At 33.4% G+C, this 72,089-nt stretch overlaps 1 protein-coding gene across 3 annotated transcripts; it reads left to right on the top strand.

Moving 5' to 3' along the window:
- The first annotated feature begins 30,454 nt into the window (after positions 1-30,454).
- On the top strand, positions 30,455-68,105 carry LOC142349686 (uncharacterized). 3 transcript variants are annotated; one of them, XM_075401413.1, is made up of 15 exons: positions 30,455-30,726; positions 30,992-31,181; positions 33,661-34,402; positions 34,727-34,894; positions 35,422-35,641; positions 37,382-37,497; positions 40,346-40,475; positions 40,762-41,706; positions 42,110-42,216; positions 44,965-45,107; positions 45,605-45,625; positions 64,888-65,058; positions 65,912-66,148; positions 66,780-66,947; positions 67,566-68,105. In XM_075401413.1, the coding sequence occupies exons 1-15, from the start codon at positions 30,538-30,540 to the stop codon at positions 67,667-67,669; spliced, it is 3,651 nt and encodes a 1,216-aa protein (XP_075257528.1). In that variant the 5' UTR covers positions 30,455-30,537; the 3' UTR covers positions 67,670-68,105. The 3 variants fall into 3 exon arrangements, with proteins under 3 accessions (XP_075257528.1, XP_075257529.1, XP_075257531.1); XM_075401414.1 differs by lacking the exon at positions 45,605-45,625; XM_075401416.1 differs by lacking the exons at positions 30,455-30,726; positions 30,992-31,181 and adding an exon at positions 33,186-33,206.
- Positions 68,106-72,089: the final 3,984 nt, after the last annotated feature.

The raw sequence follows: 72,089 nt of genomic DNA, 5'->3' as shown, positions 1-72,089 counted from the left end.
TTTGAATTTTCAGTTATTTTTGCATATTGAAGTGCTCAAATTTTTACAGAAATCTTTTCCCTATCCTTCAGAAGTTCGAACTTAAAAGTGTCTATAACGCTTTAAAAAATTCCATGGTTACTTTAAGATTACCAGTAGTCAGCTCTGAACTTTTCTCGGAGTAAAAAACAACTGAGACTACGGTTTTTTTCACCTGTGCTGTCCACAATAACTAAATAATTTTTTCCTCTAAGATTTCTAGTTCAAAATCTTCATATTTGGTTTTGTGTAAAATTTTTCCGGCAATAAGGATGGTCTTGTTGTTACCACAAATTTTTGCAGAGTCCTCTGTTTTGGTCTCGCACCCACGACATTATTTTTTAAACAACTGACTCTTTTAAGAACTCTTTTTCTTTCAATCATTTTTTGTTTATCTTGGCGTTCATTTATTAATTTGAGTAATTGATCATACATACGTTTCCCGTTACGGGAGCAAGATGGTCATTGCCAAGACGCTCAATTAATAACTAATACTAAAAAGATAAAGAATATAGAATTCTTCTACAAATTGAAGAATGAGGTTGACTGCTAAGACTGAGACAGTAATGTCCGTCGCTTTTAATCAAATGTATAAGCTTTTACATTTCATATTCCAAGAAATTGTTAATTCATTTGCTCGAAAATTTCCTGTTGAAACTGGTCCTTCCGATGAATAGTATTTTTTTACCGTATTTTCCATCCGAATCTCGGAATCCTTGTCGACTGATAATCCCCGGCAAATTGTTCGAGCAATTTGACTCTTTGATCTCATTTTGACTGTGTTTTATATCTGATGTGGATTTCAAGATTGAAATACTTCAGCACTTTTCCATAATTTTGAAAAACTGCCGTCTTCTAACTTGACGGCATTTGGGTACAACGGGTTGGGGGCAGCGATTGTATAATTATGATACATAATTTTTGTACTAGGGTACACCTATCTAAAAGGAAAAAAATTTCTCACCCCTCTGAACTCAGGAACCTCTTCTGCGCAAAAAGGAAGCATAGTTATTGTTGCTACCATTTTGGCACATTTATGAACATAAAAAAGTGATCCTTTTTATTCAACGGGATCCTTTTCATTTTTCTGGTTTTAGACTTTTTGTTTCTTCTGCTTTTTTTTCAGTTTAATTTTTTTTTTTGGCTTCAAATAGGTTGTACATCCTCCCCCGACAACATTGTTTGCCTTTTCTTTCTCTTTAGAGTTTTGATGCTCCGATTCTTTAGATTCGTTCTCAGACGTGTCATTTGTAACATTTAGTAAACTGTTATCAATCTCAGCTTCAGATTGATTTTCCGAGTTTACATTACTTTCACTGTTTGTGAATAATTCATTTTCAATTATATCATCATCGCCTGGGCTGTTCAAATTGATCTTGTTCTCCTTAACTGTTGTTTTCCTTTTGCATGAAGCTCAAGCGTGAAGGGCTTTTCTCGTGTTTTATATTTTTTCATTTGGTCATTATGGGCCTTAATAGCTTTCTTCGTCTTTTTATCTTCCAAATTCTAACTTGACGGCATTTGGGTACAACGGGTTGTGGGCAGCGATTGTATTATTATGATATAATTTTTGTATGAGGTTCCATCTATCTAATAGGAAAAAAATTCTGACCCTCTCTTAACGCAGGAACATCTTCTGTGCAAAAAGAAAGCATAGTTATTGTTGCTACCATCTTGGCACATTTATGAGGATCCTTTTCTTTGAACGTGAGTTTTTTCTCGAAGAGTGGTTCTGATAAACTTTGTTTGAATTTTCAGTTATTTTTGCACATTGAAGTGCTCAAATTTTTATAGAAACCTTTTCCCTATCCTTCAGAAGTTCGAACTTAAAAGTGTCTATAACGCTTTAAAAAAATTCCATGTTTTTTTAAGATTACCAGTTGTCAGCTCTGAACTTTTCTCTGAGTAAAAAACAACTGAGACTACGGTTTTTTCACCTGCAGTCCAGAATAACTATATAATTTTTTCCTCTAAGATTTCTAGTGCAAAATCTTCATATTTGGTTTTGTGTAAAATTTTTCGGGTGATAAGGATGGTCTTGTTGTTACCACAAATTTTTGCAGGTCCTCTTTATTAAAGTGTTTGATCGTTTGACATGTTTACCTCGATTTTGCAAAAAAAATAGTTCGCCATGTCTTCAAAATACGTGGTTTTGATGAAAAGAGTTTCAGAGAAAACTAGGGAATCCTTATATCTATTAGGATTCTTTGCAGCAGCTTTCCCCAAATTGTTCCGACATGGTTTTTGCGTTCCTAACCACATTTCCAATAAATTTTTTGCCTGTAGGTGAATTCCACTATACAAGCTACGCATATATAGCGCCTTCGCGCCCAATTTATGCCATGAATCTTTGACTATGCTCCGCAAAGTAAGTGGTTTCGCTGGGCTATCCAAAAAATGTTTCAGTTACCGACCTAACAAATTTAAAGGTCCTATCTCCAGAACTTGGTATGGCAAAAATATTGTTCTGCCAAATGTTCCTACAGGTTCCCTCGTTTAAAAGGAATATTGATTTTAGTAGACTTGAACTTTCTGTAAAAAAACGACATCGTCACATACGTTGCTTTTTTTCAGAGCGGACACTGTACATGCCGCTTCATACATGAAAAAATTTAGTTTTATCTCAAGCTGAACCACAGCATAAATCAAACTACTTTTTTCCCCTGTTTTCGATACTCATATTGTGTTATCACACTTTGTACTGTGATCTAGAGAATACATATTTTTGATCCGACATTGTCAAATTCATAACCCTATAACTTGATACAAGATAATGCAGAAGCAAAAATGGCTAGCAATGCCAGGTACAAACCTAAAGATATCCATTACACGATGCCTCGGATGAATTTGCTTTTCTTGGTGCCAAGTCTCATTGGTGATCTCACTAGGTCCCAAGTCTCATTGTCTTGGAGTGCCTTGACCTCTTCATTCATAGCCAGGTACCACTGGTCCCATTCGTCAGCTTGCTTGGCTTCCTAGACTGCTTTGGGTTCCACATAGTTACCCTCAGTCACAGCAAGATGAGTCCTGACTTCTCCAAAAAATTGCGAAACATTCCTTAATCGTGTTCCTCATCTGCGCTCTGCCCTGTCCGCTTGTTCCAATGCCTCTTCAAAGAAGCCAACTGTCTGTGCGAAGTTCTCCGTTTCACTGTCGTCCAGTGACTCAGAGTCTCTGAGACTCCCTCTTGTTGTAGTAGATTCTTCATCCAGTGCTGCTTCCTCAACATCTGAGGCATCTCGTCTCAGTGTCGTTTCTTGAGTGTTCACGCTCTCTGCGTTATGCCGCTCTTCCTTTATTGCAGTAGATGTAGTAGATGTACCCTGCTCCTCTTTGTGGTCATCGTCTTGATGACCATCATCTGGGTGCCAGATCCCTAGTTGCTGTGACCCCTCATCTAGTAGGTCGGGCGTCTCTGTGTTGTCAGGGATGAGCCCACTTCGGACTCCTTGATGATCACATCTCGAACTGCGACAACCTTGCGTGTGTTGGGTACGTACACCAGGTATCCGTTGTCTCCTTCAATGTAACCCACAATCTCTCCTTCCAGTGCCTTGGGTTCAAGTTTGCTGACATCTCTGTCCCGCTTCCTCATGAAGACTGTGCAACCAAAAATAGATAGTTTACTATTTGAAAGCTTAGGTTCATGATCCTTGTTGCGTGAACAATTGCTGCTCCCCACATCATCTTGGGAAGTCCTGAGTCAATGAGCAAACATCTTGTCATCTCCAGCAGTGTCCTGTTGCACCTCTCAGCTAACCCATTTTGTTGTGGCGTCTCTGGTATGGTCTTCTCCAGTAGAATACCTGAATCTAAGCAGTATGTCTTGAACTGCTCTGAGAGAAACTCCTTTGCATTGTCTTGCCTCAGCTTTTTGGGCGTCCCCGCACTAAGAACAAATTTCTTCAGGCTGGCAAGTGCTTCACTCTTTGCCTTAAGCAAGCCCACAAACACAAACTTCGTGTACTGGTCTGCAAACACAATGCAGAACCGGAACCCTGACAGTGACTCTACTCTGAAAGGTCCCGTCACGTCTGTGAACACCCTCTCCAGCTTCTCTTCTGCTTGGGTCTCTGCCACTCTTGGTACTGGAGTCTTTGTGATCTTGGCCAATACACACACATTGCATACAACATAGAGTTCCCCCACTGTCTCTGGTGCATTCCTGACCACATCCACTTGATTAAAATGACCCAATCCTCTGTGCCACTTCCTTGCACTGTCAAGTTTCACGCTGTTGCAACTGATCTTGAATTCTAGAACGCTGCAGGTTAAGTAAAACAAATTATTTTCTTGTGTTAGTTTTAACCGAGTTCCCTTCTGGAGTTTCCTGCAGCTGTTTCTTTTCTCGAAAGTGAAGCTATGTCCCCACTCCCTGCATCTTGAGACTGATAGGAGGTTTGAAGATTAGTCCGGCACACACAAAGCATTTTTGAGTTCGCATTGGAATTCCCTTTTGTCTGAGGGTATGCTGATCCTCACACAGCCTCTGCCCACCACTCTGGAAACCTCTCCCTTGGGATTTGTGACCACTGATTGAATGGGCACAAAGTCCAGGAACGCATCGATGTTCGTCACTATGTGATATGTACAATCACTGTCTACTAGCACGCCTGCTGTCTTCCACTGGGTAAGAGCTGCCCAGTATTCCTCGTCTGGTGAAGCCAATGCTGGACCCATTGCCACTGACTCCTGTTCTTCCACCATCTCTTTGTCTCTTGCATGCCCTGTCTAGTTGACCTTTCTCACCCCACTTGATGCATTGTGCTGTCTCCTTCCTCCTGCAGTCCTTGGCAAAGTGTCCAGGGATCCCACACAAAAAGCAATTTCCTTTCTTGGGTCCCTTCCTGAAGTCACGCTTCACTGCCAGTGCCACTGAACCACTTTGTCCCTTGTGCCTCTGTGATGTGCTCTCAGGGAACTTCTGCAGCCTTTTCCTCAATTCTCTGAAGTTCGTTGCCGGGTTAAAGTTTCCCAGTATAACAAAACTATCATACCTCATTGGCAGACCATTGAGGACCAAGGCGTTGAAGAGGGTCTGTGAGACTGCTTTTCCTGCTTATTGTAGCCTTGTGAGCAACTCCTGTCCTCTGATAAAGAAGCAATCCAAATCCTCAGCATCCTCGAGCTGCAGTCGAGCAAGCTGTGCCACCAAAGTCACCACTGCCGGCGTCTCCACACAGTCATGTCTCATCAGAATGAGGACTGTTGCATCTAGAGTCAGTGCCAGATGGCACCACACATTGTTCCGTTTCTCCTTGATGTCTGCAACTTCCTTCTCACATGCATTCTTCAGCACCTTGTGGTTCTTCTTTTCATCATTGCTCGCCCCATTGGCTAATGTTGCAGACTCTTTGGTTGCTCTTCTGTCCAAGTTGTGATTTGTAGAGTCCCTTCGTCTGCATCATTGCCACAAATCTTGTGCTCGAGATTGGAATGTCCTGTCTTTTTCCTGTGTAGGTCAGCAGCTTCACTGTCTGTTGATTCATCGTATCTTTGAGCAGGCAAAACAGTTGTGAAAAGAAAAGGTACTAAGCAGAAAAGGATTAAGACTGTCGACAACAAATTAGTTTTGTTTTTGGAATTAGGTTTAAGACTTAGAAAATTGCTGGGTCCATAACCTGTTGGGTTATGGGTTTTCGCAAGCGGAATAAAAAGCGTTTTTAACTAACTAGAAAAAATGAGAGAATAACAAGATTGATATTTCACAGAAGAATTTAGAGATTTACAGGAGACATCTGATTATTAGATCAAGATGGTGATTTGATTTTGAGGACGAAAAAGGACTCAAAAATCAGCTGTATATATACCCATTACCAGTGTAAAAAAGTCAAGATACAAAACTAATCTTAGCACCGTGATTTATAGTGGGGGTCGCAAGGGTTACCCAATATGGTTTGATTCTGCAAATTAGTCGCTAAGGGAACCATAAATGGAATGCATTTGCACTTTTCTAAGAATTCATTCATACTTCCGGAGATATCAAAATCATTTAATACATGCTAGGAAGATTTTACGTCAATTAATCTAACTCAAATAATAGTTATCTAGATTCACCAATTTGAACCGAGTTTTGATTCACAGCACCATTTCTTGAAGATTCATTTATATCAGCATTGGTGACTTGAATCAATTTACCTCTGTCAGATTAATTTGATAAGTTCAACTTTCTAATAATACTAAATTTAAGTCTTCAACTCGAATCAAACTTCTAACATAATAGGATCCCCATCTTTTGAATATCCTAACACTGTGGCTTCCAAAAGCTTCTTTTTAACTCGGTTACCACGCCTTTCAACTCTGCGCTCCATTCAAATATATTTGACTTGTTCAGTAACCTGCAAATAGGTTCTGCTGTTTTTCCGAAACCCAGAATAAATCTCGATAATAGCCCACAAGGCCTAGAAACGTCTTCCAGGGAGGGTGGTTCTTTTTTTCTACCGTTCTTAATTTCTCTGGGTCGCACTCGAATCCACTTTCAGATATAATGTGCCCTAAGAAACTGATACCCTTTTTTGAAAAAATAATGCAATTTAATCCTTTATTCTTGAATATATTCTTCACTAAACGTTGGAAAACAAGTTCTAATCGATTGTTTTTCGTCGAGATTTCTTCCGAAAACGACAACGTTATCTAGATAAAATAGAGCCCTTTCGTTAGAGAGGCCAGCAAAAGTTATTTCCATTTCCAGGTTTTGAAAAACTCGAGATGCAGACGCTAGTCCCATAGGAAATCTGTTCCACTTATACAGTTTCAGAGGCGTTTTAAGAACTGTTAAATTTTGAATCTCTTCCTCGAGCGAGCGCTATCTGAAATTATCCCGACAAAAACCTTATGTTGCAGAAGTGCCGTTTTCCCTCCAGTAATTCAATAACCTCATAAATTCTTGGTAAAAGCCAGCATGTTTTCTCTATTTGTTTATTCGTTCCGCGAAAAACTATAACCAAGCGACAGGTTCCATCTTTTTGGTACAAGAAAAGATGGTGCTGCCCAATCGGAGTGTGTTGGTTTGACTAAGTCACCTCCTTCCAAGTCTTCGACATTTTTTTCATTGCTTTTCTTTTCCCAAAGCTCATGTTACCGTATGAACGTCTGAATGGCACAGTATCCCTTTTTGATTACATTTTATGATGAATTCAGTCGCTAAACCCAATATCAATTCAACTTCGCAAAAAAAATTATCTCATATTTTGTGCAAAGTGACCTCAGTTTTTTCATTTCACCACAAGACAAAATCAATGAACTTGCGTTCACATGCTTCTCAAAATTAAATTCATCTCTAGATTTTGTAAAATTTTCAAGGTTGCTTTGCTGTACTCTTCAAATTTTTTAAATATTTTCCGCGCATGCGATTCTTGCTTTTTTGTAAATATTCTTATGTTCTAATGTAAGGTTCAGAACTCAAAACCATATGACATCATCGAATATGTATATTAGCGATCTCGCTATTAATAAATAGCCTTTGTCTTCAAACTCTTTCATGGGTTCAACTATAGTTTTTCTTTGTTGTTTTGTTAACGTCTTCGTCGATAATTTTACACTAGATGAAACCTTCGCAGAGACGAGGTCAATTGTAATTCTGCATCAATTAAAAACAGGTTTTCATTATTTCGCTTTAATGGGGACAATTGTAGCGTTTTCCCAAATTTTCCGGGGAACAATTCGTTTTTTCTGGCGTTAAAAGACCAGTCAGGAATATGTAGGATTTTCATGCCCAAAAAACAAGGCGTTATCTTAATTTTAGTACCTGCAAACTCAACTAATATACATATATGAATTTTTGAAGTTGAACTTGAATAGCTGGTGCTCATTTACAGGCATTTTTCCATTGCTGGCAGCTAATATTTTTATTGCACACTCTGCCCTGGCTCTTTTCACCCAATTGCTGTTAGAGTGTTTCGTTTAAAAGATGGTCACTAATTCAAAATTTAATTAAGTTTGTCTTTTGACGTCTTTTGAAGTTATTAATCAGTTTGTCTTTTCACGTTATTTTGTAAACAATGCCTCCAATGGGCTGTTTTCGCCTCGCAAAGTTTTTACGAAGCTCTTTGAAAATGAATCCCCGCCATCTTCAGTTAGTTCTTGTTTAAATACAGGTAATTTATTTTGAAATGATTTGGAAACCCACTTTCAACGCAAATCTTGCGTTTAGATGCATGTTTTTGCTGAACGCAACGGCAACCTTTTTTATCGAAAATCACCTCTGTTTTCGACTGCTCGGCAAAACTCTTGTGCAATCGATCCTGGCTTTTCTTCCTGCCTCCTGGTTTTGGTGATAGCACTCTACTGTCATAATTGGTTCGCCTATTATCAGCGCTGTTTCTTGTATAGCTGTTATAATTTCTATCTCTATCTCTGGTTTCTTCTGAACCTCGCTCACTTCCGCACAGAAATTCTTTTGGCCTTGCTCCTTGTCCTCCTCCCCAGTTCTCGTGACTGCTTCAATATATAATGCTGTTTCTAAAGCTTTGATTATAGTAATGTCAGCTTCAAACAAATTTTTTCTCAAGGCGAGTTGCACCTGACTATTAACTATGCCTACGAGGAATCCCCTCAAAATAGATGTTGTCTTATCTGAATAGACTCTTGGGAGTACACTTTCAATGTTAAAGTTTGCAAATCAACGAAAAGATCTGTTATTTTTTCACTCGGCTGCTGGACTCTCCTAGCTAGCCTCCCTGGAACTTTACCGGTTTTTCATTTTGATGTTGTCTGAAAGCTTTTACGGTCTCATCATAGCTCTTCCAAGTGTCCTCCGAAAGTGTACGAAAGAAATCAATAGCCGACTATAGTAGCCTTAACGCAAACTAATGTGGATATTCATCAATTTCGGTTTCGGTGCCCTTTACTCTTTTTTTTTGTTGTCACTTTTGAAGATGGTTGAAGATGGGACAAGAACTCAAAAAGTGTAACATAAATTTCAAAATAACTTGATCCCGTAAACGTCGCCGGTAACAGCGTTTTGGAGTAGAGCCTCGCCATCCGTGTTTTATTTGAAAGCTGATGTTGATCAATTTATTTCAAAAACTATGATCAAAACCGATCTAATTTTGACAATCTAACAGAACAGCTCTTAAATAGAGTACTCGCCAGAAAATTTGAAGAGGGAAATTTTTCTTGTCGAATTGCTAATTCTGTTTTCGGGTCGTGACGTTAAGAGTAAGTTTAAAAGTCGATTTTCAAACAAAAAATAGATTTCTGATAGAAACAGTTAGAAACGCTCAAAAATATTGGGTGGAGGGTTTCTAATTACTTTTAAAATCTGTCGCCAATATAAGAGCCGCCAGTGTGGAAAAGTCTCTATCTTTAACTATTGAGCGTGGTACTTGTTTCAAATGCAAAAAAAAGAAGATAAACTCTTAAGTAGATTAATGTAGAAAAATTGGTTTAAACTAATTAAGATTCAATAGAGTGGTTAGCTCTGATGGTAGGTTTGATGTTCAATGAAAGAATTCAATCCTCGCTTTTGTCGGTACATAATATCAGTTCTATCATCTTGGTAAATTGACAAAATCCATAAAGAGATGTCAATTTTGTTGATTTGACTTGAAGCCCGAGCTTTGTCTAATCAAATATCTCTATTCCCTCCGGACACCTATCAACCTGGCGAAAAAATCAAGTGATAGATTTAGTTTTAAATTAACCCTTTAACCTTGAAACCCAAGATTTTTAGTACATGTTTATATATATATATATATATATATATAAATATATATATATATATATATATATATATATATATATATATTTGACTCTCACAATCAGCTTCATTTATTAGATGCTTCAATTGGTTACTGGGGATAAAGTGCTTAAAAAACACATAGATAACAGGTGTTTGTAAAAGCAAGTTCTTTATTCGACATATAAAATTTTCCATCGACAGCTAAAAACGGTCATCTCTTCTGCTTTTTATGAAATCTGTCTTGTTTACCTTGATCTTCAAACAATTCCTGCTACAGTACGTGTGCAGTTTAGTCAAACTATGTTGGTTGGCACTGGCTACGGCTCCCAAGTACTAAGTCAGCGGCGTAAATATAACATCTTGCTTCTTGTAATTCAACTCAAAATATATACCAGCTATAATTGAACTGAACAAAAGTGGTGAGAGTTGTTTCCTTGGGCTACTGCTGTTTTCTGTTCAATTTCATTTGACACATGTTCAGGGATCTGCTGAAAATTGCTTTTCAGAACTGATTGTATTGTGTAAAGCATGCTCCCCTGGATACCCAATTTTATCAGCTTTCTGGGCAGCAGGTTCCCATTTACGAAGTCAAATGCTTTTTTGTAGTCAATGAAGTAGGCATAGTAGTTGCCATTGCAGCTGATGTTATGCTTGACTGCTATTCTCAAGTGCGGAACTGTGTCGATTGTTTACGTCGAAAACCATATTGAAGTGAAAGAAGATTGAATTATCCATTAGATGACAATAACAAACTGTCGAAGGTTATTTACAGTTATCAAAAACAAAGACTAAATTTAGTTGATCAAGAGTTAATAGAATTTTTGTAAAGATGTCAAGTTTAAAAAATGACTAAAATAGAGAATAAAATCGGTTGATAAAAGAGTTCTTTCGCAAAATCTACACACACACATTTGTTTTCCTTCCAATGGTAACAACCTTCCATGCACCAAAAAGTTTTTTGCAGTCCACTGGCATAGAACTTGGCAACTATTCTCCTATGTTTTTGCGGGCAGTCTCAACCCGTATATATTGTGAAACATCAGTTTTGGTTCTGTTCTGTTCCCCCCCCCCCACCCCCAGTGTTTTTATGAGCCCCAGTTACAAATTATATGTTGTTATATAGCACGCTACTATGTAAGAAAAACAGAATAGGTCCAACTTGTTTAATGGCTCGGTGGTAAAATTAGATTGAGCTGAATTGTTCAGTTCAGTTCAAAGCAACTTCTGATTGTTACAATCGTCTTACCTATGCCATCCTATACCAGTTCCTGAATTCCTTTGTTCCGAGATCCTTGTTTTACGTCTTTATGATGTTCGGGGGTTTGATGGTTTCTTCACGGGTGGTGCTGTTACAATATACTCGAGGATATCTCTTGTTGGAGTCTGTCGTCGCAATACGTGTCCTCGGTAGGCTTTTCGACTTTTTGCAATTGTCTCTGAAATTGATGTTTGTTTATTTAAGTTATACAAGCAACAGTTTTTTATTATTTTAGGATATCGTATATCTACAGATGTTCAGGGTTATTTTCTATGGAATGAAACAATTTTATCGATCTCACATATACATAATAGATAGTCATCTTGACTCTCACGTTGATGTATCGATTTCTCCAGTTTTTTCTGTATTTGAGCAGCGCCATTGTTGCGAGTTGTTTTCCTTTTTGGTATTCTGAGCATTCATCTAGTGTTGTTCCCAGCTTTTTTTGTTTTTCTTAGGTCTGTGTCTTTGTGATAGATGGTGTATTCGGTCTTGGATTGGTTGACTGGGAGATTGAATTTTTTCAGGTCTTTTGTGGCAATTTGGACAGTTTCCTGTGCTTTTTCAAGACTGTCACAGATGAAATCTAGATCGTTTGCATATTCCAAACGCCTGGGTATCGATGCCTTGTTTCTTTTAGCATAGTCATGATCGTGTATATGGTGGTCTTGTCCTTTTGGTGCTTCTGTTCCAAATTCAAGGTCAATTTCTCGGAGAGCTTCGTCCAAATATAGGCTAAAAAGTCTGGGTGATAGCCTATCCCCTTGTGGGGCCCTTCTGTTAGTGTTGGACGGTTCCCCTATCGTTTTACCTTTTGCTCGCAGGATCGTTTGACTGAGTAGGCGTTTTATGATGGTGACGTTTTCTTTCTTGATACCTCTTCTCCTGATTATGTCTATCAGCTTCTTTCTGTCAATTGTCGAAAGCCTTGGACATGTCTATTCCTGCACAAAATTTCTGGATCTTTTTCGTTGATGATCCTGCAATATTATATTGATTGCAAACACAAAGTCACCTGTTGATTTCCCAGTTCAGTAGGCATATTAAGAGGGTAGCATCGATGAGTAGTGGATAAAACAAGGAAACCAACCACCAGTAAAATTGGCCCTTTCTCCTAACGCTAATCGCGCGTGTCGAATAGGGCCAAACTTTATTGCTTGTTGGTTTCCTTGTTTTATCAACTACTACATATTCACTCTAAGTCTAACATTAAATTATGAAATGGCTTAATTCTAGAAAATAATAATAAGCTCGTTTGCAAATTCGCCGATACATATTCATTCAAAATCTATCATTTTCTGTCTCAGTTAGTATCGAGTAAACTATGCTTGTAACAGCCAGTAGCTTGTAAGAACCAGTAGCTTGTAACAACCAGCAGCATGAGAACAACCAGTAGCTTGTAGCAACCATTAGCTTGGGGACATCCAGTAGCTTGTAACAACCAGTAGCTCGTAACAAGAAAAACCTTTGAAACAACCACTAGCTTGTAACTCCAGTAACTACTCTTCATTCTGATTGGCTAGTCAGTAACGCGTAACAGGTTACTTCACAAAGACTGTTCTAGAATAATTCTCCATGTGGGGACCTTTATTCTCCACGGCACTTTTTGGCCATTCACCATGGCTTTCGCCTGGCTACACAAATTATAGCTCTTTTGAACAATAACATTGATTAAACAAGCATAATTAAGGCATACGAACTAAATAGCAAAACTTGGTCATAAAATATACCGATTTTCAACAATATCTCGAGAACCAAAAAAGGTATCAATTTTGAAACTTTGTGAATGGATAACTATTAGTTGGCTACACACTCTGTATGAGAATGAGGTCTGTACGCCAAGGAGGTGGAGTGGGGCTACCTTTTCAATTCTATAACCAATCTTGATATGTGGTGGAATTTTTCAAATGTAATTAGCTCCAAAACTGTTGGTTCAAAATTGAACAAACTTGGCAGTGACTACCACAGGCTTATATTATAAGACATGAAATCGGACGGATACTTTTCGAGATAGTGAGATTTAAATTTCAGATTGCAACAAAATTTAGTAATGAATGTTATCTTCTCTTCCAAATAAATCTTCAAATGTAAGTTCTACGACTCCAGTGTTATGGCCATTGACATAAATGCTGATATGGTAAACTCGAATATCCCCCTTCGAATATTCACCATATTCGTGGAGAAAAACTAAAGCTATTTTAAACATTTCTCACAAATTTCTTTCAGTTAATTTTTTGTGCATAATTTGCAACATATTTGAGTTATAAACTAATTCACAATTGAGTTAAAGTCTGACTTCTTTTACTATTAATGGTAGCTAAATATGAAAGAAAGCTAATTTTACATATTTTTTTCATTTTAAGAAATTAATTTTTTTCCAAAAAACAAAAAATTTATAAAATTTCAAAATAAGAGTGAATCCTTCTTTAAGAGCAAAATCGCCCTTATCGGAGTGATACCCCAGAACAAATCACTATTTATCGCGCTTAAAGTGATTTCCCTCTTTTTTAAATAACTTTTAAAATTATCTAAATTTTTTATTAAATTTTTATTTTTTTTTTATTTTTCTGAATTTTTTTTATTTTAAATTATCTACACTTTTCAATAAATTTCTATTCTTTTTCACGTTTTCTATATTTATTCCATTATTAAAAAGAAATGATACAAAATTATAATATTTACACGAACAACTTTCCCCAGTTTGGGTAATAGCTCTTCGAGGATTTAACTTTCTATTAAATCCTCTAGTTAATTCTACATCTGGATGTTGTTTCTTTACATGAGCTCTTATCATACAACAGAAGGACAATATAGACAATTAACTTTAACTGAAGTACAATTTCTACAAGTATAAATACTCTCATCAAAATCAGTTAGTGGTTTTACAGAATTTCCTTTATTACAACTTCTAGTTAAGACTTTGGTGTTAAAGTTAGAGTTAGATTGAGAGTTAGAGTTAATGCTAGAATTAGAGTTAATTCTAGAGCTAGAGCTAGAGTTAGAGCTATTGTTAGATTTAGAGCTAGAGTTAGAGTTAGAGTTAGAGTTAGAGTTAGAGTTAATACTAGAGCTAGAGTTAATACTACAGCTAGAGTTAATGCTAGGGCTAGAGTTAGAGTTAGAGTTAGAGTTAATAATAGAGCTAGAATTATATCCAGATTCATCTTTAAAAGAACCATCAGTTTTCATTCAAATACCACTTAATGTTTTATTACCACATGCACATTTACTAGTTTTATCTTCATGATATATTGAATAATGAAAAGCTAAATTAAAAGGGATGCACATTTATGTTTACATTCTAAAAATTTTATAACCATTTATAATCGGTCAAAATCTGCCAAGCAGTTTCACTGATCCGCGAATTTAGCCGAGATTTGAATTAAATCTTTAGTATTATCTTTAGACAGGATACACCTAGCTAAATATTCCCTCCCTGTCGTATTGAGTGTATTAGTTTTAAATCTTCCATCTAAAATCGCGTTAAGGTCTAATTCTTTTTTATCTCTAACAAAATTTATATTTTCTTCTCAAATTCTTCATTATATCCATATAGACCGTTTGAATAACTTTGTCCCTCTTTATTTAAAATTCCAGTCTCTTCATTTATATATTATCCTTGTAGATTTTCGATAAACTGTTTTCTTTGCTCTTCTTCTCCGCATCCGAAGTTAACCAATGTACTTGCTCTATTTAATATATTACTTGCACTTGTTGCCACATGTCCAGAAGTTTTTACGGTTGTATCAGTACTCATATAATTAAATATCATAAAACATGTACCTATATAATTATATACCTATAATTCCTAAAATAGTTGATGCTAACCTAAAACCATCAGCTTTAACCATTTCTTGTGTTAAAACATCATTCTGTATTTTAATACTTTTTAATGTAAGAAGTTTATCAAAATAGAACTGATAATTATCATGATTAATAATATTTCTATCTGTAGCATTTATCATGAGTGGTTTCATATATGCTAAAGGTTTATTTTATCTTCACTTTCTAATTTATCTTTTAAACTAAGAGCTTTAAAATCAAGGAAACCAACTCTCGAGTCATATATCATAAATCTATTCTTATCAATAATAATAAAAGTATTCTCTTTCCAATTATATTTTATTGTACCATAACGAAGTTCATCTGACATTCCGTCTGTACATTTATAATAGTTACCATTTAACTCACTAATTATTTTATTGAAGTTATGTTCTCATTTATATATTTCATTAAAGTTTTTAAGTAGATCAGCTCCATTATAAGTTGTTAAATAAATAGTATCACAACTCATTCGTGCTGTATTAATTATTTGAGCTAGTTTATGACACATTACAATCATTTGAATTTCATAATGTCTTCCTTCCATGAAATAATAAGCTATATCCTTATTTAACTTATCACCCATATCATCAAGAACAATTACACTATCTTTGAATTCAGACTTATTTTTTGATGTGAACATATTTATATCGCATGTATTAAACCCAATATAAAACTCACCAGTCTCAGGATCTATCCAATCTCTATCCTCTTTACATACTATGATTATACTTTTAGCTTGATCTTGGTCTTGGTTTTGGTTTTGGTTTGGATCGTTGTAACCACTTCGCGGATCTAATTATATTTTTAAGTATTGTCTTATAAAATATATTTTGCCTGTACCAGTTCCAACATAAACAATAGTATGTAATGAGGACCTTTCATATTCAAATCTAACTAGACTCTTATCCAAAAATCCACCAAAGCTTTCCTCTAGTTTTGTATATTTACTTGGTATTGAATCAAATATTATAAAACAAATTCCAATAAAAAAAATAAAAATTATAACTGCGCTACCTGTCTCCATTTTTTACCTATTAAAAATACTTATCCTAAGTTTTGAGGAATTCAATAATGAATTTAATATTGATAATAATGCTATGAGTGATATCAGAATAAAAGATATAGGAAAAGATATAAGTTTAACACCAGTTGAAATAGTGATGAGAGATCAAACTCCAGATAACACAACTGAAACTAACTTCAACATTATTGTCAATCTACATCCAACTGATGGTACAAATTGGGTTTTAGTTATAAGAAGAGAATGTGGTCCTGTGTATTACTTTGATAGTTTCAGTGTTGAGACCCCACCATTATTTTTAGAAGAATATGTTGATCTAGGCTCTAATGAGAGAATTCAACAATATGATGAATCTTATTGTGGTGCATATTGTCTATACATGATCTATCTTATTGATAGAGGATTTAGAATTAACAATGCTTTGAATATTTTAGTTAATCAATGTAAATATCCAGGAATATGTAATGAGTGTTTTTGTTTAAACTGTAGTAAAGATCTACGAAGTAGCTTTGCTAAAAATGATAGTGTTAATGATAATTTTAATGATAATGTTAATGATAATGTTAATGATAATGATAATTAAATATAATGATAGTGTTAAAGATAATGTTAATGATAAAGATAATGATCTACGAAGTAGCTTTACTAATAATGATAAAGATAATGGTAATGTTAATGAGAATGATAAAGCTAATGATAATGATAATGATAATGTTAAGGATAATGAAAATGTTAATGATAAAGATAATGTTAATGATAATGATAATGTTAATGATAATTTTATATAACTATTTGATGAAAAAAATCAAAGAATAAACCTAACAACAAAGAATGTCTTAGTCACAAAATCTCTGTAAACAAAAATGAAGATCTACAATCATGGCTAAACGATGATAATATAAATACAGAAGCTACACTCCCGGAGAACAATTGATGTATAATATCTGGTCCTAGTGAATGCGGCAAGACATTCTTATTAAAAAAACTAATTCTGGCTAGAATATACTTTGATAAGCAATACATTATTGGTCCTACTGGTGATCAATATGAAGATGTAGAGAGTAATAATCGACGAAGTCGCAACTCTGTTGACGATAAAGCAGATGTTGATTTTGTTAACGATATAAAAGATTTACCCTCTCCCAATCAACTACCCAAAAACTTAAAGAAACTAATCATATTCGAAGATGTTAGAGCCAAAGAACCAGTTATTAATGAATACTTTTGTAGAGGTAGACAAAATAATTGCAATATGATATATCTTAATCAAAATCTATTCACAATAGATAGACAGAGTGTTAGAGAGAACTGTAATCTATTTATTTTAATTGAACAAAGAGGTAAAGTCCTCATTTCTATATATCATGATATCTTTAATAATGTTGAACTTTGTTATAACGATTTTGCTAATATATGTAATAAGGTATGGAAAGAGCCTTATAATTATATTGTCATTGATATAAAATGATATAAATTGATTGAAAATAAAAATATTAATGGTGAACTAAGAATTAATTGGGATCGGTGAGCTTTGTAATTAAGTTTATGTTTATGTTTATATCTATATCTATATCTAGAATCCAGATGCAAAGTAAAACTAAATACATCGCCATTAAAGTCTATAGGTCTCCAATGCTCATCTTTAATATGAAACTCTATATATTCTCTTCTATCTTTAGTTACATTTTGATACAAGATATTAGTTGGTATAATATTTATCAAGTAACCTGGTGTTTCTGTTAGAGTAAAAGTATATAGTATGTCTGTGTTAGTCCCATTATCTTTAACACCAGATATCACATTAAAACGAAGGTTAATAGTACTAAAAGCCATAATATCAACAATTTTCTGAGATTTATATTTACCTTTTGTATGAACTATTTTTCTAAATCCTAGTAATGAGGCTGTTGAATTTTCTATGTCAAAATTAAATGCACCTTGTTTTATTTCCACTAAACTTTTCATTGTATTCTTATCAGGTTCTATTATAACATTACCATTAGTTTCTTCTTTTATTAATTCTGCTATTTCTATTAATTCATATGCACCTGGTATAATAGCTAAAATACGTGTATCTGACGATGTTTCATCTTGGGTACCATATAATAATTGATTGCTCCTTCTATTCACATTAAACACAGAACTATAAACAGATAATCTAATTAAACCTAATTTTGATGAGTTAAGTATAGGTTCACTAAATATAATTTTCCTGTTGGGTTTATCATTCTAATGTTAAGTGTATGTTCTTCTTTAGTTTTAGTTAAAGCATCATTTATCTTTTGTAGTTCATATAGAATTAAGTTATCTGTCATTTTTTATATTCAAATATTAGATTATATTTTTGTGAAGGGGCCTACGGCCCTGGTTCCCCAACATGATTGAAGCCCCATAGTTATAATTATAGCTTTGGTAATAGTCATAGTTATAGTTATAATTATAGTTATAATTATAGTTAAATTTAAATTTTTGGATTATAAAAATGAATTGTAATTTGAATACAACTTATGGTTAAAATAATGATATACATAAAAGTAAGATTATAAAATATAAACCTAATAATCTAGCAACAATGAATACGGTTAATACTAACATTAATATCACACTCAATAGAGAAGAGAATCATTTAAATTTGCGTGATTCATATCTAGAGATAGATTTTGTTGTATCAGATGATGCTGGTGGTGATTTGCTAATGATGCTAATATCAGATTAGTTAGTTATGGTATGATGGCATTGTTTAGTTCAGTTAAGCTAGAAACTAGTGGTGGTAGGACTATTGGATATATAGATCATTGTCATCCTAATCTATTGATGTATAAGTTATTAACTAGTACTGATGACGAATATGAGAGTGGGTTTGTTCGAAATATAGATAATAGTAATAGTCAACTCAAAGGTGATCATGTTGCTTCAGAAAGAGGTCACATGTATACGATGGTTAAGATGAGAGATCTATTTGGTTTCGTAAATGATTTAGAAAAGATTATATATGTTTTAAAATAATATTAAAAAGAAATATTAATGATTGAGCTCTATATATAAATAATGCTAATCCTGGTGCAGTTGCTAATGATGCTAAAATAGAAATTAGAGATATATCATGGTGCGTACCTAGTATTGATCCTAGTAATGATAATAGAATTATTGCGCAAAAGGATTTAAGTAAAAAAAATAGTGTAGACTTTAGCTATTATGAAAGGAAAACATTTTATAGGAATGTACCCAATGCTACTAACTTTTTGTTTGATCTTGGTTTGGAAAGTGGGATGGGAAAGAGCACAATATATAGTAATTGGTTTTGAAAATAATAATATTAATGAACAAACTCACGATGCAAGTACATTTCATATAATGAATGTTACTGAATGTTATTTTAAGACTTGTAGTGAGTTTTATCCTGAGGATAGAATGAATATAAATTATGGTACTAATAATTATAATGAGGCTTTCAAAGAGATTGTTAGCTTTAATAATAATTATAATGGGTTACCACATAATATAAAACCATATATAAATCATAGAACATTCAAAAGTAGTGATAGAATATATGTATTCGATACTAGATAACAAAGTGATCATATAGGTCCACAGCCAAAACAACTTAATTTTAAATTTAATGATGCAGTTGCAGATGTTGTATGTCATGCATTAGTATTAACTAGAAAAATTATCAGTTTTGATAGTGATGGTAATAAGATGGTTGATATTGTATCATAATTATAATTATAGTTAATGATTTAATCAATGACTAAATCAATGACTAAATCAATGACTAAATCAATGACTAAATCAATGATAATCAAACTACTTCCTACTAGTCTTAACAAAACCTTTAGCATAAATAGTATCTTTTTTTATCTAGAGTGAATCCCTTAGCTTCAAGTTCAGTTTTAGGTTTTGGCTTAACCTTAGCCTTAGGTAATGGTTTAGCCTTATGCTTAGATTTAATAATAACAAAAGGATTATACTTTTTAACTTCCATTATATTTTATATATAGAAATGAGTCTTTTAAATAAGTTCAAAATTAATTCTTATTGTGTTGGTGGCAGACATTATTGTGGTACTAATAATATAAGTGGAGCTATTACTTCAAAGGGTACTAAAATGTTAAGAGGATCCTGCACTAAATGTAGACGAAATAAATCGATGACAGTATCTGATGCAACAATAGAAGCTGAGGGATTGAAAGATCTCTTTAAAAGTGTTGGTAAAGCTAAAGTTAACTTTGGAAAGAAAGTTGCTACTAATCCAGTAAAAGCATTAGAAATAGCAAGTAAAATAGGAAGTGCAGCTGTATCTAGAAACCCTAGAGCTGCTTTATCAGCCACACCTGATTTAATTAAATTTGCATATACTGGTGAAGGTGCAAAAGTAGTGCAAAAAGGAAGAGGTTTATACTTAATTACAAAGAAAAGATAACTTAGTTATAGCTAAGGCTAAGGTTAAGGTTAAGACTATAGTTTCAATTACAGCTTTAATCTTACCAAACTGCGAGGCAGGTTCCTTGATAAATATTAATACTAATATTATTATTACTAAAAAAATTGTTATTACTAAGCACTAATAGCTTTATTCTAAAAAACACTTATTTTTTTTTTATCAACGGAGTTGCGGCTTCGCCGATTCTTCTTATATTCTTCATATACCTTGACTAATTCATTATATTCATCAATATCTAATTTATTATCTTTCATTGATTTAGTATATAGTTTATTAAACTTGTCGCTAAACTGTTTACTTAAAATATACATCTGTGAATACTTCATAATTTTATTTCTTATTTTAGTATTAATTGTTTTTGATAATGAACCACAAACAGTTGCTGTAGCAAAAGCTGTTGGTACGGAATAAGGTAATCCTAAACCTATTAATGCAACCGATGTTGTTGTTGCCGTTGTTGCTAATGATGATAAAAGTATTTCTGTTATCTCAGCTACGTTAATATAATTTTTATATCTACTTAACTTCTCATTATAGTGATTAGTTTCAATTTAATAATAATTTCTAATATCTTTTATAATGTTAATATTGTTTGTTAAATTTATTATTAGCTTGAGTCTTTTCGTTTACTAATCGTTCTGATACTGAAGACAGATCTGGATATAGTAATCTCTCACTCGGTGCTGTTGGATTGGTCATCGACTCCATCATAGCTTTGCTTATTTTTATTAGTAAAAATTCTTTCTACTTCTTTCATTATATCTTCTTGTTTAAAACCATAATGCATCTCAAGTCTTGCTTTCTCTTTATTATCAACTAACGTACTTTGTAAAAGTATAGCAATTATATATTGTACTATAACTTTTCTAAGAGATTTATTTGTATTCTTTCATTTCTCTTAGACCATTAGTAATTATATCATCTAAATGTATGTTAGTAATATTTGGATTAAACTTATTATTATCAAATTCTTGTATTAAATGATTATTTTTAGAGATAGTATCAGCAGCAACTTTATTACAAAACTTAACAGTATTTGTGACTTCATTTGCTGATTCAATAAACTCATTAATTAGTTCATCATTAACTTGTGTTTTATTTAGTTGTATTGTTTTAGTTGTGACTTTATCAAATTCACCTTTTCTTAGCTCAGTTATTTTTTTACTTAAAATGTCTATTTGTTATTAGAAGGCAATAAGTTATTGTCACAAAACATTTTATTAACAACATATTTTTCATCTATCGGAGGATGAACATTTGTAATTTTATAGGTGTCCTTCATATCAATATTATCATTATCTTCAAGGAATAAACCACGAGCCTTACTTAGTGTAAAGTTGTTTGATTGATGATACCAGCGCCCAGCGGATCTATTTGCTTGGTTAAATCTATTTCTTGTCATCTTTGTATTTGTTTACAGAAAGAACTGTATTTAAGGATTCTAAAACTTTATTATTAGATTCAAAGTCAAACTCGGATTTTATTAATTCGTGTTCGTAATATTTACCTTCTATTATCTCACCAATAATATCTTCTATCTTAAATGTTAGTGGTTGTGTTCAAAACTTCATTAACTTTAAATAGTTCTCAATTCCAATTAGAAGTGTAACCTTTCAAAAAGATATTACGTTTAACTGCATTTCTAACATAATCACCAACTTTAAAATTTGGTGTTGATTTAGTAGATTTAACATAGTATTTATTTAGAAGCATCAACTGGTGTCATATTAATTGCTGAATGAATTTTATTGTTATAAATTATGAGCGCATCATTTAATATAATTACCCAATTACCATCACCATTGATAAACATTGGTTTACTAATTATTTGTAATAATGATCTATTAAATCTCTCTTTAAACACAGCCTTTAAATCACTATAAGTAGAATATAGTTTTGTTTCATATTCTTTATGTAAAGATTGAAATGTTTTATTGTAAAACTCACTACCTCTATCCACCAATAATTTTTCTGGTTTTCGAATTTCAGAGCCACCCTGTGGATGTTCACTTAATAAAATTTTAAATCCAATAGTTATATATCAACCAGATTTATTCTTTATTGGAATAGCCAATACATATTTTGTGAATATATCTATAACTGTTAATATAAATTTATAATTTTTGTTGTATGTACTTAGAGATGATTTGTCTATCCAATCAGCTGACCATGTTTCATCTTTGTATAATGGTATTATTCTTTCGCTTCTCAACTTTGTTATTTGAGGACTGAATTCTTTTTTAGCTAATAGTTGCTGTCGTTGTTGTTGTTTTTCCATCATTATTTATTTACCATAGTTAAAAACAAAATTATCTAGTTACTCTTGATTAATAATTTTCATAGATATTAGTTGCTTAGATATATCTAGCATTTCATCCTATAATCCATCATGACCAGCTTTTGTTTCCAGTATTAATAATTCCACTCTTTCTACTCAACCATTTAATTGCCAACTTCGGTGATTATTTGGGTTGAGGTTTGCAATTCAAACCCCTGCCAAATACATCATCTTTTACCCCCATTATACGTTTTATTGTTTTATATCTAGCGCTTTTTTTATGCCCTTTTCCTACATCATATCTAATATCCTCAAAAATCTTTTAATTTTGTTTTCATCTTCCTCAATATTATCATCATATGTTACATTTGATTTAGTAAGAAAATCCGTAAATCCTTCTGAAAACTCATATACATTATCCCTAACTAAAAATGCACCCTGCTCTAGAGTTATATTAACACCATTCCTTTTTTTATCTCCTAGTAGTTAAATCTACGAGTTCTAATTTTAATTGAGGATTAGTTTGAGACCCCATGTCATAACGAAGTGGTGCTATATCTTGAGTTTCCTCTCCAGCCTCCCTTAACGTTTCATTAATCTTGGAAGTGTTTTCACCGATCCGAGAAGCAGTTTCATTAAACTGGAAACCAGCTTGCTGGATCACATTAGTTTGTTTATCTAACTCTTGATTTTGCCAATCTATTGCTCTTAATGTTTGTTCACTTATTGCTAGATTCACTTATTACTAGATCTTCCAATCTATTTCTTGTTTTATTTTTCTAGATTGTTTAATTTTGTAGGTGTTTCTATTTTAGTCATTTTTTATGGTTATAATAAATTGTTATATAGTGTAATAGCAGCTTCAATCAACTTTCTATCATCATTAATGGTTAGTTCTAGAATATTATTAACCAATAGGTCTTTGTCTCCATCTAATGATCTGCGAAGCAGTTTCACTGATGCATTCTTAATCAGGGAAGCGGCTTTGGTCATGGTTGGTGTAACAAGGCTTGCCCTTCACCAACCTGCTTTGCAGATTTTATTTATTAAATCTCTTTTGAATAGATATAGATTCTCATCATGAGGATAGCTTTTAATGTTATTTTAAAAAATTCTTTTATCATCAAATGAGTTTAGACTAATCTTACTTGTTTTTGTTGTTGTCATGGTATGACCAACTTTTTGTATTCTACATTCATCTACAGTTCTCTCTGTATTACACTTTAGTGCATTATAAAATTCTTCATGTTTAGCATTGTTACAATTCTTTATTCCTGTCTCTTTAGTTTTATTTAGGTAGTCCTTGAAGCTATATGTCTTTGGTGTTAGTGCCACAAACTCTTCTACGACATTACTTCTCATTTCATGTTTGAATTTACCAGGGACTTTTTCATTAGTTTCGATTGGGCAATCTAGATTGCACAGATCCATGTGATTGTCACTAACTTTGCCTTCAGTATAACTCAATACAAAACTATCAGTATCCATATAGTGGAGTTGTAGATCTTTGAATGATGGTTGAAGAATATTATAAAATACATCATACATGTATAATTGGCTTAATTCTAAGATAGTAAAACCTACATATACTGGAGAATCATATTCTATTTTTTTCTTTATATATTCGATTTCGCTATAATCTTTATATCTAGTTATATTCCTAAATGTTGGTTTACTTATACTTTTCATTATCTTTTCTTCATCATGTAAGAACTTACTTTGAAGGAAGTGTAGGGGATTCATGCACATTCTTCCATATAGTGATTTGTTCATTAAATTCCTTACATCCTCCTCTGCTTCAGTTTTAGCTGTTGCTCTTTTATTTGTTTTGTTTTGTATATAATCTCTACATATATAATCTTGTTTAAATTTAATAACTCTATGTATTTTTGTTACTTTTACTCCCATCTTAACATAGAACTTGAACATCCTATAATGAACCATGTATTCTGTTTTGTTGTTTTGGTCTAAGATTAATTACTCTGTTTTTGTTTTGCCTTTCTCTTTTTCTCGGTATCCCAATTCATTGTCATTTATCTTTCTCTTATCGGGCACTAATGCTAATTGCTCTGTTCTATCTTTACGACTATTAGTATAATCAATATCAAAAACTATATAGTAACCGTGATCAATATCATCTGGAGTATTTAATATAGTTTCAAGAGTAGTAGTAGTAAACATGAAATCCTTATAAGGTAGCTTTTGCATCATTGCACAGCCGTATATGTTGTTTGCATCAATGTACCAGATATTTCTGTTATGGGACTTCATCCCTGTTCCACCATTATTGACTATCTTATCTCACATTATACCGCATATGTCCCCTCTCTTTGCTTCAACAAAACCATCTAGCATTTGTTTATCTTTTAATGTATCTAATGTTACACCGATTGACATTAACCAACAATCAAAACTATAACCTGGGAGACTTACATAGTGTAGGGGTTTGAGCTTGCATTCTTTCATACTTAGTTGAATATATTCATTCATGCAGTAGTCTAATACTTCCACATCATTTTGTAAATACTCTATAGTTAGGTCTTTACCAGTTTTATGACTGTTGTCTTTATTAAAAATATCGACTTCTTCTTATGTTGGTAATTTAACCGAGAGAGAGGATTTGAATCCTTCTATTTTTAGATTACCTATAACTTCATCATACAAGTCCAAACTAAAGTATTCATATGGATATAATTTTTAGTTTTACATCCGTATATCTTCGCCATTTGATCTAAAGGCATAGCTAAGAAGTTTTAACTATCTAAGAATTTGAGAAAACCGATGCTAAACATCTTAGACTTACCAGCAGCTAGTGGTATGTTATATACTTTTCTATTATCATTATACTGTTTAAAGCATTCACTACATAGAAGATTGAAATCATAACCAGAGCCATTATAGAATATCATGGGAATGAAGTTTTGTTGTTTGTACCTCAGATTACATATTCTACATGCTGGTCCTCTATATTTACCAGTTTCATGACAATGATCTCTTACTTTAATAATACATGTTTTACTGCAGATATGACAAGTGTTATTAGTTTCATGATATAATTTATCTTCTTCAGTAAATATCAGTTGTTCGTTGCGCTTGAATTTTTCTCAGTTTCTATTTTTAATAGATCACTAGCATATCTTTTGATACAATCCAGACCGAAGTAGTATTTGAAATTACACTGCCAGATGTAACCCACACATATTGGTATGTGTTCAACTATTACATATTTGCTAATTGAGGTCGAGACGTTGGTGACACATTCTATATCAGCAGTTAGAAGTTTTTTTTTTTCTGACGTTTATGTTCATTTATAAATGTAATTTTTTTTCTTAGGACAAACAACCTCGGATTTGAAAGATTTGTTACATTCATGTTTTTCGTATTTAATTTGTGAATCAAACCAATATGTACATCTATCACAATAATAATATTTAAAGTTATTTTTACTTTGTCGATCTAACAAGGTTTATGTTTTTAATTAGAGCACAGTGTTCTGCAGTACCATCTCCTCAAACCATTATTCTGACATCTTTTCTGTCTTTATCAAAATTATGCACTGGTTTAAACAATTCTACTTTACTCCCACCACAAGGTGTGTATACTTAAATATTAATATTGTACAATTTCTGTATTCTTAATATAAATCCGAAGTCATCTTCATGTTGTTGTCTTGGTTCAATTAGTTTATTCTTGTATTTACTTTCAGTGTTGCGTGGTACATGGCAGGATATAGCCAACCAGTAATAATCAGTTGCAAGCAGTGATATTTATAACTACGTATATTCAATATTGATTTAGAGTTTTCGAGATTGGGGGTAAATCTATATAACTACCAATAGATGCATTAGTTGGTTCAATATCTATCTGAATACTTCTTAATCCGAGAAACTCAAAGTCATAGCCGTAAACCTCATATATTTCCTTTTCAAAGTTTAACCATTGAGTGAAGTCTCCATTTTCATATATTGCGTTATTAATAATATAGTCAGTGTTGAAAAATGTTTTGTAGTTTTAACTTCTTCTTTGGTTCTCTTTTTGTACTCACACTCAGCTGTTATCTTATATTTAAAAACTCTTAACTTTTCTATACTGGTAACAGTTTTTTATTTCTTCTAAAGAGTTATTAATGGCTTCGTCTATGTCTTCAATGTAGTTTCCAGCTTTATCAGTAATATAGAATTCTCTCATGTTCTGGCTAGAGTTTATATCAAAGTGTTCTGTGTTTTCTAGATACTTGCGATTATGACTATATGAATGAGTAGTTAGCGCTATTTTATTCCTAAATTCTTCATGACAATCTTTACATTCAAACCTTATTCTGGTGTAGATATTATCATCAGTATCTGTTTTAGTTTAGTTTGAGCTTTAGTTTCAGTTTCAGTTTTAGTTTTAATAATATCCTTAGTATTATTAGCAAGGCTACTTCGTAGATCTTTAGGTCTGAGAACGTAGTCATCTTCATCTGAATTATACACCCTTTCCCTAGTTTCATCTTCCAACTCGTCGTCATACTCCTTTCTCGCCCTGTTTAAGTGTTCATCACTTAAAAGTTTAAGTGTTCATCATACAAGTCCAAACTAAAGTATTCATATGGATATAATTTTTAGTTTTACATCCGTATATCTTCGCCATTTGATCTAGAGGCATAGCTAAGAAGTTTTAACTATCTAAGAATTTGAGAAAACCGATGCTAAACATCTAGGACTTACCAGCAGCTAGTGGTATGTTATATACTTTTCTATTATCATTATACTGTTTAAAGCATTCACTACATAGAAGATTGAAATCATAACCAGAGCCATTATAGAATATCATGGGAATGAAGTTTTGTTGTTTGTACCTCAGATTACATATTCTACATGCTGGTCCTCTATATTTACCAGTTTCATGACAATGATCTCTTACTTTAATAATACATGTTTTACTGCAGATATGACAAGTGTTATTAGTTTCATGATATAATTTATCTTCTTCAGTAAATATCAGTTGTTCGTTGCGCTTGAATTTTTCTCAGTTTCTATTTTTAATAGATCACTAGCATATCTTTTGATACAATCCAGACCGAAGTAGTATTTGAAATTACACTGCCAGATGTAACCCACACATATTGGTATGTGTTCAACTATTACATATTTGCTAATTGAGGTCGAGACGTTGGTGACACATTCTATATCAGCAGTTAGAAGTTTTTTTATTTTCTGACGTTTATGTTCATTTATAAATGTAATTTTTTTTTCTTAGGACAAACAACCTCGGATTTGAAAGATTTGTTACATTCATGTTTTTCGTATTTAATTTGTGAATCAAACCAATATGTACATCTATCACAATAATAATATTTAAAGTTATTTTTATTTTGTCGATCTAACAAGGTTTATGTTTTTAATTAGAGCACAGTGTTCTGCAGTACCATCTCCTCAAACCAATATTCTGACATCTTTTCTGTCTTTATCAAAATTATCCACTGGTTTAAACAATTCTACTTTACTCCCACCACAAGGTGTGTATACTTAAATATTAATATTGTACAATTTCTGTATTCTTAATATAAATCCGAAGTCATCTTCATGTTGTTGTCTTGGTTCAATTAGTTTATTCTTGTATTTACTTTCACGTGTTGCGTGGTACATGGCAGGATATAGCCAACCAGTAATAGTCAGTTGCAAGCAGTGATATTTATAACTACGTATATTCAATATTGATTTAGAGTTTTCGAGATTGGGGGTAAATCTATATAACTACCAATAGATGCTTTACTTGGTTCAATATTTATCTGAATACTTCTTAATCCGAGAAACTCAAAGTCATAGCCGTAAACCTCATATATTTCCTTTTCAAAGTTTAACCATTGAGTGAAGTCTCCATTTTCATATATTGTGTTATTAATAATATAGTCAGTGTTGAAAAATGTTTTGTAGTTTTAACTTCTTCTTTGGTTCTCTTTTTGTACTCACACTCAGCTGTTATCTTATATTTAAAAACTCTTAACTTTTCTATACTGGTAACAGTTTTTTATTTCTTCTAAAGAGTTATTAATGGCTTCGTCTATGTCTTCAATGTAGTTTCCAGCTTTATCAGTAATATAGAATTCTCTCATGTTCTGGCTAGAGTTTATATCAAAGTGTTCTGTGTTTTCTAGATACTTGCGATTATGACTATATGAATGAGTAGTTAGCGCTATTTTATTCCTAAATTCTTCATGACAATCTTTACATTCAAACCTTATTCTGGTGTAGATATTATCATCAGTATCTGTTTTAGTTTAGTTTGAGCTTTAGTTTTAGTTTCAGTTTTAGTTTTAATAATATCCTTAGTATTATTAGCAAGGCTACTTCGTAGATCTTTAGGTCTGAGAACGTATCTTCATCTGAATTATACACCCTTTCCCTAGTTTCATCTTCCACTTCGTCGTCATACTCCTTTCTCGCCCTGTTTAAGTGTTCATCACTTAAATTATGTTTGACAAATTGTTTTCTTGTTTCAAATGCCACAAATATAACAAAATGCCTCAAATATAAAAAAAGTTTACGTTTTCTACTTTAGACATTTTTTTTATAGACAAAAAATTCATTTTTGAAAACATACAAATTAAAAATGTCTACATCAAAAAAATGTGGTGGTTGTAAAGATAAATCATGGAGAAAATGTTGTGATAATTGTTTAGATAGTTTATTTGAATGTTATATCTGTAAGGGTTACTTTAAGAATAGAGATTATATTAATCATATGAATATACATTATATTGAACCTAGTCTATATATAGCTTGTATTATGTGTAATGAAAATCAACACATCAGCGGATTAAGGTTTAAAAATTTTAAGTGTAGATTATGTGTTTATCTACATAGATATAGATATACACATACCAAAGATAGATTCGAGGAATATGCTGAAAGATTTAACATAGAAGTGTGAAAAAACGAAAAAGTGGTGAATTTGCAAACGAGCTTATTATTATTTTCCAGAATTGAGCCATTTCTTAATTTAATTTTAGACTTAGAGTGAATATGTAGTAGTGGATAAAACAAGGAAACCAACAAGCAGTGAAATTTGGCCCTGTTCGACATGCGCGATTAGCGTTAGAAGGGGTAAATTTTACTGGTGGTTGGTTTCCTTGTTTTATCCACTACTTCGATGCTTCGATTTTCGGGTTGACTTTTTTCAAAATTATGAGTGAAATAAGCTTCCGGTAGGTAGATAGTTTTTTTGTTTGGTCTTTAGCTCTAAAAGCACTGGATCTTCTGTTGCTCTTTTGGTTTTCTTTGCCTTGCCTCTTTCCCAGTTTAGTTTGCGGTGCAACTTGACTGCTACAAGTCTGTGATCCATTTCCTCGGGATTTATGGCTGTTATCCCCATGTGTGGTGCATAGCAGTTGATGAGCACCAGTCGGTTTTTCTTGATGTCCGTTTTGAAGATAGTCTTTCGATTCTCCTCACAATCTCTCATAGCCCATTTCCCTCGTTTCTCAATGGTGAGTATGCAAATTCTGTCGGTGACGGTTTTCGCTTCTACTGTTTTCAGGTTTTTCTTGATTGGGAAGCCCTGTCCGTGATGTTGATTGCCCCTATCGAAGAAGATTATACGATATCCAAGTTCTTCGCTTTCACTTTTGTCTCTCTTTGTTTCCTGAAAAGCGCAGATATCGATGACGTTTTTATCCGAAAACGTTTCCATGATCTCGTCTTGTTTTTTGCTGTAACCTCGGATGTTCCAGCTTCCGGCAACGAATTGTTGTTTTAGATTTACTAAATAATCCAGAGGGCGCTCATCACAGCGTTCTTCCGTGATAGCTGAGTTGATAAAATTTTACGTAAATTTATTTATAAATTTATTATAATAAAACTTTTTATTAAAATTCGTTTAAGTCTATTTACTCGACATTACCATCATGTCAAATATTTAAATAATTTGAATTTGATTTTTTTTATACCAGTTTTAAAATTTTATTCTGTAAAATTAAAAGAAATCAATTGCTTATTACAATGATTGATGACGGTTTTTATCACATACTATGACAACGGTTCACAGTTACGTTCATTCGAAGATATCAGATCCCCTCCGACACGTACAAAATGACAAGTTCAAAGACTCGAGAAGACCAAAAAACGTTGTCTTCTATCCAAATGGGAAACCTAACTACAAGCCGCAGCAAATGCGAATCACACCGCATAAATACAATTCGTTCAATGACTTACTCAAAGTAAGTAAACTGCGTCTATAGAAAACGTTTTTCGACCTTGCTATCATTTTTTATCAGAGTTATTCAAGCAATCTTATCCTACGTAATTTGAATGTTTGAATCTTAAGTTGCAATCGCCAGAGGACAAAGAGATATGACTGGGATACTTTTATTGACAAGACTAACATATGTAACGTTGAACTCCCAAAATATTTTTAAGTCATCATTGTCGTTACTGTGAGTCGATCAGTTTTTCTCGTGAGCCTAAATTTTTTTGCAATTTCAGGATTTGACAAAAACAGTTAAACTACCATTTGGAGTCAGACGCGTTTATACTCCGAATGGAGGAACCGAAATTGATGATTTGGATGATTTGGAGGACGGTAGCACATATCTTTGTGCCTCTTTTGAGAGATTCAAACCTGCTGCATATGGGAAACATATTTTGAACAGACCAGAGTGGGGACTTGTTGGAGGTAAGGTTGCAGATAATATAATGCGTCTTTCGGGTTATTTTTGCATGTTAGCAGATTGCTTTTTGATTTTTCCAGTATATAAATAAATCATATGAAGTTTGCTTATTTGCTTTGCTGTGTGAATCTATTAATTTATAAGTGCCCCCCCCCCCCCCCCCCCCCCCCGCAACTTAATCGGTGGACATTTTTTCGATCCCTTTAATACTACTAATGGGGGTTTCAAACGGAAAAGATCCAGGAAAGCTTCTGTATATTGTATTACGTAGTCTGTTGTTTTGTTATTTGAACGTGTGATTATCATCTAGTTGTTGATATGTTATTTGAACGTGTGATTATCATCTAGCGGATAACACAACGTGAGTCATGTTAGCATGCTTTGGAACATGAAAGTGAGTTGTAAAGACATAATTTCAAAACGTAAAATATAATTGCTCACTTAATTGTGTTTCACATAATTCCCAATAGTAGGGATGACTTTGGCTGTGCGGGTGGGAGAATTTTTTTGGCTATTCGAATCCGTTGCAGCAAATTTGCTGTCATATTTTAATCTATTTTTTGTTTAATTTTATTGCAGGTCCTTTTTCGTTTGACGTTTTTATCTACTTTTTATGTAAATTCAAATGCGTTAATTTAATTGACTGCTATTGTTTCAATTAACGTAAGCTTGATTTTTTTAAGATGATACTCCTTTAAATTAACGGATCGGTACTGATGATATGTGCTTCTTCAAGGTGCGACGTTTTGGCCGCGTCGACCGTAGAATTTTACAGTCTTAAGTTTGGATTATAGCAGTGCCGTGTCAGATGACTGTGCCCAATGTACAGTTGATTGATTAGATATTACAAAAAATAGTTTATGCATTTTACCACTTTTTTGTAAAGGCCAATCACTCTAGTGAATGGCGAATGAGAATAGCGATTCTTTGCGAAATTGTTGACAAAGGTTGATATTGGCTTTGAAGTCTTCCGTCTGATAACAATTCTGTTTATTTTTAATATGTGTGGTGCCTCAAAGTCATATTTCCGAAGTATCTGAACTTTGAAAGACCTTTCAAGATTTTTTCCTCAGCACAAAAAATGAGCATTCTCATAGTTATTTGTTTACCTTTATGGATCTCATCATTTGATAAGCTTGTTTGTTTTGGATGTGATATCCTCATTTGATTCCAAGCAAAAGCTGAATTTGGATGACAAACGCTTTTCTAACGTTACGATCTGTCTGTTTTTATCCGCACCAAAATGTTCAAAACACTATTTATTGTCAATTTTTTGGAAAATTGTTTTTGTTGCTAATAAAGCGAGCAAATTACACCGAAATTTTCACTAAATATTTTCAATTATTTCACAATCATGCAGTTTCAAAGGCCTATTAGGCATCGTACAATTTGGACCGATTCGTCAACTGCTGGTAATTACCGGAAATACGTTTGGAAATTGCGAAAAGTTCCAAAAGAAAATGAAGATGAAGTTATTTTGAACAGAAAAGAGGCAAAGCGTGTTAGCCTGTTAAAGAAAGAACTTGAAACTCCGCAGCTCTTTTCAGTAACTAATCACAAAAAGCCCAGATCAAGAAAAAGTACTCGACTACCTCCCTTGTACATTTATCCTCCGCCTCCTACAGGTGTTTTTACAACTGAACCCACTTATTGCTGCCCACTTTCTTGGTGTATCTGTACTAGAAATTTTTTCACTATTATTGCTGTATAATTTTCGGTAAGTTAGTAGACTAATCAGCACACGTTTAATATTACTGTAAAAATTGCTTCCAGAATATTCTTATCGATTCGGCTGAATTGGTTTTTTGAGATGTCTTTGTAGATATTGTCCAGGTCGTTTGTTTAAAATATTGACGGGATTTATAATTGGTTAATAAGTAATCATAACAGCAGCGGGTTCAAGTTGTAAATGTGCCTTTCAATAGCTCCCCAAGTTCATCAATTCTCTAATTTTTCAAATCTTTATCCTGGTCTTACGCCTCTTGAGACCACTTCTTATTCACAGTATGAGAATGCTACTATCAAGAAACGTAAGTTTTCCTCTTTCTAATTTCTTAATCACTGTCTAAATAAATTTGTTTATTTACTCTGCGTGTTTTTATTAATTTTTATCCATCAATACATTCGTCTTGTACAGATATGTGAAAAGCAAGGCCGTTTTTCACGCCTGCATTTAAATACAAATCTATCATTGTTTTTACATGATTTATTCATTGCCTATCTGAAATGTATGAAGTATACATTAGTAAACTAGAAAAACGATAAAATACCGGTTATAGATTTTTCGGGAAAGATTTTTTTGCCTATCGAAATTTGAAATTTTTAAAGACAGTAATTGACGATATTTGTAAGTTTTCCCCTTCACGTCATAGTTCCTTTGCAATTACATACACGTTTTTGTGCAAAATTGACTTCTATTGATTCATACGAAACATGCCTTCATTTCTGTTTTCTGAATGCTCCATCAACGCTCAGTGTCTTTAGGACGCGTGAACCAAAACAACGCCGAAGTTCTATACACCAATCTTGGCTACACCCCTTCCACATTACAAAATGCGGGACCCAGGGGTGCCGGGTTCCGACAGTACTACTACAGAAACGAGAAAGGTGCTCCCCGGCAGCGTCCGGGAGGACCCACCGCAACCATCGAAGATTCCTCAGGTCTCTTGGCACCTCCTGTGAAACGGACACTTCAAAAGGGGACGTTTGGGGTGTCATCACGTGACAAGTATGCGGGTTCTATGGGTCATTTGGGCTCACGGGCTCCACCACCTGATGCAAAATTAACAGGTTATGCTAAAAAATTCAGAATTGTTTACGATAACGAGCCTGCTAAAGGTTACGATTTCTTATTTAACGAGCGGACGTCGGATACGTTTGAACGCATTATGCAGTATGTTAGTGAAACTTTGAAGCAGAACTTACGGAAATTTTTCACCTTAAAGAACCGAGAAGTCAAGTCTTTAAGAGAGCTTTACCGGTGTTCGGAGGACGTTTTGATTGCGACAGCCAAAGAGCAGATTACTGAAGCTACCATCAAAGCGGTCCGCGAAGCCATCTACAACGTCAAAAACGCGTCATCAAACTCGAGTAAGAACGACTCTGGATTCGGAGAGGGTGGAGATTCATCCGATCTGGACCGGACACCCCGGTTGAAGCAGCAGAATGCTGTTCCTCCCGGTGAACCTCAGAAAGCCAAGGTCAAAAATGCTGCCTCCCCATCCAGGTAGCCCAAACTGATTTTTGCTTCTCTTTTTAAGTCGTCTCTAGCAAAAATTGGAGCCTTTCCCATTATAGCCCCCCACCCCCAGAGCACTTTAATGCATACATTGATATCGTTTTTCGATAGCTTTGTGAAGATTCAGTAGAATAACAATAAAGCAAATGCAGTTCTTAATGTTGTGTTTGAGGTTTAAAAAACAAGCAGCTTGGGCTATTTTTTTTGTGAAGCCTGAAGTGAAAAGAACGCATGCTCGCATTTGTTTTCATGAGATGAGATTAAGCTTTGCGAAGGTTGAATAAAAAACATTGGGTCGATTTTTTTCCGTAGGAAACCCGCGAAACGCGTGTCAATAGCAGACGATTCCTCAGACATATCCGGAACAAACAACCAGACTGTACCCGGACCCAACCAGCAGCAGTTACGCCAAGTGCACCAGAAGAGAAAGGAAAAAGAGAGTAAAGAGAAGGAGAAAATGATGCAGCAACAAATGGAAAAGTAAATAAACATCTTATGACCCCTTTTTCTCTAGAGATTCTCTATCAAGGTTTCTAAAGACAACTAAAGAGTTGGAGGGATAAAACGGTTATGTACCGTTTACAGGGATGGAATATTCATAGCTAATTTTAGAGTATTAAGCTTTAATTGTTATTGTATTTTTTTAAGATTTTGTAGGATCTCAATCACATATTAGCAGCTTTTTAGTTTGCAGAGAAGTTATTATGAAGCATATCTTTTTTTTGTTTATTTCACTTGAAATCGGTGGAATGTTTTACAAGTGCAGTATAATTGACAATTACTATTTTCTGATCCACATAAAGCTGCATTTTAATCCTATTATACTTTTTTTGATGGTCGGAATATCAATTTGCTATTTCGAAAGACCAACTTTTATACTTCAGAAATATAAATTTTTTCAATGTATACAAAATTTGTAATCAAAATTTTTTTTATTTTTATTTTTTTTTAATTTTTTATTTAAATATTTAATTTGTGTTATTTACTTATTTTTTTATTTGTTCAAGAGATCAAGAAGATACGAGACGAAAGAAGCAACAGCAGCGATTGGACAACGAGAACAGACGGCGACTCAAACGACTCCAATCGGAGAAACCCAAAGTGACGTCACTCCAACAACAACCCAATTCTGATCACCCCAATAAGGAGAACAAGAGGCCAGGAGGCAAAAAGGACAATATGTTCGGACCCTCAGATCGAGATATCTCAAATGCGGAACATGCTGAGGTATGTTCATTTAGGTGAACGCAAAGTAAGCCGAAGTAAAAGTAAGCTGAATTTTATGTATAAATTATGTAATCTGTCAGAAATAATACAATATTGAACCGTTACAATCAAGACTGCGCATAATATTTGCAATTTATAATATATTCAAGCCACCAGCCCGCCAGGAACGTATTATAATGCGGTTATCTCAAAAGTTTTTGGCTTTCTTGCCCTCTTTTTGAAAATTCGGCTTGCTTGCCTATCGGCTTGTAAGAATGCCACCGTTGCTTTTGCATCTTACCGAAAATTCCTTAACTTTGTTTATGTTCTCATTGCTTTATTAACTGATTACTAAAGAGGCCATGTTTGTTTGCTTTAATTCTATTTCGAAAGAATATCACCCCCGTGGAATGCCGATGTTAATCTTGCAAGAAGATTCTTTAAAAATTTACCTAGTCTTGCAATGTGTCCATTTAAAATCTTCAAGATCTGGCGAGATTAACATCGGTCTTGACTACTGTAGTTGAAATTATTGATGTTTGATCAAATTTCTGTTAAATTTTCTGCACATCTTAAACTATAACCGTTCGACATCATTCAAAGTTTGTCGGTGTTTTTTGGACTTAATTTAATTTTGAGATTGTTTGACAAATAATCTCAATTTTGAACTTCAAAATGTTTTACGAATGCTCTCAAGTTCAAAATTGAGAACAATTCTCAAACATTCTGAGAATTCTAAATTTTGAGAATGTTTCACAATTGTTCTTTATTTTGAACTTGAGAGTAATAGTCAAACATTTTGCCGTTCAAAATTGCGATTATTTGTCAAGCATTCTCAAAGCCAAGTAAAAATTATTGCGAAATTTTGAATTATGTCTAGCGATTATAGTTTGAGATGTGCAGAACGCTTACCAGAAAAAATGATCAAACATCATTTTTTTTCTAGTACCCTAATCGAGACCCGACGCTCATCTTGCAAGATCATGAAAATTTTACATACGCACATATATGAAGACTATGAATATTTTACCCTGACATTCCCAAAGTTTAAAAATCGGTTTCTTAATGTTTCACAATTTTATGAAAACTTTTTGGTTATTTTTTTTCTTTAAAGAAATGAATTTTTGTATTTGTCTCTTCTAGCACAAAAAATCAGCCACACGCTCTGCAGTTATAAGTGAGCGTGAATTTTGCGACTATGAAGACGATTTCGAAGATATCGAAGAAAATGAGGAAAGCGAACAGCAGGAAAAGCGTGAAGGGAAAATTGTCCGCTTTACCCATACTAACTATACCAGTAATAACAAACGGATTAAAAAAGTACCCAAGGTAAAATTGAATCGATCATTAATTCACACTATTGTAGGGTCAGTTCTCTCACAATTAGAGCACGCCTTCATTAACTTTGATTGGTTATAGCTATTTCATCTACAGTTTAGTTCTCTTTCGCTTAAAATATTTGGATCTTTGATTCCTGGTAATTTCTTGGCTGACCGCCAACTCTCACTGGGACAGTGCCTGCTGGGCTTTTCCTTATACGTCATTATGCAATATATGATTGATTTCAACATCAGATGAAATTTTGAAAAACATCAATAACTCATTCTGTTAGTGTCTCAATTTTTTTAAATATAATTCTAGTTTTTTTAATGAGTAGTAGTACCTAACATCATATCTTTGATCATACATGCTGTCTCCGTTGTAATGTCTACCGATGTTTTGAGGTTTTATCAATTTTAGTTAAATTAAGTTTGTGTTTAGAAAGAGAGGCGGAAAGCTGAGCAACTTGGCAGACTAAACGGTGCAGATAGCCGAATGAACTCTTTAGAAACAGCCGCAATGGTCAGACACGACAAGACTAATGACGAAAAGCTCAAGTAAGTGTTGTCTTGCTGAACTTAATTGGAATGGTTGATTAGTCTTTGTTAAGCATACGAAAGTTACTGATAGTCTCAAGTTCCCCATTTCTTTACAGTCATAGTAAGGTGGTTAATGAAAAGTATGGCAGGAAGGATCTCTCTTCGCGCGTCTTCTGGTCAATTTTCTGCTTTTCAACTCTAACTCAGCGAGTTGCAGTCAGTTCAATCATAAAATGCCAACCAATTCATTCACATTCCACTTGTGCTTTTGAAAATGAGAAAAGTCATAAGATTGGTCGTAACATTAAATATCATGTATTGAAAACGGTGAAAAAAAAATGTTATCGGATCACGGATGCCGCAGAGATTGAAGAGAATGGGTGAAGCAAAACCGGAACGAGTTGCAAGTCTTGATGAGTAATTCTGCAGTGAAATAAACGTCTTGAGTTGACCAATCAAAAAATCTGGCTGATCACGTTTTGTCTAAAGTCTATAGACTTGTGAAGATGTGTCAAGACTTGCCAAGTCTAAGTCAAGACTTGGCCAAGAGTTGACAAGAAGAAATTATTTTCAATGTATGCATTTACACATATAAATTGGTAAGTTCAGGCTATAAATTTGTTAATCTGATCAAGTTATTTCTGAATTGACCAACTTAAAACTTGAACATATATCAACTTAAAATATCCCATATATTCACTCCAAAACCAAACCTTATTCAATTGGCAGGTAAAAGGTGGCCATGACGTATCTTTCTGGGGGGGTGTCAGATTTTTTTTCATTCTCCATCAAGTGAAGTTTGCGGAAGTGCTCGAGTTTTCTTGTGCTTCTTTTGTCACTTTGGAGAGTTTTTTGGCAAGCCACTCTAAATGGCGGCCTTCTTTCATTACGAAACAAAGGCAAACCAACAATAAACACTGTGCTCAATACTTGGCCCAAGACTTGTCAAGTTTTTGCCAAGACTTGTCGAGTTTTGGCGAAGACTCGCGAAAGACTTCTTAAGTCTCGGCCGAGAATTGACTCAAGACTCGCTAGGACTTAAGACTTGATTTAAGAAGTGCCAAGTCTACCAAAGTGAGATGATCAGAGCTCCGATACAGTACTGATCCAAGACTTGCAATTTCACTGAATCAGTACTGATCAAGACTTGACGTTCAGTCCTTGAACTGATAGTGGGAATAACCATCCTTTTTTGCTTCTAAAAAAGGTTATGGAATAAAAACCAGTTACATGTGAAAAAAATTAGGCCAAGTCTAGCTCCGATCTATTGAATTTCAACTGATATTCGTGTTCTCAAATCAAAATTAAGCAAATGATAGCGTTATTCAATATTTTGAGTGATGTATGTCAATTTTAATCACACTGTTTACCTAAGAGTTGACGACAAAGCTCAAAAAGTAACGCCACACATACGTTGCTGAGTGGCAGAAGTGGCAGTGGATAAAAATTAATGAAAACAATTTATCAATGAAAACAAAATGTCGCAAACGACGACAAAAAAGTGTAATTAAAATTGTTTCTCTGTTGTAACAAGAAAATTAATGAAGTTCATAATACCAAAAAATACATATCACTTACAAAAAAAGCTTAAAGGAGACAGACTTTTAATTTATCAAATTTAGCGAAAGCCAACTGTGATGCCATTTTTTCGCCTCATTGAGTCTTGTCAAAACAGCCTCTCTTGCAAAACACATCCAGAAAAAGAATTGCTATATCAGGTTGTCAGTTAGAACGAAATTAAAAATGTATATAGGGTTAGAGCTGAATGTTATCTTATCAATTGAATGAAGCTTTGCTTAACACTTCCATTTCATTGTATCGCTAAAAGTATAAAAAGTCATACAAGAATTTCAGGGATATGAAACAAGAAATTTAAAACACTAAGAGTGCGAAACTGAAAATTCCGGTTGATTCTATGCGATTTCGTGGGCCGGACTCTGCTGCAATAATTTGATGAATTACAAAGTCGGCTGAGAAAATGGGGCAAAATTAGTTTAAAAAGCAAAACATACATAAACATAAAAAGTTTATGCAATACAACGACAAAGCAAAAGTTTGCTCAAAAGTTTGTGCAGACTGCTGAAAAAATTGCTGACAGTTTTCCATTAAGTGATTTTGTCTCTGGAGCAAAATATGCTCACTGAAACTGTCTGTTTCATATCAAGTTTTTTGATCTAATGAAAAGATATTAGAACTGTCTGCTATTTTTGTAGTTGTTTGCATTTGTAGCAATTATAAGGTTTCTAGCAAGATTGAAGCACAAATGACTTCCCTAGCTATTGTATTAGTTCTGTTGTTCTTTTTATGCGATATTTTATACTACCAATTTTTCGTCTGACCATCAATATTGCGTGACTTTTGTCTTGATTAACGGGATGGACTAGTAAAGTCCAAGGGCATTAAATTGTTGAGCAGTACCCTATGAGCCTTACATATCTGCAAGTATGCGGTTGACCGAAATGGTTGAGAAAACTTAAATTCGTGATATGAATAGCGGATCTTGCGATTTTGGATTCCTTGCTTTCCTCTCATTCTCCGCTTCATTCCCTCCTCCCCCACTGAACTCTGCTGGGCATGCTTAATTTCACGGAAATGAGGGCAATTTTAGGTCATTTGGACCCCTCCCTCATTATGCCCTCCGCCCCGCCTTTCAGCAATTTGATAGCTCAGTTGGTGTCAAAAATTTACCGTATTCAAATTCAAAAAAATCAGACCGCAATCCTATTGGTAACTTCATTACCGTTCGTACCAAATAGCACCGGTGCCATGAGCCTAATGAAAGACTATTTCTCTTTGAGTTGGGCTCAATGTGTTGTTTGGTATTTTTCTTGGTGATGAAAGATCGACAGCCATTTTTAACTTTCAGAGAGCAAGCAGAAAAAGCCGAACAAAAAAGGAAACAGCTCCAGGAGGAAAAAGAGAGACAGAAACAGATGGAAAAAGATCTGAAAGGACTCAATATGACAGAAGAAAACAACAACTCCAAAGCCAAACCAGTTTGTTAAATTTTAAAAGCTTCCTGGGATCTTTTCGGTTTGTGTTCCGCCCCCTCGCTTAGTTGGCATATGATTTTTACGCCCCCAGGCGCACGTTCATTTCTTAAACTTAGTAATGTACTTTAAAACAACATTTATTAATTAGAAAGTGGGGGGGGGGGGGGGAGGGGTCATTAAAAATACTTGATCAAAAACAGTCCTGAAAGAATAATTATTAAATTTGCGTCCAATTTAACCCATAACCCGATAAAATTATGTACTTGAAAATCAATTCTTTGCATTATAGGTCGATCAAAATGTACAATTCGAAGAAGCCAATTTCATCAAGAAAAGAAAGTCAAAACTAGACGGACCAAAAATGCTGTCGTTTGACACAGAAGAAAAGATCCTCAAAGATGCTCAAGAAACCGAAAAGGAAAGGGCCAAACAGGAGCGTGAACAAAAGAAACGAGACGCTGCCGAACTCGAACGACTACAAGCTGCCGAGCTAGAGGCAGCTGAAAAGAAACAGCGTGAAAACAAAGATGCTGAAATTCTATTGGCTGCCGAAAGCGTGACGAAAGCTCAAAACCAAAAGGCTGCCGAGAAAACTAAACAGGACATGATTGCGCTTGAAGAGGCCGAAAGACAGCGGAAAAAAGCCGAAGACGATCAAAAGAAAGCCGAAGAAGACGCTCGATTAGCCGAAGAAGAAAGGCTAGCCGAAGAAGCTCGTAAAGCCGAAGAGGAGAGATTAGCCGAAGAAGCCCGAAAAGCCGAAGAGGCTCGCAAAGCCGAAGAGGCTCGCAAAGCCGAAGAGGACAGGTTAGCCGAAGAAGCCCGAAGAGCTGAAGAGGACAGATTAGCCGAAGAAGCCCGAAAAGCCGAAGAGGCTCGCAAAGCCGAAGAGGAGAGATTAGCCGAAGAGGCCGCCAAGAAACTTGCCGAAGAGGAAGCTGAAAAAGCCCGCAAGGCTGCCGCGCTAGAAGAAGCCGAACGATTGCGAAAAGCCGAAGAGGAACGACAAGCTAAAGAGGCCGAAGAGAAAGCGAGAAAAGAAAAAGAAGCCGAAGAAGAAAGACTGCGACTTGAGAAGGAAAAAGAAGCAGAGAGGAAAAAGCGGGAAGAGGAGGCGGAGGCGGAACGAAAGAGGAAGGAGGAAGAGGCGGCTGCTGCGGAAGCGGAAAGAAAACGTCTGGAAGCGGAGGAGAAGGCGAGGAAAGAAAAGGAGGCGGAGAAACAGAGGAAGAAGGTCAGTTGACATTTGAGAGTTGGCAATTCTGCCAGTTTTGAAATCTGCTAAAGGCAACCGAATCGTGCGCGGACTGAACAGCAAGGGAAGATTTTACAATCACCCTAGCCCTCTAGATTGATAGCCCTCTATAAATCATAGCACCCTTTCAATTTTAGCACCCTATCCCTTGATGATGTGCTATGCAAAAACAACACATAATTATGTTGCGGGGGTGGGCTACTTTGTCTTTGATAATACATCATTTCTGTGAAAATAGTTTGTATCTTCATTTAGATGAGTAATCAGTTAGAATTTTTGCTTGATGATTCAACATTTAACATCTAAGTTCCTTCAGGAGTATTTATCGATGACATGTATTGTTGTTTTTCTTGTTGTTTTATGACATGTATTGTGTTAACAGGAAGAGGCAGAAAAAGCAGCAGCTGCTGAGAAGGATAAGGAGAGGGAAAAATCTCGTCCCAAAGGACTCATCTTGCCAATTCACGACGAGGAAGAAATAGAACGGAAGTGAGTACAATTAAATGACGCTCGTGCAAATTCAGAATACCAGATCTCTGCAGTGGTAGATTGGATCTATTCTGTCCCCCCCCCCCCCCCCCCCAATGTTTTTTATGACCCCCAGTTACAAATTATATGTTGTTATATAGCACGTTACTATGTAAAGTGCCAGATTTCAACATTGCAATTTCGTGTTTCAACCAAAGTTGCCGGACTCTGGCTAAAGTCACTTCCAAATTTTGGCTTGCATCTCGAACCTTTGCGCGGTTCTTGATTAATGCCAGATTTTCTCCATGAGAAAATCATCAGACGCACGTAACCTGTACTTAGAACACGCACGTGCAAGTTTCAAAAGATCGAAAGACCGCAGCGTAATAAACTAAGATACCAAAAGTTTTTATGTAATTCGCCCGAAGATTATTTTTATGAACTTTGTATATTCAAAAACTTGCAAAATGTCTGTTTTAAGCATTGTTTCATGACTCTGCAACGTCACTTCGAAAACCTTATTCATTATCTCACAACGCTAATCGATTCTTGATAAATCCCAGAAGTTTATAATGATTTAATTTACAGCAGTGAAACCTCTGGTAAATAATAAGCGTCGCATTTGGTCACGAAAGTCTGTTGGTTGCTAGATTGAAAAATAGAAAACCATTACCATTCGTTCGATAAGGAATATTGAGGCTAATTATATAATGATAATTACGTTTTCAAATAGATACAAATTTCAATAGAATTATCTTTACAATTAGATGGACAGTTCAAACACGCACGTGCAAGTTATAAGTTGCCAGATCTCTTGGCGACAGACTCTAGGTTGCAAGATTTTTCTGTACAAAGTGCCAAGTTTTAAAAAAATGGAATTTTTAAACATTAGGCGTCTCTGCTAAATGACGTCGAAATCCTGGCTTATCTCTTCAACCACCATGTGACTCTCGATTAACTGCTGATTTTTTTCAGTGACTATATCAGAATTACATAATCTATAAATTCATTTGGAAGGTAATAAACTTGGCACAGTGTCCTTCAAGTGATTCCTTTTATAGCAAGCATTTCTTAAATTAATTTCGTGATAACTATATTTGCTTGTAATTCATATTGTCTACATTTGCTATCAACAATAATTAGGAGAAAGGGCAAAAGACAGACTTTGGGAAGCAACTGGAAAATAGTATACCAATACTTTTTGTTGATTTTTTTTACCAGAACATGCCAATAACTTGCTCGTTGTCACAATAGATCTTGTATACTTTTTGCTTAATGAGACCCGGTTATTAATAAATCCCATTCCTTTATAAATCCGGGTTCTTCATTCCGTTCGGGGTAGTCTTGTTGTCTAGATTGAAAGATAGGAAACTTTTTATAATTTTTTGTGATAAAGAATGTTGAGAGTTATGATATAAGTTTTTTTCGTTTTCTGATAGATGGAAAATTCATTGTTTTTGTCTTCCCCAATAGATGGAAAGTTGAAACATGTACGGTTGAAACATGTACGGTTGAAACAGGTTTAAAAATGTCAGCCGTTCCTATTGTAATGCTATATTTAAAAAAGATGCATGCATTTTTGAAGCAATGTTATATCTATCTGCTAAGTTTACTTCGAAATTCTGGCTGATCCCTGGAACCACTACGTGCTTCACGGTTAATGCCATATTTTCTTAGTAGTTACATCAGAGTAACGTAACCTTAATATTCACTTGGTGACATGAATTCGAGTGTCCTTAAAGTGATGCTTAGATCGCGTATTTTTTAAAATCTCTTCCCTGACAGTTGTATTTACCTATAATAGACATTGTTTACATCTTTTATCAGTAAAAATCGGGAAAAATGGAAAAAGTCTCAATTTTGTAAAACAACTAGAAAACTACACCAGCACTTTTTTGAAGTTTTGTCCCAGAATTTTAATTTGCTCATTACCACCAATATATTGATCTATTATACTTTGCCGGGCAAATTTTTTTCTATATGGATGTTTATGTCTATTTGCGCGTACTCTGTTCAATGAATGCACTATGATCTTTAGCTTTTTAGTTGTAGCTCGTTATCTTGGTTCTACTTCTCAGCTTGGTTTGCTTAACATCGTTCTCGCCATTTTTCTTGTTCTTCATTGCTCAGATACGAGTTTAAGTTGCAATCCGAATTTTTCTGACGACTTTAATCATTCTTTTTAGTTGCTCATAGATGTGCGATTCCCGAACATAACAGATTTTGTACGTACCTTCCAATTTTCCAATTGGTGGAAAATTGGTGGAGTGCAATAAACTTCTTCAATTTTGCAATTCAAATCAGAATTATTGATATCTGTTCAGACGCTAATGTATTAAGATTCCTCGTGTTCCGTAAATCAATACCGCTTATTGGTATGTCGGCTTCTTTGAGAGCTAAATTGAGCTGAGTCTTTGTTTTTTTTTCTAATAATCAATTCAGTCTGCTCGGTCTTGTACGAATTTTGAGTGTCAAGCATGCGTGTTTATTAAGGCGTCATCAAGGTCTCAAATTTGCCCAGGTTACTCCAAATTTAATTTATATTTCCGGAACGCTGAATTTTGGTTTTTTATTTGTTTGCAGAGAATGCAATCTTCACTTGGTTTGTAATCTATAACTTGATTCAGCTTCGTTTCGTTTTATTAAGCTGTAAGCATGCTTAGTGGGTATAAAACCTAAAGCCTCCTTTGCACCGTCATTATGCTATCTTATAATTGTGAAGACCTCAATATTCAATCTATCAGGTCTGATCATCTGTTCTTTGCCCAGATACGAGCTGAAGAAGAAGATGGGAGATGGTAACTTTGCCAATGTGTACCAAGCCACCCTCAAACAGGGCACCCCTCCCCCGGGAGCACCCGATGACATGAAAGAGTACGCGGTGAAACAGATCGACAAGAGCAAAGTTGTCGGTAGGTTAATTATTACTTACTTTGAGACAAAATTCAACATTTCTTTGTTTTCTGGGTCTAAGTTTTACACTTTCACAATAATTATAATCCTATAATCCCCACCCTTGTGTAAAAACATCGCATTTTTTCATGCCCGGATATTCGATGATAATATAACTAAGATATTCGCTTCGGCTTATTTTGAAACCCTTTTGCTTGTTGGGGGGTCTAAGCTGGCAAAACTACCGTGAAAATGGCCAGTGCTGGATCTAAACCAGCATCTTTTACGTGCAAGCCTAGTGTGCTACCCATTTGCACCAACTGGTCTTAAGCTCTCGAACCTGGGCAATTTTTTTATAACCCGTTCTCTTGTTCTTTCTTGTTCCTCAAGGCTTAATTTACCTCTAGCCGAGTACACGTTGAACAATTAGAGCTTCTTGTCAAACTTATCTTATGCACAATTTACATTAGGTTGTTCTCTCTCAACCTTTTTTAACATCATCGATTATCGTTTGCAGGATCACGTAGAAACACTACAAGTTAGTACAAATCAAATTGCGGTTTATCATTTATGATCAGATAGATGAAGTAGATATAAATCATTCTTGATTGGTGTAATAAGATTGTCTCATCAGTTTGCTCTGTTTCGATCAGTTATAACTCGATTGTTTTCATTCATAATAGTTCACGCATCATCATTACATATTTTGCTAGTTTTCACAAGTAAAAAAAAACGTTAAGCTATCCAAAAGTAAAGGTGAGTACTATAAATAGTGCTAATGAACAGCAAAATAGTCTAGAAAATTTTTTTAGGTAATTGCATAATATATTGATGCGATTACCTAAAAAAACAATGATGGATATGAAATTTTCAGTTTTTAATAAAATTTAATATCTCTCCATCGATAGGCAACTTAGGCCGCAATCAATGCCTTACTCGGAAAATCTCTGTTTTAGCCGGTATATTTGAACAAGATATTGTAGATTACTATTTGCGACTATCATGGCTCTTAAGAAGCTTGGTAAATATTAATAAGATCTCTTGTAATTAATAGCAAAAATCACCTAATCATGATTTTGGCTAATTGAAAAACTTATCCCCAAAAAATAGTTACAAAAGAATGGTTTGCTAAAACAGCTATTTGCTAATTAGTGTTTTTTCATCAAATTTCTTGATCAAAACTTTAGAGCTAGTAGTCGATCAGATTGCTATTAATTCAATCTAACGCTCCGACATATCGTCTTTCGCGTTCTCAGAAGCAATTTAAGTCTTGCCAAAAAACTGAGATTTGGCTGTTATGGCTGCCGTGCTTTTATTTATTTTTTAAAAAAAAACATAGAGCGCGCTTAATCATATCGAAGAAAAGCTGAATACTTCATTGAAGAAAATTCCAAGAAATCAAAGTGAAACAACCCTCTAAACTATAGTCCACAAAACTGCCCTTCTTTATACTAGCCGGACTTGAGTGTCAGAGCATTTCAGCGTTGAACCAGCACATTTCAAGCGTAAAAACTTAATTCAGTTTTGAAACAACGCGTCTCCAGAATATTTTAAGTTTCTTTATGTTCAGTTCTTCTTCATTATGATTATATTGAGGTCATTGAGTTAGCCAAGGCTAAATATATCCTGTACAGTCTGAAAATTAGTCATAGCCCAAACTTAAGTCTGGGCAGAGTAATATTTGCAGAGTGTCATATTTGTAGCTTATAACTGGCAATTACTATAGTAGTATACACACTACTTATTTATAACCTAGTTTGTAGAAAATTTCCACAAAGCCCATTTAGCTTAGTGGTTACGTCTTGCTACGCAAATTAAATGTTACGAGTACCCACTTGGTAGTTCGAATCACATATAAATCAAACCTTTTTGGCGGGAGTTAAGCTGAGCATATTATTTTTGATGCAGTAAATTTGACTCAAAAATCAAGACTGGCCCGTGTAAATTGGGACATGAACAGAGAACTAGCCATCCTAAAAATGTCTCTATCTGATTCAGCGCTGATTTACTCTGCCACCAGAACCCGGGCAACTCAAAGATATTATTTTTTTCAAGGCGACAGAGAGATAAATATGTGTTAAGCTCTGTTTATAGAAGTTATTGAATTTTCAATTCCTTAATAATTATTAGAATTTTCTGGTTCCCTGTCTATTATGTTCAATGCGTTGAAAGCTTTAGCTAATTTGCAGTAGTTTGTGTTTTTCCGCTTTGTCTACTTGATTGATTTGACTTTAGTTTTGACCTCTGTTCTAAACCGTTCTTTTAATGTTTTTTGTTGCACGCTCAATCATCGGGCGTGTATTTTTATTGAATTTGTTTGTTTAATAGATTGTGAAAATTATTATTTCAATCGCAGCTTAAAATATTTTTGGAGCTATTATTTTGAATAGTGTCTTGTCTTTCTTTCGTGAATGTTTTTTTTTTATATTGAGATATCATTTAAAGAATTTTGACGGAAGGTCTTTTATGTTGTAATTAATTGTTCATTGAGACGCGGTTTCTTTTCTTCAATTGTTCATTGAGACGCGGTTTCTTTTCTTCAATCTCTTTTAAATTCTTTGCAAATCTAATGGGATCCGCAGGGATTTTTTTGGGAGCGAATGTGAACCTTTTTGAAATAATTTTACTGTTTTTCAAACGGTTAAGTCTATTTTGAAATACTAAAATTCAATTGCTGGATCTCTGTCAGTAACGTTGCTTTTCTGACTTTGCATTTCATTGAACATTTCAAAAAGAGTTCCTTTAAAGCTGCAAAGGTTTACATTCGCTACCAAGAAAAGCCCTGCGGATCCCATTAGATTTTCAACCCGTTTAAAAGAAATTGAAGAAAAGAAACCGCGTCTCAATGAACAAGCAGTTCTTGAGAAGTATTTTGTATGTGATTGCAAGCGTCTCAATAGTTCAGTCCTTTGCGCTTTGCAATTGCTGAAGTAAGTACCAGCCCTTTCAAAGGTAATTAAAGCACCATCGTTAGTGAGTCATTTCGATTGGAACTGACTGTAAGAACGGGTTACTGCTGATAGAAATTGTTTGGTGGTAATACTGCTGCCATATAGAATTGCTAGTTTGTGAGTACTCAGTCATTTAAAAGTTATTTTTTATCAGACAACAAATTTAACTAAATTTTGTATTTCAATTTCTTATTTTAATAATGAAGTCTTGATTGATTCGTATGTAATGTTTTTTGTTTCAAGTATCATTAACTTTTTTGACTATAATCTAATTCACATGTTTAGTATCGGCGGAAAAATCAAAGGTTGATCCGTAAGTCCTTTTTAAACTAACTATGTCGTCATTGAACATTTGAAAAATACTTTTAATCTTCATTGATTGTAATGAGAATTGGTCTTTTCGTTCTTATCATACAAGGGCAGTTGCAGTTGTTTTTAAGAAGTTTCTTGAGGACTGAGTTCAAGTCTTTTTGGATTTTTTTTGCAAATCTCTTCAGACCAATTTGGTCAATTTACCAATTTTGTCAATAAATTGACCAACACATGTCAAACTTTTCAGACCAATACATGTCAAAAATACATCAGAAATCAAAAATACAGTTCGAGCCGAAAAATACAATTCGAGTCAAAAAATACAAAACAAGTCAGAAATAATATGAACATTCTAATTTTGTACAATTTTTCAAATCAAGACTTGAGGTGTTCTACTAAACATATAAATAACTTCTGCAATAGCTAATGTTTCTTTTGACAAACATGCTGATTTTGCTAATTTTGTACAGCTGAAGCAGATGCTGTTTTAACATTCCCTTGAAATTCGTTTGCAATTTTATTTTACGTATTTCCACACCAAGTTTATTCTGGTCCGGATTTTCTGATGTAGAATGGCGGCTTGTTTTTTGTATGATGAATTATTTCGTTCGGCTATTTTTCTCAACAAATCTTGTTAGTTTCTTGTAGGACGAAATGACGAACTATATGCTTTCGCTTATTTTTGTCGTAGTTTTATCCTGAGACTAGTTTTTTTGGCGCTCTTCGTGGTCCTTGTTCACGCATTGCAGTGAAAAGAAACAAAACGATAAATCAAAAAAACGGCTGTCATATTTTACAATCCAATCTTCATCCGAACTTCGATTTTCAATTTTTTACTATTAAAATTAAAAAAAAACAATGGCACCGATTATAGCAAACATCACTTTGTTTATATCTTGCTGTTTGTCTCGCTTTCTTGGCACCAATCAAAACAAAACAATAACAATAAATAATCGCAGTACCTTTCCAACAGCAACCGCTAATCCCCCCTGCTCCTCCCCCTTCCCTCACCATTTTGCAACAGTACCAATATGGCTAGTCCAGCGCATTTAAATTCCTAATTTAAGAATTAGATTTGTTTTAAGTAAGCGGATTATTTTTTCATTTGGCGGATTCACTCCGTTATTTTTGGCCAATGTTCACACAATAAGAATAATGCTAGTTATGATTAAATACAAAACTGGTTATTACTCAATCACTACTGTGAAGAGAGTTTTTGGAACGAATTCTTTAAATGGTTTCTAAAGACTGGTCCTTTAAAAATAAATGATAGATATTATGTGCTGCTGCTGTCTCCATTTTTTGAACTTTTGACCTTTTATGTTCATTCCAAATATACTGAAATTTTTTAAAATTATTTTTTAGATTATATAGTTTTTAGTTTATAAAACTAAATTTAGTAAAGCAGTGTAAACTCAAATTGGGTCCGTTTTTATCGGTCATAAAAATGTCATTTAAAAATTAATATTGAATTCAGTATTAAACCAAAAACATCTTCAGTTGCTTCCGGTTTGTTTCCCATTGTGTGATGGTCAAATTCAGCCACAGCATAAATTATTTATTTGCGTGAAATTTTGAGCTATGGCTGCTCTATATTTTTGGTGATGTTTAGATAAAGCATGTGAAACGGTCTCTAACTAATTCAATTTGTTTCTTGTCATGAAATTTTGAATTTTGCAAAGTTATCACCATTTGGTCGCCGAGAAAGAATAAATTGCATCAAAACACTTATTATTTAATACCTTAATATTTGATCCTTGCTAATCTTAGCGACTCTTTCTGAGTTAATTTGCACTAAAATTACTGTTTTATAATTTTCTCATGTATTTATAAATGGAGGAAATATATTTTTCTGTCTTTCTTTCTTTCTTTCTTTCTTTCTTTCTTTCTTTCTTTCTTTCTTTCTTTCTTTCTTTCGTTCTTTCTTTCTTTCTTTCTTTCTTTCTTTCTTTTTCTTTCTTTCTTTTCCTTTTTTTCTTTCTGTCTTCTCTTTTTCTTTCTTTCTTTTTCTTTCTTTCCTTCTTTTTCTTTCTTTCTTTTTTGGCGAAGTTTAGATAAAGCATGTGAAATGGTCTCGAACTAATTCAATTTTCTTCATGTCTTGAAATTTTGAATTTTGCAAAGTTGTCACCATTTCATCCCCAAGAACGAATAACTTGCATCAAAACACTTATTATTTAATACCTTAATGTTTGATCCTTACTAATCTTAAAGACTCGTTTGCTGATGTTAATTTGAACTAAGTTCCTTAAAATTATTGTTTTTTTCTCTCTATTTATTTTCTCTCTTATTTTTCTTCAAGTATTTACAAATGGGAGAAAATATATTTTTCCTACTTTCTTTTTCGTTCTTTCTTTCTTTCTTTCTTTCTTTCTTTCTTTCTTTCTTTCTTTTTTTCTATCTTTTTGTTTCTTTCTGTCTTTCTTTTTCTTTTTTTCTTTCTTTCTTTTTCTTTTTTTTCTTTTTTCTTTCTTTTTCGTTCTTTCTTTCTTTCTTTCTTACTTTCTTTCTTTTTCTTTCTTTTTCTTTCTTTCTTTATTTCTTTCTTTCTTTTTTGGGGATGTTTAGATAAAGCATGTGAAACGGTCTCTAACTAATTCAATTTGTTTCTTGTCATGAAATTTTGAATTTTGCAAAGTTGTCACCATTTCGTCCCCAAGAAAGAGTAAATTGCATCAAAACACTTATTTTTTAAAACCTGAATATTTGATCCTTGCTAATCTTAAAGATTTGTTTTCTGATGTTAATTTGAACTAAGTTCCTTAAAATTATTGTTTTTTTTTCTCTATTTATTTTCTCTCTTATTTTTCTTCAAGTATTTACAAATGGGAGAAATATATTTTTCCTACTTTTTTTCCTTCTTTCTTTCTTTCTTTCTTTTTTTCTTTCTTTTTTTCTTTTTCTTTCTTTCTTTCTGTTCCTTTTTTTCTCTCTTTCTTTCCTTCCTTCTTTTTCGTTCTTTCATTCTTTCTTTTTCTTTCTCTTTTTCTTTCTTTCCTTCTTTTTCTTTCTTTCCTTCTTTTTCTTTCTTTCTTTCTTTTTTGGCGAAGTTTAGATAAAGCATGTGAAATGGTCTCGAACTAATTCAATTTTTTTCATATCTTGAAATTTTGAATTTTGCAAAGTTGTCACCATTTCATCCCCAAGAACGAATAATTTGCATCAAATCACTTATTATTTAATACCTTAATGTTTGATCCTTACTAATCTTAAAGACTCGTTTGCTGATGTTAATTTGAACTAAGTTCCTTAAAATTATTGTTTTTTTCTCTATTTATTTTCTCTCTTATTTTTCTTCAAGTATTTACAAATGGGAGAAATATATTTTTCCTAATTCCTTTTTCGTTCTTTCTTTCTTTCTTTCTTTCTTTCTTTTTTTCTTTCTTTTTTCTATCTTTTTGTTTCTTTCTGTCTTTCTTTTTCTTTTTTTCTTTCTTTCTTTTTCTTTCTTTCTTTTTTCTTTCTCTCTTTTTCGTTCTTTCTTTCTTTCTTTCTTTCTTTCTTTTTCTTTCTTTCTTTCTTTTTCTTTCTTTCTTTATTTGTTTCTTTCTTTCATTTTTGGTGATGTTTAGATAAAGCATGTGAAACGGTCTCTAACTAATTCAATTTGTTTCTCGTCATGAAATTTTGATTTTTGCAAAGTTGTCACCATTTCGTCCCCAAGAAAGAATAAATTGCATCAAAACACTTATTTTTTTAAACCTGAATATTTGATCCTTGCTAATCTTAAAGATTCGTTTTCTGATGTTAATTTGCACTAATTTCCTTGAAATTATTGTTTTTTTCTCTATTTATTTTTTCTGTTAATTTTCTCCATTAATTTTTTCAAGTATTTACAAATGGGAGAAATATATTTTTCCTACTTCCTTTTTCGTTCTTTCTTTCTTTCTTTCTTTCTTTTTTTTTCTTTCTTTTTTTCTATCTTTTTGTTTCTTTCTGTCTTTCTTTTTCTTTTTTTCTTTCTTTCTTTTTTTTCTTTCTTTTTTCTTTCTCTCTTTTTCGTTCTTTCTTTCTTTCTTTCTTTCTTTCTTTTTCTTTCTTTCTTTCTTTTTCTTTCTTTCTTTATTTCTTTCTTTCTTTCTTTTTTGGTGATGTTTAGATAAAGCATGTGAAACGGTCTCTAATTAATTCAATTTGTTTCTTGTCATGAAATTTTGAATTTTGCAAAGTTGTCACCATTTCGTCCCCAAGAAAGAATAAATTGCATCAAAACAATTATTTTTTAAAACCTGAATATTTGATCCTTGCTAATCTTAAAGATTCGTTTTCTGATGTTAATTTGCACTAATTTCCTTGAAATTATTGTTTTTTTCTCTATCTGTTTTTTCTGTTAATTTTCTCCATTAATTTTCTCAAGTATTTACAAATGGGAGAAATATATTTTTCCTTCTTTCTTTTTTGTTCTTTCTTTCTTTCTTTTTCTTTCCTTCTTTCTTTCTTTTTCTTTCTTTCTTTCTTTCTTTCTTTCTTTTTTGGTGATGTTTAGATAAAGCATGTGAAACGGTCTCTAACTCATTCAATTTGTTTCTTGTCATGAAATTTTGAATTTTGCAAAGTTGTCACCATTTCGTCCCCAAGAAAGAATAAATTGCATCAAAACACTTATTTTTTAAAACCTGAATATTTGATCCTTGCTAATCTTAAAGATTCGTTTTCTGATGTTAATTTGAACTAAGTTCCTTAAAATTATTGTTTTTTTTCTCTATTTATTTTCTCTCTTATTTTTCTTCAAGTATTTACAAATGGGAGAAATATATTTTTCCTACTTTTTTTCGTTCTTTCTTTCTTTCTTTCTTTCTTTTTTTTTCTTTCTTTTTCTTTCTTTCTTTATTGCTTTCTTTCTTTCTTTTTTGGGGATGTTTAGATAAAGCATGTGAAACGGTCTCTAACTAATTCAATTTGTTTCTTGTCATGAAATTTTGAATTTTGCAAAGTTGTCACCATTTCGTCCCCAAGAGAGAATAAATTGCATCAAAACAATTATTTTTTAAAACCTGAAAATTTGATCCTTGCTAATCTTAAAGATTCGTTTTCTGATGTTAATTTGCACTAATTTCCTTGAAATTATTGTTTTTTTCTCTATCTATTTTTTCTGTTAATTTTCTCCATTAATTTTCTCAAGTATTTACAAATGGGAGAAATATATTTTTCCTTCTTTCTTTTTTGTTCTTTCTTTCTTTCTTTCTTTCTTTTTCTTTCCTTCTTTCTTTCTTTTTCTTTCTTTCTTTCTTTCTTTCTTTTTTGGTGATGTTTAGATAAAGCATGTGAAACGGTCTCTAACTAATTCAATTTGTTTCTTGTCGTGAAATTTTGATTTTTGCAAAGTTGTCACCATTTCGTCCCCAAGAAAGAATAAATTGCATCAAAACACTTTGTTTTTTAAACCTGAATATTTGATCCTTGCTAATCTTAAAGATTCGTTTTCTGATGTTAATTTGCACTAATTTCCTTGAAATTATTGTTTTTTTCTCTATTTATTTTTTCTGTTAATTTTCTCCATTAATTTTTTCAAGTATTTACAAATGGGAGAAATATATTTTTCCTTCTTTCTTTTTTGTTCTTTCTTTCTTTCTTTCTTTCTCTTTCTTTCTTTCTTTCTATCTTTTTCTTTCTTTCTTTCTTTTTTTCTTTCTGTCTTTCTTTTTTCTTTTTTTCTTTCTTTCTTTATTTCTTTCTTTTTTCGTTCTTTCTTTCTTTTTATTTCTTTTTTTCTCCTTCTTTCTTTCTTTCTTTCTTTTCTTTCTCTAAAATTATTGTTTGACAAAAGACAAAAGATGCTTAACACTTAAGATAGACAGCACGCTAATTGACCTGCTTTTTAAGTACGTTATTTTCGCTTTTTAATTTTTAAAGACAGTGTGTAATGTAGTTTAAATACATGTAACAAAGTTCAGCAAAAAAATAGTAGTCTGTCCTAAACTTCCTGATCGGATATAAAGTGGGTGCTACTAATTTTCTTTTGTAATCTCAAACTATTTTTTATACTTTATCAGTATTCGTACGACACAGATCAGATCTATGGTGGTCAAATCGTTGTCAAAATACCTTTTAAAACTGTTAGGCATGATCTTGCAATGATGGCCACAGAGATGGCCATCATTACAGCGCAATTAATTTTTTTGTTTGTAAAGAAAATCTTTGAAACCTCATTTTTTAAAACCTAATGTAGTAAATGCTAATTGTTGTAAGTTTCCAAGTGCCAATTTTGCTTCAGCTCTTTTTCAACGTGTTTTGGTTTAGCGTGTTTTGGAGGGGAGCTAAAATTGTGTAACCTATTATTATTACAGTCTTTTTCCCTCGGTACCGATTTTTGACTCAAGTAATTGGACATCATTGTTTTTTAATCGAAAAAATTAATGTTTTGCAGCTTTTTATCAAAGTTTAATTTTACGCCGTCTATGTGTGGATACATCTTCTTTTGTATTTTTTTTGAATTTGTTAAAGTTTCTGGCTTTAATGTTCTCAGACGTTCTGATTACGGTAAAAGTTAGTCGACCGTTGAGAGTTTTATTAAAGCTTACCTTTGGTAACTGACCTTTTATCCTGAAATAATTCGTTTCCAACAGGGAGTTGAGCAAAAGAGAATCTTCTGACTCTTTTGACTGGATTATTTTTTCTGGTATCCGGCAATTTGTATGTGCTAATATTTGATAATAGTATTATTTTTCTAGAAGTTTTTATACTTTTTTATATTAAGGTAGGTTTTATATTTAGGTTTTATATAGGTTTTATATTTAGTATGCCTCAGATGCTGCTATTATCTTTTTTATCAAACATGCAAATATTTATGGTACTGGCTCGTGGTGCATTTGAAGAGTTGCAGGGTGAAGAAACCCAATGGCAAAATGCTCACTCTACCCAAGTACCCAAAATATGGGCAACATTTTGGCAGACTAAAAATCCATGAAAATACCAAAAACTATTTAGTATAATAACGTCCAAATGAAATAATTGATAATATAAATTACAATATTGAATAGGTTTTAGTTGAACGAATATTTTTTGGTAACGCCCGACAGTCCTTGGCTATGCCTCAGTAAGTAGCTGGAGCGACTTTACATGGGACTATCACGACCGATCATGAGATGAAATTATCTGCTTAACTATGATAGAAGTTGCTTGTCATACTAAATTGTAATTCGTAACAGATTATTGAAAGAAAAAATTACAGGGTATAAATTGGGTATTTTGGCTCATTGGATATGATTGCATTGGGTAGAAATTGTCGCGAAATCATTTCAAGTATTAATATATAAATAATCGCTCTTTTTTTTGCTTTTTATTGTCTCAATTAGAATTAGTAGCAAACTCTTTTTTGTTTAGTTTTAGTTGCCTAATACAATTTTTCTGCTATTGTTGTTTTATTTGTTCCGACCCTCACTTTAGTGGGGAGGGAGGAACTATATACTCAAACGGGTTTTTTTTGTTCAGTCAATTTTGGCCGATCGATATAATCATCGTAGAGAGTTTTGAGTGGTATCATTAGAAAGCCAGTCCAGCGTAGAATAAGGAATTAAAAAGATTTTTTCATTTTTCGTTTTTTATAGGGAGTTATCGAGGTCTAACGTTTTGTGAATAATTGCTGTTTTCATTCACATTTTCAGTATTTTTTTACCAAATTTTTGTAAATTTTGCTTAAAAAAATGAAAAAGTTGTTAACTGTACTGTTATTTATTTCAAATCGGCTAACATCTTATAAGTATAGTGCCTTGAATAATGTGATGTCGTAAAATTGTTTGAAGTTTTGGCTTCTCTGTGTTTTTGTTATGTATTTGTTATTTTGCGGGGTCGTGGCGTGGTCTCAATTTTAATTAGCCCAATTGGCTTCCTGAGGTTCTGCAAATTAATTCATCGCTTTTTGTTGGAATCTTAAATCTGTTATGACTTTTGGAAAAGTTTGTTTCCAAAACAATTTTGGGTTTTTGAGCTTCGACATTTTTTAAAACAGTTTTTTTGGTCAAACTGTAGTTCAGTCTTCTTAAACACAGGTCACAACCCGTTTGCAGTGAGCTATAAATTAACCCCTGTAACAGTTTTAGCTTCAATGTTTTGTTCCTCGGCTTTTTTACTACTTTTACTACGAGACTTCATGAAATGTTTGAGATTTTTATTTATTTGTACATTTTAGAGGATTTTTGTTTTCTTTTTGGTTTATAACTATAATTGTAAGTCCCATTGGCTTTAAAACTTTGCGCAAATAAAGACTGGATTCTGGCATGTCTCAGTTGCTTCTTATGGAGTTATAAATGAAAATTGCAGTGATTTCAGGTGATATCTAAGGAATAACTGTGAAGTTAATTCTTTTCCAAAATAGAAACGTATTTTTTAACTTCGCACCTCTTTGATACTTCTTCACTTTTTGTCGACTTGTTAACCAGTCGCATTGAGAACCGGTCCCATATTTTTTCTAATGAAGTATAGGTTAAACTGTTTTGTTTAGGTTTCATCTGACAAGAGTTTGATTTTGTTATGATTTTTTTATTGTAGACATCGAGTTGTGGTCGTAAATAATGTTTGTTTTTTGATTTTTTAATGGTCTTTTTTTGTAGTTCTATTATCACAAACTGTCATCAGCCTGCTAGTGTGGCATCATTATATTCCATTGGTTGTTTATTGAACGATAGGTGTGTTTTTGATCTCTTCATCTTTTGGTAGCCAATTAAGTTAAGAATGTGGATGAGCGGGGTCGGAACATGTGCGTACGCACATTACCGAGCCTCCTTGTTTTCTTTATGAAACAGCGCACCTACCAAATTATGTTTACTTTAAATCCACAACATTTTTCCTGAAAGACGTATAGAGCCTCTCAATGTGGGTTATAGCGACAAAAGATTGTTTTTGCTATTGGTATATACTATTTGACAATACATTATAGAGAATTATAATTTAATGAAACATTACACTTGGTATTATCCTTTAAAATATCTTTGGAGCAAAAATTCACAAACTAGCGCAAATAAAATTAAAATCATTTTAGTAGGGACGCTGGCTCTGGAGCGAAATAAATTCAAGGGAATATCAATATTAATAAATGTTCCGAGCCCCACTTTAGTGGGGAGGGAGGAACTATGTACTCAAATGGTTTTTTTGCTCAGTCAATTTTGGCCGATCGGTATAATCATTGTAGAGAGTTGTGCGTGGTGTCATTAGAAAGCCAGTCCAGCGTAGAATATGGAGTTAAAAAGATTTTTTCAATTTTCGTTTTTTATAGGGAGTTATCGAGTTTTTAAATTATGTGAAAAATTGCTGTTTTTATTCATATTTTCAGTATTTTTGACCAAATTTTCGTCAATTTTGCTAAAACATGTTAAAAATGTTAACTGTACTATTATTTATTTTATCTCTAAAGATAGAGGACGGTTGCTGAGTTGTTCGATCCGAGTTTTTAGGCAAGAATTTATGCTAAATTTTTCAGAAATCAGACTTTTTCGAGAAAAATGGGACCACATTTGCTTCTTTAGCCCACTTGCTTTAATTATTCTAAATGTATACACCTTAAAACTGCGGTTGAATTCTTCCTAAGCTCAGAAAAGAGCTAGTAGTAATCCCGATGGTAATCCAGAGTCTTCTGGATCATAATTTTGCAAGTTTTTTTGCAAATTTAAACTCGATAATTACAAAAAAAGCATTATTTAATTTTGACAAACTAAAAAATTTTGTTGAAAAACTGATCAATTTCGCAATCATTTGATCAATTGACTGTTTTGTTGGAGGCGAAGCAATATCTTGGCCGATCTTGACCTCCTCATGGATCCTTATGATAATAAATTTTTTTAGATTTAAATGGGGCGCGACCTTTTTTTTCAAAACATTTCCGCTATGTAAATTTTTTTATGTAATTTCCTGACACGAATCTCAAATCAGGGCTCAATTCATGACATATACTATTTACAAAAAAGATGTCCAACGAAATTATAATATGGTTTCAGAGTTAAGCTCATGGTTTTTACGGCTTTGACCAATTGTTTTCTTATTTCTTATTTTTTCTCATAATTGCATTTTTATTAGTCCATTTTGTTTCCTTATCAAATTATCACATTGTTGGCAAATCTAATTGGAGGAAAGCATAGTAGGAAAAATGTACAGCGTTGGAAAAATATTTATCTGTATATGTTAATTGTTTTTGTTGAATATTTTATTGTTTTTGTTGTTGTTCATATTTGTTGTTGTACGCCATATACCTGATAGCGATAGGTCTCAATTCTTTCCCCAGGACGTATAACTGCACCTAGATAAAGGTTTCAGTATATAGCTGTTTGTTTTAATGACTTTCAAATTAAATTTTTTTTAAAAAGTTTGTCTTTCAACTTTCTCTTTTTGCTTTCAATTTGGTCACCGTGTAACTCAATCTCACTAATTAGAATTGTCTATTACTTTTGATGATTCAACCAGCCTTATGGCGCTTTGTTATACCTTTTGACGGACTGCTTCGAACATTTATTTTCAAAAAAAGTTTTCGAGGTTTCTATACTGTTAAGTTTTTGGGTTTCTTTTTGTTGTGTCTACATTGTCCTTTTTAGGGAAGACTTGTTGATGTTGGGATGAAGGGTAACTTACAGTTCTTGCCGGTAACATCTTAAAAGTATATTGCCGTGAATAGTGTGATGACGTAAAATTGTTTGAAGTTTTGGCTTGTTTGTTTGTTATGTGTTTGTTATTTTGTGGGGTCGTGACGTGGTCTCATTATTAACAGGCCCAATTGGCTTCCTGGGGTATTGCATCTTAATCCATCTCTTTGTCGAAATCTTAAATCTGCTATGATTTTTGGATATATTTGTTTCCGAATCATTTTTGGGTTTTTGAGCTTCGACTTTTTTTGAAATAGTTTTTCGGTCAAATTGTAGCTGAGTCTCTGTAAACACAGGTCACAACCCGTTTGCGGTGAGCTATTATTTAACACCTATAACGGTTTGAGAGTTTTTTATATCATTCCTTTTGAGAGGATTTTTGTTTTCTTTTTGGTTTATGCGAGTTTGATTTTGTTATGATTTTTTACTGTAGACATCGAGTTGTGGTCGTAAATAATGTTTGTTTTTTGATTTTGTATGGTCTGTTCTTATACTTCTATTATCAAAAAATTTCATCGGCCGTCTAGCGTGGCATTATTGTATTCCATTGGTTGTTTATTGAACGATATGTATGTTTTTGATCTCTTCATCATTTGATAGCCAATTAAGTCAAGATTGTGGATGAGCGGGGTCGTAACCTTATGTGCGTACGCACATTACCGAGTCTCCTTGTTTTCAACTGTTTTGAGATAAGTTAGCTTTGCTGTACAAAACAGGCCGCACAACACCGCCGCTTTCTTGATACGTCATCCAATGGTCCTAGTCAGTTGATGCCAGTAGCAGTACTATGGAACTTTAAGAAAAGACAGAGAGTCTGATATATAAGGTGCAGAGGACTAAAACAATGGTAAGCTTAATACATTAAGAAGACTGATGTTCGTCATTGCTAATGTAGTTGTCTGTAGAATTATCTTGACTCAATTTCCTCTCCTATAAGATATTTTAGACTAATTATGTCGCATTCCGATTAACGTATCTCTGTAAATCTTTTAAACATTTCAAAAACATGCAAATTTTTGATCGAATGGATTTTCGACTTTTCTCGTTTTTGTTTTGTTGGTTTCGTTTTTCTTTTTATGAAGATGGTTCTAGCAATTTGTTTTGTTTTTGCGTCTAGTGGATGACGAGTTGTCTTGCTTCTAGATCCTTAGACTAAAACGCCAAAGCTTAGTATTGGTTGTACGTAAACATTATAGGTTATAAGAAGCTGTGCAGTTGTCAAAGTTTATCTCCATTTTTAAAACAAACAACCAATTTGAACCGTTCCGAACATAATTGAGAAATATGTCGATAGAATTTAATTGTTGTCAATTTGTACTTCTAAGTACCTTCGAGACGTTTTCTGACTGATCGCTTCTTACGTCATTATTATCTGTTATCGAGAAACTTTTCCATTTGCTTTCAAATTCAATAGGTGCTTTTTGTTCTAAATTGAGATTCAGTTTGTTTCGTCAGAAATAGTTGGCAACAGGTTCCAGTGATCTCGTAAACTTTTCTGATTTGAACGCGCAGTTTGCACAACAGCGTCATCCAATGTTCCGTTGGACTCACCGCAGAAGTACTGAATATCGGTTATATAAACTAGTTAGAGGAGTGGTTCTAGCACCGAACCTTGCGACACTCCATATTCTATTGGTAAGAATTCCGATCTGACTTCAACTGATTTCAGGTATATTTGTCTGTTACTCAAATAAGATTTCAGTAAGTTTAGTACAGGTCCTCTCATCTTTTTTCTAGCTTTTCCAAGAGCAATTTTTTTTAATTGTGTCAAATGCTTTCTTCAGATCTATAAAAAATGATGAGAGCGGTTAAGAATTTAGAGCTAGTGTTTTTAATTTTTGGCTAAATTACGAAACTTTTTGTGTTCTATACTTGTAGTCCATTGTTTGTTTGACCTTTTCGTTCGTTCTCATTCTAGGTGATCTGTAGTGCATATTTTTTGTCGAAATAGTTAATGGCGTGAGTTCCTGAGGCATGACCCTAAAAAGTAGGTAAGCTTTTTTACTGTGATTGATATTGCCACTTCTTTTAATCTCTTTTTCTCGGACTGTCAGATAGATTCATGTCTAGTTACTGTGTGACCTTGAGTAAAAATATATTTCATTCTCATGAAAAATTTCTTGAACCATTCTTAATATGATCATGGCCTTTCTTTAGCGTTATTAATTTAGATGATGATCCATCAAGCTTAGGTAACGCTGCATCTTTATTGTCAAAATTGTGGTAGACATCAAATTTTATGATAAATAATTTGTTTTTTATCTAGGCACTATGGAACGCTAACATACAAGTAGCCTCCCTGTTTTTGAACGCGGCAGTACACTATATAAAAAATGTTTGTTCTTTTGTATATTGCTGAGTTGTGGTCCAACAATGTGCTAAAATGACCACTTAAGCCTAATAAAAGCGCTCGCATATCGCGTTTGTTGTTCATTATTGTGTATTCCAAACAACACCACGCTGTTTTGTTGTGTTTTTGTTTATTCTATTGTAAACAACATTGATGCTGCGCGTTTGATTGCAAAAAAGTACAATAATCATATTTTCAATGCTGTTTGAAAGGTGCATTATTAAAGAATCAATTTGGCTGCTTAAAAGAGCATCTAAAACAATTTAACTTTGACAAATAAATTGTTTTGGCCATTAATTGCTCGATGATAAAGTTCTTATGGTGAGTGTTTTGAAAATTTTTGGTGCTACGCTAACATTTTTAATGAGGCCCATCTAGGCCAGAAAGCTCCAAAACATATGAATTTGCAATAAAAGCCCATAACGCTTCAATGCTCTCATACTTTTTTCAAAAACATTTTTTTTGATAAAAAGCCAAGTACATTTTGCTTGAAAGTCATCGCAATAGTGTCGAGCATCTGTGAATTCGGAACAGCTTGATCTCAACAAACGGCTGTCTTTTCAAAAATTAACTAATATCTTCACGATTTTTTCAAATAAAGCATGCCTTTAAAGGGGTTTAAGAAAAGCGTTCAAGGCCAATTTGACGAGATTACCTCTGTGGTCCGGCTATACCAGGCACTCTTAGAATTATCATTGTGAAATCTAATAATATGTCATAGAAGCTAATTACTCCCACTAAACAGATTTCTCATTCCTATTTTTTTCTTTCTCATTATTTTGAAAAAAATATTAGGTTTACGTCTAACGATAACAAAAAAGATTTTGTGCCGCGAAGGTTACATTGTATGAAAAATCTTTGAAGGCTTAAGTACTGTGATGCAATTACTGCTGTAAGTTATCTGACTTATGCCATTTTTCAAACGAGGACAAAAATTTTACAGTTTCATCTAATAAGGAGCATTTTTTAGATTTTGAAAATGGGTTTTTATTGTGATAAAAAGGAATTATTAGCTAATTTTACGCTATTTAGAAGGCAGTTTTGTCAGAAATTTGACAGATTTCCTAGTTGTGTTGAAAATTTCTAGCTCAGTATTATGATCCACTAAGCTTCTGAATTCGTATTATGTATTTCGTCAAATTAAGCCAGTACAGCGGAAATCATTTGCAAATTGATGTGTAAAGTCGGCTGTTTTTTTCCTGAGACTTGACATATATTCACATAGTTTTTTGAGACTTGACATTGATGCTCGAATGATCAGAGTTCACTTAATTTTTTGAAACCAGATGAATTCAAATCTGGAACAAGCTATCAACCTAAAATTTTGGTATCAGGTTGCAGAACAGTTAGTCTCTTTCAAAAAAGAGGATTAACAATTCCTGTCAAGAAGCTGGAAAGCTCGAAGTACGAGTTTTCAGATAACCTCACATCTGAACCACGTTTACAGCTATTTTACTATTGTAATTGTTTCGTGTTTCGTTTTTTTATTAGTTTGACAAGATTTTGACTCAGCATTTTGACCATTCGGCTACAGTCATTGGAACTTAAAAGTGAGCGCTTTTGATGCGCAATCTGTGAGTGAAAAAGTAGTGTTGCAATAAATAATTATGCTTATTTGAGCTAGAGGTGTTCCATGTACGTGAATGTGACCTCTAGTTTTCAGTTTTGATCAAGAGGATTTTTCAAAGTATTTTCCAGAATTCTTTGGCCGTTTTTGTTACAAGTTGGTTTTGCTATCTAAAGAATTTTCAGTTTTTTTGTTTTCATTTAATATAAACTTATAAAAATTGAAAAGTTCTTTTTTATTTGATCAAAATTGCTTGATTTCATTTTGATCTATTGGTGATTTTGACCATTGTAAGACAAGAAATCGTTCGGAAAATTATATTTTAAGGTTATTGAAAAATGGTCCTCATTTTTGTCTCTATTTTTTTGAGATTAGAACAGAATTTTGTAAAGACCCGGGTCGAAACTGGATGGTTAACTTGTAAGAACTTGCAAGTTTCTTACAAATTCTTATAAGTTTATGCATCGACATATAAGTTTGACTTACAAGTTCTTGTAAGTTTGCCAACGAACTTATAAGTTCTTAAAAGTTTACTAACTAAACCTTACAAGTTAGAGATCTGACTTGTAAGTTCTTACAAGTTAACCATCCTTCGTAAGAAAGTTGTAAATTATTGTAAGTTAGCTTCCCTGTCTCGACCCGGGGAGTGTTAATTTTATATAGCAAATTCGATGCAAAAAATAAAATCACCTTGTGCCAGAAACTTTTTTACTTCAGTTAGTGTCTTTTAACGTGCATTGAATCCTAAAATAAAGAAGAAGAATATCTTTTGAATAATATCACCTCAAACTTGTCGCCATTGAAATTTTATCGAGCTCCAATGCGTTCCAATTACAGGAGATGTGTAATTTTGTTGATTAGACTACTTTTTCTGCCATCTTTTTTTATGACCTTTCATTGAGCATCAATGGCGAGAAAAGATTGGCAGAAAGAATTAGTCTTATCTCATCGCTGAGTTTTCCCACTGTTTTAGATTTTCGTATTATTCATTGGCAGCCACCAATTCATATCTCAAACAATGCCAGATCTACTTATTTTCCCTAACAGTTAACTTTTTTTCTGCTACATAGTTTTTCAACATTTTTCTTCTTTTGTTTGGTCCAGACGTTTGTGTTGGCATTATTTTTTAATCAGTATTGAAAAATGAAAGCAATAGATTTTTTGTAGATGCGCATTCCTTTATAGATTTTAGAGGTGCTTATTTTTTTAGCGCTCGCCTGCATTTCTGCAAACTGTTTCTCGCCGAATTGCAATTTTTTTGGTGCATTGCAAATTGCATGCACATTAGACGAGAGATAGTTTTAAACACGTTCCTTGGTCAAGAGAAAATTAGCAGTTTATCTATTAGCAGCGCGTTTGAATTTCTCTAGTTGTTTTTTTAGTGATCTTGATGCGAAATTTTTGTAACAATACAACACTGTATTACAAACATAACATACAATTCGAATTCTAAAGCTGAAAGAACTGGAATCTATTCTTTCTGGAACCATGCTAAGTTGTTCACTAAAATCAGTTACAAAAACTGTGAAACTAAAAACTATGAGAACTGTTCTGTTCTGAGCTTATGTGGTTGCTATATTTTTGCAACTAAACGTCTGAATTTTGGCTTCCTTGTCTCGAAATTCACAATTAAGATTTTGAAAAAAAAAACAAATTAGCTCAGACTTTATAATTGCTCTTGAACGAAGTTCATAGGCTTTATTGTAAACGTGTTAGTCTTTTTTATGCAAATTTTTTGCTTGACCGTTTTTGCGCTTTTCTAGAACATTCTTTGACTTCTCAAGTGACTTTTCACGCTATCGTTCTTCATTTTTGAGTGATCTTTATTGCTCTCACTCTGAAGTAAAGCTTGTTGCAAATAAAAAAAATGGTTGCAGCGTAGCAACTAGAAGGGCCTGATAGCCGAGTGGCGGTGCTTATTGTTAGGGATCAGGAGGTTAATGGTTCGAATCTGGGCGTGGTCAAATATTCTTCCGCCCGCCTGTCGTTCGAGAGCAATTCTTCCGACATTAGTCGGTTTATGTTTTTTTTAAATTCTGTTTTGGGTTTCAGGTAAAGTGCAGATGCTGAAGAACGAGATAGACATAATGAAGGCGTGTGACCACCCCAACATCTGTAAACTGTACGAGGCTTATGAGACTGAGAAGCATGTCTACCTCATCATGGAATTCGTCAAGGGTGGGGATCTCTTCGACGCCATCTCAGAAAACATCAAATTCGATGGTCGGTACCCCCTTGTTTCCCTCTAAATTGTATCATTTTTCTTGTAAGGTACAATCCTTCGTCAATCCTTAGTCGAATTTGTCTTGATATCTTGTAAGATCCTGCAATTTTCTCTATAGTTTTGACTTGTATTTTTTGTTCGCTGTAAGCTGGACGACAGCGAAGCTGTAGCTCGACGACGATCATTAGTCGAGTTTTTCTTGTTTTGTTCTGAGATCTTGTAATATTCTTTCTAGTTTTTTTTCTTTTTGAGATGAACGATAGCGAACGCAATTCTTAGTCAGATTTTCCTTGCTATCTTTTAAGATCTTGTAATATTCGTGGTAGCAGATTCTGGCCAAAGTTTTTTGAGATAGGCACTAATGTTGGACACTTTTCTAAACTCTGATTTTGCTAAACTCTGATTTAATATTGTTAAACTCTGATTGGCTAATATAACCTTTTCTCAATTGTCGTGGTATATGAAAGCTTTGTGAAGTTTGATCGATACTTTGAGTTTGGTTATCACCTGAAGTTACTTGATTGAGATTACTATTATTCGAAAAAAAACTTTTTCAATTAAATCGAATGATAAATTCATACCTTAGAATAATTAATTTGTCTTGGCGTATTTTTCCACTCTTTATTTCTGTGAAGTTTCAATATGCCCAATAAATATTCAATCAATAATTTAATCTGTTTTGAGACTATCTTGATACTATTTTAGTCTTGAGTCTATTTTCATTCTCATTTTTAAAAAGTATTTGAAAGGATTTGGTCTCAAGCGTTCAATTATCATGTTTCTAGTAAAAATCGGCTAATTTACTGTTCGGGTAAACAAACACTTATTTACTATCTCTCTAACGTGTTTCAGAACCGCAGTCCAGTCTCATCATTCGCCACTTAGCCGAAGCTCTAGAGTACCTACACTCTCGCAAGATAGTTCACAGGGACATCAAACCAGAGAACCTACTGGTTGACAAAGACGAAAAGGGTAAAATTGTTCAGGTGAAGTTGGGTGATTTTGGCCTGGCGATGAACGTGAAAGAGAAGATATATTCCGTTTGCGGTACCCCGACATACGTGGCCCCTGAAATCTTAGCAGAGACAGGTTTGATTTTTGATTTTTTTAAATTTCTTTAGTTTTCGTTTTCATTTAATTTTAGATCTTTTCAGATCGCCTCCCCATTGTAAAAAGGAAGGCAACTCTTATATAGAATTTATCCGAGCAATTTATTGACCAATCAGAATTTATCTGAACAGTAGTCTTATGTGCTTGCTGTCTTGGGTATTATGTAATATAACATTGAGTATAGTTTAGAAGGGGCAATTGTCTAATAGGTTGTAAAGGGGAGCCAATTGTTGAAAAGATCCTAAAATTCTTTTGATTTTTCCAATAATCCGTATTGTCTTGAAATGATCATTTTCGTTAATAGCGATTGAAATCATTTCAACTTCCATGTCTCAATTTTTTAAAAAAAACTGCTAGGTTTGATGATTCACAACGTTTTTCAACAACTTCTTGGCCAAATTAGGGCATTTTTATACTGATGTATGTTTGTCTAGCGTAATGAGAGATTGACCCGGTCTTTTAAATTAACAAGCTCCATTTTAACACCCAATAAGGCTAACAGGGTGGCTAAAAGCCCCCCCCCCCCCCCCCCAGAAGAATCAGTTTTTTGATTATATTATATTTAAATTAGTGTTTTATATTTTGTACCATTATGATGAGCTCTGTGCAGGTTATGGTCTGGAAGTTGACAACTGGGCAACTGGGGTGATCTCTTACATTCTTTTGTGTGGATTCCCTCCCTTCAGGAGTATCGAGAGGAATCAAGACGAACTATTTGACACAATACAGAGGGGGGAGTTTGAGTACCTCTCCCCCTACTGGGACAATATCTCAGATAGTTAGTTCACACCCAAACTCCCTTTTTCAACCCCCCCCCCCCCCAACCTGTATTTTTAGTCGCTGTTTTTTGAAATTTTAGCAATATTATATAAATTCAACTATGAAAATTTCACCACTAAAACCAAAGTCACTACCATGAATAATTTGCATGTTAATCGATTTTATTGAAATCACTTAGTTGAAATATTAACTGAACCTTTTGTTAATTCGCTATTAGTAAAATTTGATGCCGTGCATTCATGGGTACTAGGCACCGAATTTACACAAAATTGAGAGCGGTTTTTAAATCGAAAATGGAAGGACGGTCTATTTTAGATTTTAAAATTGAAATTCGTATTTATACGGTTGCTATTTTCAAATTCTAACCTTTCCTTTGTGAAGGGAATCAAATTGTCTGAGTTCAAAACACGTCTACTAAGTTGTCATCTGGGATCTATTCTGCCCCTAAAAATGCTAAAAATAACCTGGGTGTTAGAAATGGAGTTTGTGACTTTTATTCATGAGCATTATAGATAATTGGCTTTAAGTATTTTTGCTATAAATCTAGCATCAGTCAATAATTTCATAACAGCGATGTCCTGTTTTATTCGAAAAAATTATGTCCAATTTTTTTCAGCGGCCAAAGACCTTATAGACCAGCTTCTGGTAGTTGAGATCCGAAAACGAATGAAGTCTCCAAATGTCCTCAAACACAAATTCATCACACTGCACAAAAGCTAGCACAGATTGAACCTAACATGACATGCACACATCCAGGGGTCAAAAGGTCAAAGTCGCAATTGTATTTCAAGGTCAACATGTCGCGAACTCCACGCGTTAGTCTGTCATTGAAATGGACCGATATTGTGTTCCGCCGATAGTTCAGTAATAGAACTTATTCTTTCCTTTTTCCCCAAATCTGTCCGCAAATAACTGGAACCCCGAATCGTAGATCGACACTAACTTATTATTAGATGAGTTATTAATTGAATATTGAATTGATATCATTGACTGACGAAATTGAGAATTAAATAAACAAAAGGCAAAATGTGCTTATTTATTTCTGATCGAGATCTGATAAAGATAGATAATATTTGTTGACAACTACATATCAGGTTACTGAAAGTTTCTATTTTTATATAAATTTATTCAATTAAAGATCTAATTTCTTCTTTTATTTTCTCCGTTCGGGTAGAAAAAAAAACAAAAACACTTCTGACTAAAAGACACTCTGATCTTTCAAAACCTCAATGCCTGACTATCCTGATATTAGACTCGATACCTGACGGCGGTTAGTTTTTTAAAAGAAGATATGAGGAACCAATACCCAAACTGAGTTAAACAGGTTAAGATTAGCTTTTACTCAACATGAGCCAAGGTTTTAAAAAAGACCTTAATTTTTTCGAGTTAATTTACCTTATATTTTTTCTAACGTTTTACTGTAAAAGAGTGGCTCCTAACAGCTCAAATTCGTTGAAACTGTAAAATTTTCCTGACATGAGTTAAAAAAGTGATCACATATGAGGCCAATGAAAAGCAAACAAACTTCGCCCTGAGTTATCAAATAAGAATAGTAGAGTAATGTGGATCAGTGGCAGTTTTAAATCTGAAACCACTGCATAATTTTCTGAATATAAAAAATTAATAAAGAACCAAGATGCACCTGTATCAACAAAAGAAACAACCTTCTCAGTTCATATGATTTTTTGTTCCGGCCGCACTTAGTGGGGGGAGGAACTATATACTCAAATGGGTTTTTTTAGTCAATTTTGGCCGATCGATGTACCAATCTTAGAGAATCAAGGAGTTATCAAGGCTTAAAATTTATGTACATATTTGATATTTGGGTGTGATTTTGTTCACTTTCAGCGCTATTTTTGCTAAATTTTAGGTTTTCTGTATCAATTTTTTTTTCACAACTGTTTTCACGTAAAATAAGAAAAAATTTGTGATCCTCAAAGACGAGAAGGATAAAAAGGATGGTTTTGGTCTCATCGGGAGGTTTACAATCTATAAGAATCGATTTATATTAGAGAGCTCATTTGAAATTTTTTTCACTATTTTTTGGTTTTTCTCGTGTCATTTAGAGACAAATGCCTTTTCAAATCAATGTTTTGCAGAAAATTCACCTCTACGGTCAAAAGGGCCAAGTGAGCATTTAGTTCGTCTTCAGAGAATTATTGCTCTGTTCGCATCGTTTTTAGGGATTAGCGACTGTTTTCGTAATCAATAGTTTATACTGGTGTTTTGCCAGCAATTGTTGAATTTTTGCAGTCATATATCATAAACTCGTTAAATAAAAATGTGATTGGGCTCCTATAGAAGGTTAGGTAAGCCTACCTAATGCTTTGAATGCATAACCGATGGTTGTCGGGACTTCGAAAATACCTTTTCAAAAAAATTGATCAATAACTTTTATTGAAGTCATTTCTGAGAACTTGAAGGTATTTCCTAATAATGAAAGGTCCATTACGCTTAATATTGATTTGAAAGTTAGAAATTAGTCAGGTTAGTAGTTTTGTCTTCTAATTATTGGTTTTGTGACTTCGACACCAAGAGTTTTCATAAAATTGCGTGAGTTTTTGAGTTCTATTCATAATTGTTGTTGTTTTTAGAAGCTGGACTGGCTTATAACAATTGAACGTCTGCATTGGCTTTCAAAAGAGACTTTGCTGAACACAAAAAAGGTCAGCAGCAAAAAACAAATGATTTTAATGGCCTCAAAACTTCTTTCTGGAACATTTCTACTGAGTTTTTAGCTTTGCCTGTGTGTTGTTTATTTTTTGTAGTCATAAGACGTGTTCTTACTTTTCATGTGTAAATTGACTTCCGTCTTATTTGCTTTCCAAAAAAACTACTAATTTTAATGGCTCTGATACTACGAGTCGCCTTTAGATTTTAGTGAATATTGTATATAAGTTCATAATGGTTGATGTTCTTGAAGTCACTTTATCACAATGCTGCGAGAAGCTCTTAATGGAGTTGGAAAGAAAACCAATTTAAAAAATTCAATTTTTTTCACTGGATATTTTTTTTAGTTAGTTAGACACTCTTTTCTCGCATCTCGCTTTTTAAAACAATTTTTACGCTTGTAATTGTTGTTTCCTATGTTGTCGTAGAAATTTGCTGATTGATGTCGGTTTTCAATAATTTTGTTGAATGGATTGAGAAAAGGTATCTAATCATTTTGATCAGTTAATAACTAGTAATTTTGTTGATATTGATTTTGTTTGCTTTCAAAATTTTTTTAGGTTTTTTTTAACTTTTTTCTTTTGGTTTTTATATTTTCAACTAGAAACTTAGATTCAGCAATGAGAGGTCCCATCCACATTCGTGAATTTCGAACTTATTTTTTTGTGAGTTTTAAAACAATTTTTTAGTTTTCAATTTATAGCTGGTTTTTTATATCGTGAACCTTGCGTTTTCTTAAAATATTTGAGATTGGTAAATATTTATCCATTCTCTTGACCTTTTAAATTCATCGAAATGAGACCAAAATTCAAATGAGATCAAGGTGATCATATACAATTCTTCATTTATTTGTTCAGTGAAATGATATAAAGAGACGCAGCCTATAATTTTAAGATATTAGCTGCTGACGTAAATTGATTGTGTTTTCCGTAAAAAGCTGTTGAAGTTTTCCTGATTGTGTATCTAGATGTTTGCAGTTCTGTCCTATGGCTTATTCTCATCAAATGCAGATCCCTTGAGGGCTTTAAAGTACATCTATCAAGAATTTTTACTGAAAAGTTGATGGTTCTTTTTCACTTTTGAATTTATTTGGTTTAAATAAATTCCGCGGATTTTTTAACCTCGCCCCTTTTTTCTTTTTGTCGACTGTTAGTATCTAGTACCTCGATAGAGAGGCGCATCAGCGCTGTAGCTGAAAACAAGTAATTTTTTCTATCTTTGGTTTTATCGGTGGTATTTTGATTTCGCTGCCATTTGCTTTTAAAATTATTATTGGCAAGCTCCATGAAAGCTCTAATGCGGCATGTTATTAAATAATTGATTTAAAATTTTAGGTTTGTGACAATTTTTTACACAAACATCAATTTGTGTATATCTCCAAGCTCTTCATTTTTTAGACAATAAAGTTAAAATTTTAATTGAGCGGGGTCGGAACATTTTGTGCTAAAGCACATTACCGAGCCTCCTTGTTTCGATACAGGCTGGTTTTCTAACCCAAAACAATTTTTGGTATAAATAATGTCTTCTGAACTGCATATTTTGCACTTAACCGAATCTCTACAGTATTGCTCATTACACACCGATGTAATCTATTGCCGCAGCGGAAGATCTGCGTTCTCGGACGCTTTTCTCAAGTTTTTCATCTCTGGCTGATTCCAATTGTGTCGCATCGCCAAAAAAAAACAAAATGATTGAAAAACCATGAACGAGTTGAGTTTTATAGCTATTTTATCCATTTTTAATTCCTTGAAATGAGCGGAGTCAAACGAAAGAAATGTTGCTGAAATAAGTACGCAATGATATCACGATTTCCAATTTATTTTTTAGTTTTCTATATTTTTTTCAATTCAGGTGATTAAATTCTTTTCTTGGTGTTCAATATAAGTGTATTAAAAACGACAAAACGCCCAAAAAACATAGACCTTTAAAGAGAATCAGACTGAATATGTTTTACAGAAAAAAGAAGTCCAATAGAAGGCCAATAGATTGCTCATTTTTTAAACAATAATGAAAACTATCCATCTGGATATAATATCAAATTTTCTAAAATGACAACTATAGAAAATATATGATACATACAAAGATCAGAAATAAAAATTTCCATGATAAACGATTTTGTATCTTGAATTTTTCCCGTTTTTCCTCAAATAAGTGAACTTTGAGAAAGAAATTTGTTAGCTTATTAGCAACTCTCTCCATATCTTGGGAAGACAATATCTTAATTTGATATTGAGACAGGATAATCAATATTTTTTCAAACACAATTGTTTTCACTACCCGAAACTCTTAAAACAAAACTAAAAATGAAAGTCTCAAGATTTTTTCTCAGTTATTTTTTTATTGAAATGGCAAATAATACCAGAAAAAATTTCATTTTGGTTCCCTCGACTGAGAAAAAAATTAAGAACTCTAGAGAGGCCAGTATGAGCTATAAGTTGATTACATTTATTTCTTATGTATTCTGTATTCT

Source organism: Convolutriloba macropyga, chromosome 11 (genome assembly GCF_964194025.1).
Source record: "Convolutriloba macropyga chromosome 11, txConMacr16.3, whole genome shotgun sequence".
In the NCBI taxonomy this organism is placed as follows: domain Eukaryota; kingdom Metazoa; phylum Xenacoelomorpha; order Acoela; family Convolutidae; genus Convolutriloba; species Convolutriloba macropyga.
This window is presented reverse-complemented; position numbering and strand designations above follow the sequence as displayed.

Coding starts and splice junctions, on each gene's coding strand:
- LOC142349686 (XM_075401413.1), top strand. CDS start 30,538: ATGACAACGGTTCACAGTTACGTTCATTCGAAGATATCAGATCCCCTC. Junction 34,403..34,726: donor AATGCTGCCTCCCCATCCAG/GTAGCCCAAACT, acceptor TTTTTTCCGTAG/GAAACCCGCGAAACGCGTGT. Junction 37,498..40,345: donor ACTAATGACGAAAAGCTCAA/GTAAGTGTTGTC, acceptor TTTAACTTTCAG/AGAGCAAGCAGAAAAAGCCG.